The sequence below is a fragment of the Lepus europaeus genome, chromosome 19 (genome assembly GCF_033115175.1).
Source record: "Lepus europaeus isolate LE1 chromosome 19, mLepTim1.pri, whole genome shotgun sequence".
In the NCBI taxonomy this organism is placed as follows: Eukaryota; Metazoa; Chordata; class Mammalia; order Lagomorpha; family Leporidae; genus Lepus; species Lepus europaeus.
In genome coordinates this window covers 29632982-29705070 of record NC_084845.1, presented here as the reverse complement: position 1 = coordinate 29705070, position 72089 = coordinate 29632982, and positions in this window count along the sequence as shown.

Here is a 72089-nt window from a genome sequence, read left to right as displayed (position 1 = left end):
CAGACATACCATATCGATTTGCAGTTCCTCAAGCTTTCTCCCTAGAACATAGGAATGTGTTACTGGTGTCTCCATGTGGAACCAATTAGTGTTTCTACGGTACAAAATTAAATGTTCCCTGATAAAAACATTCAAAACAATAAAATCCATCGATAATATCCAGAAAACACAGACACTGAGGCTGTAGCAATATCTGGGATATAGTAAGGCAAAACACAACCGGATATTTCTGGTTTCATCCACTCATATCCGGACAAAGTGGGGTGGAATTCATATGTAATGGATCGAGAATATCACAGGAAAAATGGTTTTGGAGAAAAGCAAAGTCTTTTCTTTAGGAAAGTGCATAAAATGTCATCTATACAAACAGAAATATCATGTTTGTTTGCCGCAGTTCCTCTAGCTTTCTCCCTAGAAAATACGAATGTGTAGAGCTGGTGTCTCCATGTGGAACCAATTAGTGTTTCCCAGCACAAAATTAAATGTTCCCTGATAAATAACATGCAAAAACATAAATTCCATTGATAATATCCGGAACACATAAACACAGAGGCTTTCACAATATCTGGGTTGTAGTAAGCCAAAACACAACCGGATATTTCTGGTTTCATCCAGTCATATCCGGACAAAGCGAGGTGGAATACGTTTGCAATGGACCGAGAAAATCACAGTAAAAATGGTTTTGGAGAAAAGTAAAGTCTTTTTGTTAGGAAAGTGCATAAAATGTCATCTATGCAAACAGAAATATCATGTTTGTTTGCCGCAGTTCCTCTAGCTTTCTCCCTAGAAAATACAAATGTGTAGAGCTGGTGTCTCCGTGTGGAACCAGTTAGTGTTTCTACGGTACAAAGTTAAATGTTCCCTGATAAAAAACATGCAAAACCATAAAATCTGTTCATAATATCCGGAGAACACAAATACAGAAGCTTTCACAATATCTGGGATTGAGTTAGCCAAAACACAACCGGATATTTCTGGTTTCATCCAGTCATATCCGGACAAAGTGGGTTGGAAGTCGTATGCAATGGACCAACAAAATCACAGTAAAAATGGTTTTAGAGAAAGGCAAAAAGTCTTTTCCATCGCAAGTGCATAAAATATCATCTATACAAACAGACATATCATATCGATTTGCAGTTCCTCAAGCTTTCTCCCTATAATATAGGAATGTGTTACTGGTGTCTCCATGTGGAACCAATTAGTGTTTCTACGGTACAAAATTAAATGTTCCCTGATAAAAATATTCAAAACAATAAAATCCATCGATAATATCCAGAAAACACAGACACTGAGGCTGTAGCAATATCTGGGATATAGTAAGACAAAACACAACCGGATATTTCTGGTTTCATCCACTCATATCTGGACAAAGTGGGGTGGAATTCATATGTAATGGATCGAGAATATCACAGGAAAAATGGTTTTGGAGAAAAGCAAAGTCTTTTCTTTAGGAAAGTGCATAAAATGTCATCTATACAAACAGAAATATCATGTTTGTTTGCCGCAGTTCCTCTAACTTTCTCCCTAGAACATACGAATGTGTATACTGGTGTCTCCATGTTGAACCTATTAGTGTTTCTAAGGTACAAAATTAAATGTTCCCTGATAAAAACATTCAAAACAATAAAGTCCGTTGATAATGTCCAGAAAACACAAACACAGAGTCCGTCGCAATATCTGGGATTGAGTTAGCCAAAACACAACCGGATATTTCTGGTTTCATCCAGTCATATCCGGACTAAGGTTGGTGGAATTCGTATGCAATGAACCGGGAAAATCGCAGTAAAAATGGTTTTGGAGTAAAACAAAGTCTTTTCCTTAAGCCAGTGCATAAAATGTCATCTATACAAACAGAAACATTATGTTTCTTTACCGCAGTTATTGTAGCTTTCTCCTTAGAAAATACGAATGCGTAGAGCTGGTGTCTACATATGGAACAAATTCGTGTTTCCCAGCACAAAATTAAATGTTCCCTGATAAAAAACATGCAAAACCATAAAATCCGTTCATAATATCCGGAGAACACAAATACAGAAGCTTTCACAATATCTGGGATTGAGTTAGCCAAAAAAAAACCGGATATTTCTGGTTTCATCCAGTCATATCCGGACAAAGTGGGTTGGAATTCGTATGCAATGGACCAACAAAATCACAGTAAAAATGGTTTTAGAGAAAGGCAAAAAGTCTTTTCCATCGCAAGTGCATAAAATGTCATCTATACAAACAGACATATCATATCGATTTGCAGTTCCTCAAGCTTTCTCCCTAGAACATAGGAATGTGCTACTGGTGTCTCCATGTGGAACCAATTAGTGTTTCTACGGTACAAAATTAAATGTTCCCTGATAAAAACATTCAAAACAATAAAATCCATCGATAATATCCAGAAAACACAGACACTGAGGCTGTAGCAATATCTGGGATATAGTAAGACAAAACACAACCGGATATTTCTGGTTTCATCCACTCATATCCGGACAAAGTGGGGTGGAATTCATATGTAATGGATCGAGAATATCACAGGAAAAATGGTTTTGGAGAAAATCGAAATCTTTTCTTTAGGAAAGTGCATAAAATGTCATCTATACAAACAGAAATATCATGTTTGTTTGCCGAAGTTCCTCTAGTTTTCTCCCTAGAAAATACGAATGTGTAGAGCTGGTGTCTCCATGTGGAACCAATTAGTGTTTCCCAGCACAAAATTAAATGTTCCCTGATAAATAACATGCAAAAACATAAATTCCGTTGATAGTATCCGGAAAACATAAACACAGAGGCATTCACAATATCTGGGTTGTAGTAAGCCAAAACACAACCGGATATTTCTGGTTTCATCCAGTCATATCCGGACAAAGCGAGGTGGAATTCGTATGCAATGGACCGAGAAAATCGCAGCAAAAATGGTTTTGGAGTAAAACAAAGTCTTTTCCTTAAGCCAGGGCATAAAATGTCATCTATACAAACAGAAATATCATGTTTGTTTACCGCAGTTATTCTAGCTTTCTCCCTAGAAATTACGAATGTGTAGACTGGTGTCTCCATGTTGAACCTTTTAGTGTTTCCCAGCACAAAATTAAATGTTCCCTGATCAAAACATTCAAAACAATATAATCCATCGATAATATCCAGAAAACACAAACACAGAGTCTGTAGTAATATCTGGGATATAGTAAGCCAAAAAAAAAAAAAGAAAACAGATATTTCTGGTTTCATCCAGTCATATTCGGACAAAGTGAGGTGGAATTCGTATGCAATAGACCGAGAAAATCACAGTAAAAATGGTTTTGGAGAAAAGTAATGTCTTTTTGTTAGGAAAGTGCATAAAATGTCATCTATACAAACAGAAATATCATGTTTGTTTGCCGCAGTTCCTCTAGCTTTCTCCCTAGAAAATACGAATGTGTAGAGCTGGTGTCTCCGTGTGGAACCAATTAGTGTTTCTACGGTACAAAATTAAATGTTCCCTGATAAAAAACATGCAAAACCATAAAATCCTTTCATAATATCCGGAGAACACAAATACAGAAGCTTTCACAATATCTGGGATTGAGTTAGCCACAACACAACCGGATATTTCTGGTTTCATCCAGTCATATCCGGACAAAGTGGGTTGGAATTCGTATGCAATGGACCAACAAAATCACAGTAAAAATGGTTTTAGAGAAAGGCAAAAAGTCTTTTCCATCGCAAGTGCATAAAATGTCATCTATACAAACAGACATATCATATCGATTTGCAGTTCCTCAAGCTTTCTCCCTAGAACATAGGAATGTGTTACTGGTGTCTCCATGTGGAACCAATTAGTGTTTCTACGGTACAAAATTAAATGTTCCCTGATAAAAACATTCAAAACAATAAAAGCCATCGATAATATCCAGAAAACACAGACACTGAGGCTGTAGCAATATCTGGGATATAGTAAGACAAAACACAACCGGATATTTCTGGTTTCATCCACTCATATCCGGACAAAGGGGGGGTGGAATTCATATGTAATGGATCGAGAATATCACAGGAAAAATGGTTTTGGAGAAAAGCAAAGTCTTTTCTTTAGGAAAGTGCATAAAATGTCATCTATACTAACAGAAATATCATGTTTGTTTGCCGCAGTTCCTCTAGCTTTCTCCCTAGAAAATACGAATGTGTAGAGCTGGTGTCTCCATGTGGAACCAATTAGTGTTTCCCAGCACAAAATTAAATGTTCCCTGATAAATAACATGCAAAAACATAAATTCCGTTGATAATATCCGGAAAACATAAACACAGAGGCATTCACAATATCTGGGTTGTAGTAAGCCAAAACACAACCGGATATTTCTGGTTTCATCCAGTCATATCCGGACAAAGCGAGGTGGAATTCGTATGCAATGGACCGAGAAAATCACAGTAAAAATGGTTTTGGAGAAAAGCAAAGTTTTTTTCGTTATGCAAGTGCATAAAATGTCATGTATACAAACAGAAATATCATGTTTGTTTGCCGCAGTTCCTCTAACTTTCTCCCTAGAACATACGAATGTGTAGACTGGTGTCTCCATGTTGAACCTATTAGTGTTTCTAAGGTACAAAATTAAATGTTCCCTGATAAAAACATTCAAAACAATAAAGTCCGTTGATAATGTCCAGAAAACACAAACACAGAGTCCGTCGCAATATCTGGGATTGAGTTAGCCAAAACACAACCGGATATTTCTGGTTTCATCCAGTCATATCCGGACTAAGGTTGGTGGAATTCGTATGCAATGAACCGGGAAAATCGCAGTAAAAATGGTTTTGGAGTAAAACAAAGTCTTTTCCTTAAGCCAGTGCATAAAATGTCATCTATACACACAGAAACATCATGTTTGTTTGCCGCAGTTCCTCTAGCTTTCTCCCTAGAAAATACAAATGTGTAGAGCTGGTGTCTCCGTGTGGAACCAATTAGTGTTTCCCAGCACAAAATTAAATGTTCCCTGATAAAAACATTCAAAACAATATAATCCATCGATAATATCCAGAAAACACAAACACAGAGTCTGTAGTAATATCTGGGATATAGTAAGCCAAAAAAAAAGAAAACGGATATTTCTGGTTTCATCCAGTCATATCCGGACAAAGTGAGGTGGAATTCGTATGCAATGGACCGAGAAAATCACAGTAAAAATGGTTTTGGAGAAAAGTAAAGTCTTTTTGTTAGGAAAGTGCATAAAATGTCATCTATACAAACAGAAATATCATGTTTGTTTGCCGCAGTTCCTCTAGCTTTCTCCCTAGAAAATACAAATGTGTAGAGCTGGTGTCTCCGTGTGGAACCAATTAGTGTTTCCCAGCACAAAATTAAATGTTCCCTGATAAATAACATGCAAAAACATAAATTCCGTTGATAATATCCGGAAACATAAACACAGAGGCTTTCACAATATCTGGGTTGTAGTAAGCCAAAACACAACCGGATATTTCTGGTTTCATCCAGTCATATCCGGACAAAGTGGGTTGGAATTCGTATGCAATGGACCAACAAAATCACAGTAAAAATGGTTTTAGAGAAAGGCAAAAAGTCTTTTCCATCGCAAGTGCATAAAATGTCATCTATACAAACAGACATATCATATCGATTTGCAGTTCCTCAAGCTTTCTCCCTAGAACATAGGAATGTGTTACTGGTGTCTCCATGTGGAACCAAATTGTATTTCTACGGTACAAAATTAAAGGTTCCCTGATAAAAACATTCAAAACAATAAAATCCATCGATAATATCCAGAAAACACAGACACTGAGGCTGTAGCAATATCTGGGATATAGTAAGACAAAACACAACCGGATATTTCTGGTTTCATCCAGTCATATCCGGACAAAGTGGGGTGGAATTCATATGTAATGGATGGAGAATATCACAGGAAAAATGGTTTTGGAGAAAAGCAAAGTCTTTTCTTTAGGAAAGTGCATAAAATGTCATCTATACAAACAGAAATATCATGTTTGTTTGCCGCAGTTCCTCTAGCTTTCTCCCTAGAAAATACGAATGTGTAGAGCTGGTGTCTCCATGTGGAACCAATTAGTGTTTCCCAGCACAAAATTAAATGTTCCCTGATAAATAACATGCAAAAACATAAATTCCGTTGATAATATCCGGAAAACATAAACACAGAGGCTTTCACAATATCTGGGTTGTAGTAAGCCAAAACACAACCGGATATTTCTGGTTTCATCCAGTCATATCCGGACTAAGTTTGGTGGAATTCGTATGCAATGAACCGGGAAAATCGCAGTAAAAATGGTTTTGGAGTAAAACAAAGTCTTTTCCTTAAGCCAGTGCATAAAATGTCATCTATACAAACAGAAACATCATGTTTGTTTACCACAGTTATTCTAGCTTTCTCCCTAGAAAATAGGAATGTGTAGACTGGTGTCTCCATGTGGAACCAAGTAGTGTTTCCCAGCACAAAATTAAATGTTCCCTGATAAAAACATTCAAAACAATATAATCCATCGATAATATCCAGAAAACACAAACACAGAGTCTGTAGTAATATCTGGGATATAGTAAGCCAAAAAAAAAATAAAACGGATATTTCTCGTTTCATCCAGTCATATCCGGACAAAGTGAGGTGGAATTCGTATGCAATGGACCGAGAAAATCACAGTAAAAATGGTTTTGGAGAAAAGTAAAATCTTTTTGTTAGGAAAGTGCATAAAATGTCATCTATACAAACAGAAATATCATGTTTGTTTGCCGCAGTTCCTCTAGCTTTCTCCCTAGAAAATACAAATGTGTAGAGCTGGTGTCTCCGTGTGGAACCAATTAGTGTTTCTATGGTACAAAATTAAATGTTCCCTGATAAAAAACATGCAAAACCATAAAATCCGTTCATAATATCCGGAGAACACAAATACAGAAGCTTTCACAATATCTGGGATTGAGTTAGCCAAAACACAACCGGATATTTCTGGTTTCATCCAGTCATATCCGGACAAAGTGGGTTGGAATTCGTATGCAATGGACCAACAAAATCACAGTAAAAATGGTTTTAGAGAAAGGCAAAAAGTCTTTTCCATCGCAAGTGCATAAAATGTCATCTATACAAACAGACATATCATATCGATTTGCAGTTCCTCAAGCTTTCTCCCTAGAACAGAGGAATGTGTTACTGGTGTCTCCATGTGGAACCAATTAGTGTTTCTATGGTGCAAAATTAAATGTTCCCTGATAAAAACATTCAAAACAATAAAATCCATCGATAATATCCAGAAAACACAGACACTGAGGCTGTAGCAATATCTGGGATATAGTAAAACAAAACACAACCGGATATTTCTGGTTTCATCCACTCATATCCGGACAAAGTGGGGTGGAATTCATATGTAATGGATCGAGAATATCACAGGAAAAATGGTTTTGGAGAAAAGCAAAGTCTTTTCTTTAGGAAAGTGCATAAAATGTCATCTATACAAACAGAAATATCATGTTTGTTTGCCGCAGTTCCTCTAGCTTTCTCCCTAGAAAATACGAATGTGTAGAGCTGGTGTCTCCATGTGGAACCAATTAGTGTTTCCCAGCACAAAATTAAATGTTCCCTGATAAATAACATGCAAAAACATAAATTCCGTTGATAATATCCGGAAAACATAAACACAGAGGCTTTCACAATATCTGGGTTGTAGTAAGCCAAAACACAACCGGATATTTCTGGTTTCATCCAGACATATCCGGACAAAGCGAGGTGGAATTCGTATGCAATGGACCGAGAAAATCACAGTAAAAATGGTTTTGGAGAAAAGCAAAGTTTTTTTCGTTATGCAAGTGCATAAAATGTCATGTATACAAACAGAAATATCATGTTTGTTTGCCGCAGTTCCTCTAGCTTTCTTCCTAGAACATACGAATGTGTATACTGGTGTCTCCATGTTGAACCTATTAGTGTTTCTAAGGTACAAAATTAAATGTTCCCTGATAAAAACATTCAAAACAATAAAGTCCGTTGATAATGTCCAGAAAACACAAACACAGAGTCCGTCGCAATATCTGGGATTGAGTTAGCCAAAACACAACCGGATATTTCTGGTTTCATCCAGTCATATCCGGACTAAGTTTGGTGGAATTCGTATGCAATGAACTGGGAAAATCGCAGTAAAAATGGTTTTGGAGTAAAACAAAGTCTTTTCCTTAAGCCAGTGCATAAAATGTCATCTATACAAACAGAAACATCATGTTTGTTTACCGCAGTTATTCTAGCTTTCTCCCTAGAAAATACGAATGTGTAGACTGGTGTCTCCATGTGGAACCAATTAGTGTTTCCCAGCACAAAATTAAGTGTTCCCTGATAAAAACATTCAAAACAATATAATCCATCGATAATATCCAGAAAACACAAACATAGAGTCTGTAGTAATATCTGGGATATAGTAAGCCAAAAAAAAAAAGAAAACGGATATTTCTGGTTTCATCCAGTCATATCCGGACAAAGTGAGGTGGAATTCGTATGCAATGGACTGAGAAAATCACAGTAAAAATGGTTTTGGAGAAAAGTAAAGTCTTTTTGTTAGGAAAGTGCATAAAATATCATCTATACAAACAGAAATATCATGTTTGTTTGCCGCAGTTCCTCTAGCTTTCTCCCTAGAAAATACAAATGTGTAGAGCTGGTGTCTCCGTGTGCAACCAATTAGTGTTTCTATGGTACAAAATTAAATGTTCCCTGATAAAAAACATGCAAAACCATAAAATCCGTTCATAATATCTGGAGAACACAAATACAGAAGCTTTCACAATATCTGGGATTGAGTTAGACAAAACACAACCGGATATTTCTGGTTTCATCCAGTCATATCCGGACCAAGTGGGTTGGAATTCGTATGCAATGGACCAACAAAATCACAGTAAAAATGGTTTTAGAGAAAGGCAAAAAGTCTTCTCCATCGCAAGTGCATAAAATGTCATCTATACAAACAGAATTATCATGTTTGTTTGCCGCAGTTCCTCTAGCTTTCTCCCTAGAAAATACGAATGTGTAGAGCTGGTGTCTCCATGTGGAACCAATTAGTGTTTCCCAGCACAAAATTAAATGTTCCCTGATAAATAACATGCAAAAACATAAATTCCGTTGATAATATCCGGAAAACATAAACACAGAGGCTTTCACAATATCTGGGTTGTAGTAAGCCAAAACACAACCGGATATTTCTGGTTTCATCCAGTCATATCCGGACAAAGTGGGTTGGAATTCGTATGCAATGGACCAACAAAAGCACAGTAAAAATGGTTTTAGAGAAAGGCAAAAAGTCTTTTCCATCGCAAGTGCATAAAATGTCATCTATGCAAACAGACATATCATATCAATTTGCAGTTCCTCAAGCTTTCTCCCTAGAACATAGGAATGTGTTACTGGTGTCTCCATGTGGAACCAATTAGTGTTTCTATGGTACAAAATTAAATGTTCCCTGATAAAAACATTCAAAACAATAAAATCCATCGATAATATCCAGAAAACACAGACACTGAGGCTGTAGCAATATCTGGGATATAGTAAGACAAAACACAACCGGATATTTCTGGTTTCATCCACTCATATCCGGACAAAGTGGGGTGGAATTCATATGTAATGGATCGAGAATATCACAGGAAAAATGGTTTTGGAGAAAAGCAAAGTCTTTTCTTTAGGAAAGTGCATAAAATGTCATCTATACAAACAGAAATATCATGTTTGTTTACCGCAGTTCCTCTAGCTTTCTCCCTAGAAAATACAAATGTGTAGAGCTGGTGTCTCCGTGTGGAACCAATTAGTGTTTCTACGGTACAAAATTAAATGTTCCCTGATAAATAACATGCAAAAAGATGAATTCCGTTGATAATATCCGGAAAACATAAACACAGAGGCTTTCACAATATCTGGGTTGTAGTAAGCCAAAACACAACCGGATATTTCTGGTTTGATCCAGTCATATCCGGACAAAGCGAGGTGGAATTCGTATGCAACGAACCGGGAAAATCGCAGTAAAAATGGTTTTGGAGAAAAGCAAAGTTTTTTTCGTTATGCAAGTGCATAAAATGTCATGTATACAAACAGAAATATCATGTTTGTTTGCCGCAGTTCCTCTAGCTTTCTCCCTAGAAAATACAAATGTGTAGAGCTGGTGTCTCCGTGTGGAACCAATTAGTGTTTTTAAGGTACAAAATTAATTTGTTCCCTGATAAAAAACATGCAAAACCATAAAAATCGTTGATAATATCCGGAAAACACAAACACAGAGTCCATCCCAATATCTGGGATTGATTTAGCCAAAACACAACCGGATATTTCTGGTTTCATCCAGTCATATCCGGACTAAATTTGGTGGAATTCGTATGCAATGAACCGGGAAAATCGCAGTAAAAATGGTTTTGGAGTAAAACAAAGTCTTTTCCTTAAGCCAGTGCATAAAATGTCATCTATACAAACAGAAACATCATGTTTGTTTACCGCAGTTATTCTAGCTTTCTCCCTAGAAAATACGAATGTGTAGACTGGTGTCTCCATGTGGAACCAATTAGTGTTTCCCAGCACAAAATTAAATGTTCCCTGATAAAAACATTCAAAACAATATAATCCATCGATAATATCCAGAAAACACAAACACAGAGTCTGTAGTAATATCTGGGATATAGTAAGCCAAAAAAAAAATAAAACGGATATTTCTCGTTTCATCCAGTCATATCCGGACAAAGTGAGGTGGAATTCGTATGCAATGGACCGAGAAAATCACAGTAAAAATGGTTTTGGAGAAAAGTAAAATCTTTTTGTTAGGAAAGTGCATAAAATGTCATCTATACAAACAGAAATATCATGTTTGTTTGCCGCAGTTCCTCTAGCTTTCTCCCTAGAAAATACAAATGTGTAGAGCTGGTGTCTCCGTGTGGAACCAATTAGTGTTTCTATGGTACAAAATTAAATGTTCCCTGATAAAAAGCATGCAAAACCATAAAATCCGTTCATAATATCCGGAGAACACAAATACAGAAGCTTTCACAATATCTGGGATTGAGTTAGCCAAAACACAACCGGATATTTCTGGTTTCATCCAGTCATATCCGGACAAAGTGGGTTGGAATTCGTATGCAATGGACCAACAAAATCACAGTAAAAATGGTTTTAGAGAAAGGCAAAAAGTCTTTTCCATCGCAAGTGCATAAAATGTCATCTATACAAACAGACATATCATATCGATTTGCAGTTCCTAAAGCTTTCTCCCTAGAACATAGGAATGTGTTCCTGGTGTCTCCATGTGGAACCAAATTGTATTTCTATGGTACAAAATTAAAGGTTCCCTGATAAAAACATTCAAAACAATAAAATCCATCGATAATATCCAGAAAACACAGACACTGAGGCTGTAGCAATATCTGGGATATAGTAAAACAAAACACAACCGGATATTTCTGGTTTCATCCACTCATATCCGGACAAAGTGGGGTGGAATTCATATATAATGGATCGAGAATATCACAGGAAAAATGGTTTTGGAGAAAAGCAAAGTCTTTTCTTTAGGAAAGTGCATAAAATGTCATCTATACAAACAGAAATATCATGTTTGTTTACCGCAGTTCCTCTAGCTTTCTCCCTAGAAAATACAAATGTGTAGAGCTGGTGTCTCCGTGTGGAACCAATTAGTGTTTCTACGGTACAAAATTAAATGTTCCCTGATAAATAACATGCAAAAAGATGAATTCCGTTGATAATATCCGGAAAACATAAACACAGAGGCTTTCACAATATCTGGGTTGTAGTAAGCCAAAACACAACCGGATATTTCTGGTTTGATCCAGTCATATCCGGACAAAGCGAGGTGGAATTCGTATGCAACGAACCGGGAAAATCGCAGTAAAAATGGTTTTGGAGAAAAGCAAAGTTTTTTTCGTTATGCAAGTGCATAAAATGTCATGTATACAAACAGAAATATCATGTTTGTTTGCCGCAGTTCCTCTAGCTTTCTCCCTAGAAAATACAAATGTGTAGAGCTGGTGTCTCCGTGTGGAACCAATTAGTGTTTTTAAGGTACAAAATTAATTTGTTCCCTGATAAAAAACATGCAAAACCATAAAAATCGTTGATAATATCCGGAAAACACAAACACAGAGTCCATCCCAATATCTGGGATTGATTTAGCCAAAACACAACCGGATATTTCTGGTTTCATCCAGTCATATCCGGACTAAATTTGGTGGAATTCGTATGCAATGAACCGGGAAAATCGCAGTAAAAATGGTTTTGGAGTAAAACAAAGTCTTTTCCTTAAGCCAGTGCATAAAATGTCATCTATACAAACAGAAACATCATGTTTGTTTACCGCAGTTATTCTAGCTTTCTCCCTAGAAAATACGAATGTGTAGACTGGTGTCTCCATGTGGAACCAATTAGTGTTTCCCAGCACAAAATTAAATGTTCCCTGATAAAAACATTCAAAACAATATAATCCATCGATAATATCCAGAAAACACAAACACAGAGTCTGTAGTAATATCTGGGATATAGTAAGCCAAAAAAAAAATAAAACAGATATTTCTCGTTTCATCCAGTCATATCCGGACAAAGTGAGGTGGAATTCGTATGCAATGGACCGAGAAAATCACAGTAAAAATGGTTTTGGAGAAAAGTAAAATCTTTTTGTTAGGAAAGTGCATAAAATGTCATCTATACAAACAGAAATATCATGTTTGTTTGCCGCAGTTCCTCTAGCTTTCTCCCTAGAAAATACAAATGTGTAGAGCTGGTGTCTCCGTGTGGAACCAATTAGTGTTTCTATGGTACAAAATTAAATGTTCCCTGATAAAAAGCATGCAAAACCATAAAATCCGTTCATAATATCCGGAGAACACAAATACAGAAGCTTTCACAATATCTGGGATTGAGTTAGCCAAAACACAACCGGATATTTCTGGTTTCATCCAGTCATATCCGGACAAAGTGGGTTGGAATTCGTATGCAATGGACCAACAAAATCACAGTAAAAATGGTTTTAGAGAAAGGCAAAAAGTCTTTTCCATCGCAAGTGCATAAAATGTCATCTATACAAACAGACATATCATATCGATTTGCAGTTCCTAAAGCTTTCTCCCTAGAACATAGGAATGTGTTCCTGGTGTCTCCATGTGGAACCAAATTGTATTTCTATGGTACAAAATTAAAGGTTCCCTGATAAAAACATTCAAAACAATAAAATCCATCGATAATATCCAGAAAACACAGACACTGAGGCTGTAGCAATATCTGGGATATAGTAAAACAAAACACAACCGGATATTTCTGGTTTCATCCACTCATATCCGGACAAAGTGGGGTGGAATTCATATATAATGGATCGAGAATATCACAGGAAAAATGGTTTTGGAGAAAAGCAAAGTCTTTTCTTTAGGAAAGTGCATAAAATGTCATCTATACAAACAGAAATATCATGTTTGTTTGCCGCAGTTCCTCTAGCTTTCTCCCTAGAAAATACGAATGTGTAGAGCTGGTGTCTCCATGTGGAACCAATTAGTGTTTCCCAGCACAAAATTAAATGTTCCCTGATAAATAACATGCAAAAACATAAATTCCGTTGATAGTATCCGGAAAACATAAACACAGAGGCTTTCACAATATCTGGGTTGTAGTAAGCCAAAACACAACCGGATATTTCTGGTTTCATCCAGTCATATCCGGACAAAGCGAGGTGGAATTCGTATGCAATGGACCGAGAAAATCACAGTAAAAATGGTTTTGGAGAAAAGCAAAGTTTTTTTCGTTATGCAAGTGCATAAAATGTCATGTATACAAACAGAAATATCATGTTTGTTTGCCGCAGTTCCTCTAACTTTCTCCCTAGAACATACGAATGTGTATACTGGTGTCTCCATGTTGAACCTATTAGTGTTTCTAAGGTACAAAATTAAATGTTCCCTGATAAAAACATTCAAAACAATAAAGTCCGTTGATAATGTCCAGAAAACACAAACAGAGTCCATTGCAATATCTGGGATTGAGTTAGCCAAAACACAACCGGATATTTCTGGTTTCATCCAGTCATATCCGGACAAAGTGGGTTGGAATTCGTATGCAATGAACCAGAAAAATCGCAGTAAAAATGGTTTTGGAGTAAAACAAAGTCTTTTCCTTAAGCCAGTGCATAAAATGTCATCTATACAAACAGAAACATCATGTTTGTTTACCGCAGTTATTCTAGCTTTCTCCCTAGAAAATACGAATGTGTAGACTGGTGTCTCCATTTGGAACCAATTAGTGTTTCCCAGCACAAAATTAAATGTTCCCTGATAAAAACATTCAAAACAATATAATCCATCGATAATATCCAGAAAACACAAACACAGAGTCTGTAGTAATATCTGGGATATAGTAAGCCAAAAAAAAAAGAAAACGGATATTTCTGGTTTCATCCAGTCATATCCGGACAAAGTGAGGTGGAATTCGTATGCAATGGACCGAGAAAATCACAGTAAAAATGCTTTTGGAGAAAAGCAAAGTTTTTTTCGTTATGCAAGTGCATAAAATGTCATGTATACAAACAGAAATATCATGTTTGTTTGCCGCAGTTCCTCTAGCTTTCTCCCTAGACATACGAATGTGTATACTGGTGTCTCCATGTTGAACCTATTAGTGTTTCTACGGTACAAAATTAAATGTTCCCTGATAAATAACATGCAAAACCATAAAATCCGTTCATAATATCCGGAGAACACAAATACAGAGGCTTTCACAATATCTGGGTTATAGTCAGCCAAAACACAACCGGATATTTCTGGATTCATCCAGTCATATCCGGACAAAGTGGGTTGGAATTCGTATGCAATGGACCAACAAAATCACAGTAAAAATGGTTTTAGAGAAAGGCAAAAAGTCTTTTCCATCGCAAGTGCATAAAATGTCATCTATACAAACAGACATATCATATCGATTTGCAGTTCCTCAAGCTTTCTCCCTAGAACATAGGAATGTGTTACTGGTGTCTCCGTGTGGAACCAATTAGTATTTCTATGGTACAAAATTAAAGGTTCCCTGATAAAAACATTCAAAACAATAAAATCCATCGATAATATCCAGAAAACACAGACACTGAGGCTGTAGCAATATCTGGGATATAGTAAGACAAAACACAACCGGATATTTCTGGTTTCATCCACTCATATCCGGACAAAGTGGGGTGGAATTCATATGTAATGGATCGAGAATATCACAGGAAAAATGGTTTTGGAGAAAAGCAAAGTCTTTTCTTTAGGAAAGTGCATAAAATGTCATCTATACAAACAGAAATATCATGTTTGTTTGCCGCAGTTCCTCTAGCTTTCTCCCTAGAAAATACGAATGTGTAGAGCTGGTGTCTCCATGTGGAACCAATTAGTGTTTCCCAGCACAAAATTAAATGTTCCCTGATAAATAACATGCAAAAACATAAATTCCGTTGATAATATCCGGAAAACATAAACACAGAGGCTTTCACAATATCTGGGTTGTAGTAAGCCAAAACACAACCGGATATTTCTGGTTTCATCCAGTCATATCCGGACAAAGCGAGGTGGAATTCGTATGCAATGGACCGAGAAAATCACAGTAAAAATGGTTTTGGAGAAAAGCAAAGTATATTTCGTTATGCAAGTGCATAAAATGTCATGTATACAAACAGAAATATCATGTTTGTTTGCCGCAGTTCCTCTAACTTTCTCCCTAGAACATACGAATGTGTATACTGGTGTCTCCATGTTGAACCTATTAGTGTTTCTAAGGTACAAAATTAAATGTTCCCTGATAAAAACATTCAAAACAATAAAGTCCGTTGATAATGTCCAGAAAACACAAACAGAGTCCATTGCAATATCTGGGATTGAGTTAGCCAAAACACAACCGGATATTTCTGGTTTCATCCAGTCATATCCGGACAAAGTGGGTTGGAATTCGTATGCAATGAACCAGAAAAATCGCAGTAAAAATGGTTTTGGAGTAAAACAAAGTCTTTTCCTTAAGCCAGTGCATAAAATGTCATCTATACAAACAGAAACATCATGTTTGTTTACCGCAGTTATTCTAGCTTTCTCCCTAGAAAATACGAATGTGTAGACTGGTGTCTCCATTTGGAACCAATTAGTGTTTCCCAGCACAAAATTAAATGTTCCCTGATAAAAACATTCAAAACAATATAATCCATCGATAATATCCAGAAAACACAAACACAGAGTCTGTAGTAATATCTGGGATATACTAAGCCAAAAAAAAAAGAAAACGGATATTTCTGGTTTCATCCAGTCATATCCGGACAAAGTGAGGTGGAATTCGTATGCAATGGACCGAGAAAATCACAGTAAAAATGCTTTTGGAGAAAAGCAAAGTTTTTTTCGTTATGCAAGTGCATAAAATGTCATGTATACAAACAGAAATATCATGTTTGTTTGCCGCAGTTCCTCTAGCTTTCTCCCTAGACATACGAATGTGTATACTGGTGTCTCCATGTTGAACCTATTAGTGTTTCTACGGTACAAAATTAAATGTTCCCTGATAAATAACATGCAAAACCATAAAATCCGTTCATAATATCCGGAGAACACAAATACAGAGGCTTTCACAATATCTGGGTTATAGTCAGCCAAAACACAACCGGATATTTCTGGATTCATCCAGTCATATCCGGACAAAGTGGGTTGGAATTCGTATGCAATGGACCAACAAAATCACAGTAAAAATGGTTTTAGAGAAAGGCAAAAAGTCTTTTCCATCGCAAGTGCATAAAATGTCATCTATACAAACAGACATATCATATCGATTTGCAGTTCCTCAAGCTTTCTCCCTAGAACATAGGAATGTGTTACTGGTGTCTCCATGTGGAACCAAATTGTATTTCTACGGTACAAAATTAAAGGTTCCCTGATAAAAACATTCAAAACAATAAAATCCATCGATAATATCCAGAAAACACAGACACTGAGGCTGTAGCAATATCTGGGATATAGTAAAACAAAACACAACCGGATATTTCTGGTTTCATCCACTCATATCCGGACAAAGTGGGGTGGAATTCATATGTAATGGATCGAGAATATCACAGGAAAAATGGTTTTGGAGAAAAGCAAAGTCTTTTCTTTAGGAAAGTGCATAAAATGTCATCTATACAAACAGAAATATCATGTTTGTTTGCCGCAGTTCCTCTAGCTTTCTCCCTAGAAAATACGAATGTGTAGAGCTGGTGTCTCCATGTGGAACCAATTAGTGTTTCCCAGCACAAAATTAAATGTTCCCTGATAAATAACATGCAAAAACATAAATTCCGTTGATAGTATCCGGAAAACATAAACACAGAGGCTTTCACAATATCTGGGTTGTAGTAAGCCAAAACACAACCGGATATTTCTGGTTTCATCCAGTCATATCCGGACAAAGCGAGGTGGAATTCGTATGCAATGGACCGAGAAAATCACAGTAAAAATGGTTTTGGAGAAAAGCAAAGTTGTTTTCGTTATGCAAGTGCACAAAATGTCATGTATACAAACAGAAATATCATGTTTGTTTGCCGCAGTTCCTCTAACTTTCTCCCTAGAACATACGAATGTGTATACTGGTGTCTCCATGTTGAACCTATTAGTGTTTCTAAGGTACAAAATTAAATGTTCCCTGATAAAAACATTCAAAACAATAAAGTCCGTTGATAATGTCCAGAAAACACAAACACAGAGTCCGTCGCAATATCTGGGATTGAGTTAGCCAAAACACAACCGGATATTTCTGGTTTCATCCAGTCATATCCGGACTAAGTTTGGTGGAATTCGTATGCAATGAACCGGGAAAATCGCAGTAAAAATGGTTTTGGAGTAAAACAAAGTCTTTTCCTTAAGCCAGTGCATAAAATGTCATCTATACAAACAGAAACATCATGTTTGTTTACCGCAGTTATTCTAGCTTTCTCCCTAGAAAATACGAATGTGTAGACTGGTGTCTCCATGTGGAACCAATTAGTGTTTCCCAGCACAAAATTAAGTGTTCCCTGATAAAAACATTCAAAACAATATAATCCATCGATAATATCCAGAAAACACAAACACAGAGTCTGTAGTAATATCTGGGATATAGTAAGCCAAAAAAAAAGAAAACGGATATTTCTGGTTTCATCCAGTCATATCCGGACAAAGTGAGGTGGAATTCGTATGCAATGGACCGAGAAAATCACAGTAAAAATGGTTTTGGAGAAAAGTAACGTCTTTTTCTTAGGAAAGTGCATAAAATGTCATCTATACAAACAGAAATATCATGTTTGTTTGCCGCAGTTCCTCTAGCTTTCTCCCTAGAAAATACAAATGTGTAGAGCTGGTGTCTCCGTGTGGAACCAATTAGTGTTTCTACGGTACAAAATTAAATGTTCCCTGATAAAAAATATGCAAAACCATAAAATCCGTTCATAATATCCGGAGAACACAAATACAGAAGCTTTCACAATATCTGGGATTGAGTTAGCCAAAACACAACCGGATATTTCTGGTTTCATCCAGTCATATCCGGACAAAGTGGGTTGGAATTCGTATGCAATGGACCAACAAAATCACAGTAAAAATGGTTTTAGAGAAAGGCAAAAAGTCTTTTCCATCGCAAGTGCATAAAATGTCATCTATACAAACAGACATATCATATCGATTTGCAGTTCCTCAAGCTTTCTCCCTAGAACATAGGAATGTGTTACTGGTGTCTCCATGTGGAACCAAATTGTATTTCTATGGTACAAAATTAAAGGTTCCCTGATAAAAACATTCAAAACAATAAAATCCATCGATAATATCCAGAAAACCAGACTCTGAGGCTGTAGCAATATCTGGGATATAGTAAGACAAAACACAACCGGATATTTCTGGTTTCATCCACTCATATCCGGACAAAGTGGGGTGGAATTCATATGTAATGGATCGAGAATATCACAGGAAAAATGGTTTTGGAGAAAAGCAAAGTCTTTTCTTTAGGAAAGTGCATAAAATGTCATCTATACAAACAGAAATATCATGTTTGTTTGCCGCAGTTCCTCTAGCTTTCTCCCTAGAAAATACGAATGTGTAGAGCTGGTGTCTCCATGTGGAACCAATTAGTGTTTCCCAGCACAAAATTAAATGTTCCCTGATAAATAACATGCAAAAACATAAATTCCGTTGATAATATCCGGAAAACATAAACACAGAGGCTTTCACAATATCTGGGTTGTAGTAAGCCAAAACACAACCGGATATTTCTGGTTTCATCCAGTCATATCCGGACAAAGCGAGGTGGAATTCGTACGCAATGGACCGAGAAAATCACAGTAAAAATGGTTTTGGAGAAAAGCAAAGTTTTTTTCGTTATGCAAGTGCATAAAATGTCATGTATACAAACAGAAATATCATGTTTGTTTGCCGCAGTTCCTCTAACTTTCTCCCTAGAACATACGAATGTGTATACTGGTGTCTCCATGTTGAACCTATTAGTGTTTCTAAGGTACAAAATTAAATGTTCCCTGATAAAAAGCATGCAAAACCATAAAATCCGTTCATAATATCCGGAGAACATAAATACAGAAGCTTTCACAATATCTGGGATTGAGTTAGCCAAAACACAACCGGATATTTCTGGTTTCATCCAGTCATATCCGGACTAAGTTTGGTGGAATTCGTATGCAATGAACCGGGAAAATCGCAGTAAAAATGGTTTTGGAGTAAAACAAAGTCTTTTCCTTAAGCCAGTGCATAAAATGTCATCTATACAAACAGAAACATCATGTTTGTTTACCGCAGTTATTCTAGCTTTCTCCCTAGAAAATACGAATGTGTAGACTGGTGTCTCCATGTGCAAACAATTAGTGTTTCCCAGCACAAAATTAAGTGTTCCCTGATAAAAACATTCAAAACAATATAATCCATCGATAATATCCAGAAAACACAAACACAGAGTCTGTAGTAATATCTGGGATATAGTAAGCCAAAAAAAAAGAAAACGGATATTTCTGGTTTCATCCAGTCATATCCGGACAAAGTGAGGTGGAATTCGTATGCAATGGACCGAGAAAATCACAGTAAAAATGGTTTTGGAGAAAAGTAAAGTCTTTTTCTTAGGAAAGTGCATAAAATGTCATCTATACAAACAGAAATATCATGTTTGTTTGCCGCAGTTCCTCTAGCTTTCTCCCTAGAAAATACAAATGTGTAGAGCTGGTGTCTCCGTGTGGAACCAATTAGTGTTTCTACGGTACAAAATTAAATGTTCCCTGATAAAAAATATGCAAAACCATAAAATCCGTTCATAATATCCGGAGAACACAAATACAGAAGCTTTCACAATATCTGGGATTGAGTTAGCCAAAACACAACCGGATATTTCTGGTTTCATCCAGTCATATCCGGACAAAGTGGGTTGGAATTCGTATGCAATGGACCAACAAAATCACAGTAAAAATGGTTTTAGAGAAAGGCAAAAAGTCTTTTCCATCGCAAGTGCATAAAATGTCATCTATACAAACAGACATACCATATCGATTTGCATTTCCTCAAGCTTTCTCCCTAGAACATAGGAATGTGTTACTGGTGTCTCCATGTGGAACCTATTAGTGTTTCTACGGTACAAAATTAAATGTTCCCTGATAAAAAATATACAAAACCATAAAATCCGTTCATAATATCAGGAGAACACATATACAGAAGCTTTCACAATATCTGGGTTATAGTAAGCCAAAACACAACCGGATATTTCTGGTTTCATCCAGTCATATCCGGACAAAGTGGGTTGGAATTCGTATGCAATGGACCAACAAAATCACAGTAAAAATGGTTTTAGAGAAAGGCAAAAAGTCTTTTCCATCGCAAGTGCATAAAATGTCATCTATACAAACAGACATATCATATCGATTTGCAGTTCCTAAAGCTTTCTCCCTAGAACATAGGAATGTGTTCCTGGTGTCTCCATGTGGAACCAAATTGTATTTCTACGGTACAAAATTCAATGTTCCCTGATAAAAACATTCAAAACAATAAAATCCATCGATAATATCCAGAAAACACAGACACTGAGGCTGTAGCAATATCTGGGATATAGTAAAACAAAACACAACCGGATATTTCTGGTTTCATCCACTCATATCCGGACAAAGTGGGGTGGAATTCATATGTAATGGATGGAGAATATCACAGGAAAAATGGTTTTGGAGAAAAGCAAAGTCTTTTCTTTAGGAAAGTGCATAAAATGTCATCTATACAAACAGAAATATCATGTTTGTTTGCCGCAGTTCCTCTAGCTTTCTCCCTAGAACATACAAATGTGTAGAGCTGGTGTCTCCATGTGGAACCAATTAGTGTTTCCCAGCACAAAATTAAATGTTCCCTGATAAATAACATGCAAAAACATAAATTCCGTTGATAATATCCGGAAAACATAAACACAGAGGCTTTCACAATATCTGGGTTGTAGTAAGCCAAAACACAACCGGATATTTCTGGTTTCATCCAGTCATATCCGGACAAAGTGAGGTGGAATTCGTATGCAATGGACCGAGAAAATCACAGTAAAAATGGTTTTGGAGAAAAGCAAAGTTTTTTTCGTTATGCAAGTGCATAAAATGTCATGTATACAAACAGAAATATCATGTTTGTTTGCCGCAGTTCCTCTAGCTTTCTCCCTAGACATACGAATGTGTATACTGGTGTCTCCATGTTGAACCTATTAGTGTTTCTACGGTACAAAATTAAATGTTCCCTGATAAATAACATGCAAAACCATAAAATCCGTTCATAATATCCGGAGAACACAAATACAGAAGCTTTCACAATATCTGGGTTATAGTAAGCCAAAACACAACCGGATATTTCTGGATTCATCCAGTCATATCCGGACAAAGTGGGTTGGAATTCGTATGCAATGGACCAACAAAATCACAGTAAAAATGGTTTTAGAGAAAGGCAAAAAGTCTTTTCCATCGCAAGTGCATAAAATGTCATCTATACAAACAGACATATCATATCGATTTGCAGTTCCTCAAGCTTTCTCCCTAGAACATAGGAATGTGTTCCTGGTGTCTCCATGTGGAACCAAATTGTATTTCTACGGTACAAAATTAAAGGTTCCCTGATAAAAACATTCAAAACAATAAAATCCATCGATAATATCCAGAAAACACAGACACTGAGGCTGTAGCAATATCTGGGATATAGTAAGACAAAACACAACCGGATATTTCTGGTTTCATCCAGTCATATCCGGACAAAGTGGGGTGGAATTCATATGTAATGGATGGAGAATATCACAGGAAAAATGGTTTTGGAGAAAAGCAAAGTCTTTTCTTTAGGAAAGTGCATAAAATGTCATCTATACAAACAGAAATATCATGTTTGTGTGCCGCAGTTCCTCTAGCTTTCTCCCTAGAAAATACGAATGTGTAGAGCTGGTGTCTCCGTGTGGAACCAATTAGTGTTTCTAAGGTACAAAATTAAATGTTCCCTGATAAAAAACATGCAAAACCATAAAATCCGTTGATAATATCCGGAAAACACAAATACAGAAGCTTTCACAATATCTGGGATTGAGTTAGCCAAAACACAGCCGGATATTTCTGGTTTCATCCAGTCATATCCGGACTAAGTTTGGTGGAATTCGTATGCAATGAACCGGGAAAATCGCAGTAAAAATGGTTTTGGAGTAAAACAAAGTCTTTTCCTTAAGCCAGTGCATAAAATGTCATCTATACAAACAGAAACATCATGTTTGTTTACCGCAGTTATTCTAGCTTTCTCCCTAGAAAATACGAATGTGTAGACTGGTGTCTCCATGTGGAACCAATTAGTGTTTCCCAGCACAAAATTAAATGTTCCCTGATAAAAACATTCAAAACAATATAATCCATCGATAATATCCAGAAAACACAAACACAGAGTCTGTAGTAATATCTGGGATATAGTTAGCCAAAAAAAAAGAAAACGGATATTTCTGGTTTCATCCAGTCATATCCGGACAAAGTGAGGTGGAATTCGTATGCAATGGCCCGAGAAAATCACAGTAAAAATGCTTTTGGAGAAAAGCAAAGTTTTTTTCGTTATGCAAGTGCATAAAATGTCATGTATACAAACAGAAATATCATGTTTGTTTGCCGCAGTTCCTCTAACTTTCTCCCTAGACATACGAATGTGTATACTGGTGTCTCCATGTTGAACCTATTAGTGTTTCTACGGTACAAAATTAAATGTTCCCTGATAAAAAATATGCAAAACCATAAAATCCGTTCATAATATCAGGAGAACACATATACAGAAGCTTTCACAATATCTGGGTTATAGTAAGCCAAAACACAACCGGATATTTCTGGTTTCATCCAGTCATATCCGGACAAAGTGGGTTGGAATTCGTATGCAATGGACCAACAAAATCACAGTAAAAATGGTTTTAGAGAAAGGCAAAAAGTCTTTTCCATCGCAAGTGTATAAAATGTCATCTATACAAACAGACATATCATATCGATTTGCAGTTCCTCAAGCTTTCTCCCTACAACATAGGAATGTGTTACTGGTGTCTCCATGTGGAACCAATTAGTGTTTCTACGGTACAAAATTAAATGTTCCCTGATAAAAACATTCAAAACAATAAAATCCATCGATAATATCCAGAAAACACAGACACTGAGGCTGTAGCAATATCTGGGATATAGTAAGACAAAACACAACCGGATATTTCTCGTTTCATCCACTCATATCCGGACAAAGTGGGGTGGAATTCATATGTAATGGATGGAGAATATCACAGGAAAAATGGTTTTGGAGAAAAGCAAAGTCTTTTCTTTAGGAAAGTGCATAAAATGTCATCTATACAAACAGAAATATCATGTTTGTTTGCCGCAGTTCCTCTAGCTTTCTCCCTAGAAAATACGAATGTGTAGAGCTGGTGTCTCCATGTGGAACCAATTAGTGTTTCCCAGCACAAAATTAAATGTTCCCTGATAAATAACATGCAAAAACATAAATTCCGTTGATAATATCCGGAAAACATAAACACAGAGGCTTTCACAATATCTGGGTTGTAGTAAGCCAAAACACAACCGGATATTTCTGGTTTCATCCAGTCATATCCGGACAAAGTGAGGTGGAATTCGTATGCAATGGACCGAGAAAATCACAGTAAAAATGGTTTTGGAGAAAAGCAAAGTTTTTTTCGTTATGCAAGTGCATAAAATGTCATGTATACAAACAGAAATATCATGTTTGTTTGCCGCAGTTCCTCTAGCTTTCTCCCTAGACATACGAATGTGTATACTGGTGTCTCCATGTTGAACCTATTAGTGTTTCTACGGTACAAAATTAAATGTTCCCTGATAAATAACATGCAAAACCATAAAATCCGTTCATAATATCCGGAGAACACAAATACAGAAGCTTTCACAATATCTGGGTTATAGTAAGCCAAAACACAACCGGATATTTCTGGATTCATCCAGTCATATCCGGACAAAGTGGGTTGGAATTCGTATGCAATGGACCAACAAAATCACAGTAAAAATGGTTTTAGAGAAAGGCAAAAAGTCTTTTCCATCGCAAGTGCATAAAATGTCATCTATACAAACAGACATATCATATCGATTTGCAGTTCCTCAAGCTTTCTCCCTAGAACATAGGAATGTGTTACTGGTGTCTCCATGTGGAACCAAATTGTATTTCTACGGTACAAAATTAAAGGTTCCCTGATAAAAACATTCAAAACAATAAAATCCATCGATAATATCCAGAAAACACAGACACTGAGGCTGTAGCAATATCTGGGATATAGTAAAACAAAACACAACCGGATATTTCTGGTTTCATCCAGTCATATCCGGACAAAGTGGGGTGGAATTCATATGTAATGGATCGAGAATATCACAGGAAAAATGGTTTTGGAGAAAAGCAAAGTCTTTTCTTTAGGAAAGTGCATAAAATGTCATCTATACAAACAGAAATATCATGTTTGTTTGCCGCAGTTCCTCTAGCTTTCTCCCTAGAAAATACGAATGTGTAGACTGGTGTCTCCGTGTGGAACCAATTAGTGTTTCTAAGGTACAAAATTAAATGTTCCCTGATAAAAAACATGCAAAACCATAAAATCCGTTGATAATATCCGGAAAACATAAATACAGAAGCTTTCACAATATCTGGGATTGAGTTAGCCAAAACACAGCCGGATATTTCTGGTTTCATCCAGTCATATCCGGACTAAGTTTGGTGGAATTCGTATGCAATGAACCGGGAAAATCGCAGTAAAAATGGTTTTGGAGTAAAACAAAGTATTTTCCTTAAGCCAGTGCATAAAATCTCATCTATACAAACAGAAACATCATGTTTGTTTACCGCAGTTATTCTAGCTTTCTCCCTAGAAAATACGAATGTGTAGACTGGTGTCTCCATGTGGAACCAATTAGTGTTTCCCAGCACAAAATTAAATGTTCCCTGATAAAAACATTCAAAACAATATAATCCATCGATAATATCCAGAAAACACAAACACAGAGTCTGTAGTAATATCTGGGATATAGTAAGCCAAAAAAAAAGAAAACGGATATTTCTGGTTTCATCCAGTCATATCCGGACAAAGTGAGCTGGCATTCGTATGCAATGGACCGAGAAAATCACAGTAAAAATGCTTTTGGAGAAAAGCAAAGTTTTTTTCGTTATGCAAGTGCATAAAATGTCATGTATACAAACAGAAATATCATGTTTGTTTGCCGCAGTTCCTCTAACTTTCTCCCTAGACATACGAATGTGTATACTGGTGTATCCATGTTGAACCTATTAGTGTTTCTACGGTACAAAATTAAATGTTCCCTGATAAAAAATATGCAAAACCATAAAATCCGTTCATAATATCAGGAGAACACATATACAGAAGCTTTCACAATATCTGGGTTATAGTAAGCCAAAACACAACCGGATATTTCTGGTTTCATCCAGTCATATCCGGACAAAGTGGGTTGGAATTCGTATGCAATGGACCAACAAAATCACAGTAAAAATGGTTTTAGAGAAAGGCAAAAAGTCTTTTCCATCGCAAGTGTATAAAATGTCATCTATACAAACAGACATATCATATCGATTTGCAGTTCCTCAAGCTTTCTCCCTAGAACATAGGAATGTGTTACTGGTGTCTCCATGTGGAACCAAATTGTATTTCAACGGTACAAAATTAAATGTTCCCTGATAAAAATATTCAAAACAATAAAATCCATCGATAATATCCAGAAAACACAGACACTGAGGCTGTAGCAATATCTGGGATATAGTAAAACAAAACACAAACGGATATTTCTGGTTTCATCCACTCATATCCGGACAAAGTGGGGTGGAATTCATATGTAATGGATCGAGAATATCACAGGAAAAATGGTTTTGGAGAAAAGCAAAGTCTTTTCTTTAGGAAAGTGCATAAAATGTCATCTATACAAACAGAAATATCATGTTTGTTTGCCGCAGTTCCTCTAGCTTTCTCCCTAGAAAATACGAATGTGTAGAGCTGGTGTCTCCATGTGGAACCAATTAGTGTTTCCCAGCACAAAATTAAATGTTCCCTGATAAATAACATGCAAAAACATAAATTCCGTTGATAATATCCGGAAAACATAAACACAGAGGCTTTCACAATATCTGGGTTGTAGTAAGCCAAAACACAACCGGATATTTCTGGTTTCATCCAGTCATATCCGGACAAAGTGAGGTGGAATTCGTATGCAATGGACCGAGAAAATCACAGTAAAAATGCTTTTGGAGAAAAGCAAAGTTTTTTTCGTTATGCAAGTGCATAAAATGTCATGTATACAAACAGAAATATCATGTTTGTTTGCCGCAGTTCCTCTAGCTTTCTCCCTAGACATACGAATGTGTATACTGGTGTCTCCATGTTGAACCTATTAGTGTTTCTACGGTACAAAATTAAATGTTCCCTGATAAATAACATGCAAAACCATAAAATCCGTTCATAATATCCGGAGAACACAAATACAGAAGCTTTCACAATATCTGGGTTATAGTAAGCCAAAACACAACCGGATATTTCTGGATTCATCCAGTCATATCCGGACAAAGTGGGTTGGAATTCGTATGCAATGGACCAACAAAATCACAGTAAAAATGGTTTTAGAGAAAGGCAAAAAGTCTTTTCCATCGCAAGTGCATAAAATGTCATCTATACAAACAGACATATCATATCGATTTGCAGTTCCTCAAGCTTTCTCCCTAGAACATAGGAATGTGTTACTGGTGTCTCCATGTGGAACCAAATTGTATTTCTACGGTACAAAATTAAAGGTTCCCTGATAAAAACATTCAAAACAATAAAATCCATCGATAATATCCAGAAAACACAGACACTGAGGCTGTAGCAATATCTGGGATATAGTAAAACAAAACACAACCGGATATTTCTGGTTTCATCCACTCATATCCGGACAAAGTGGGGTGGAATTCATATGTAATGGATCGAGAATATCACAGGAAAAATGGTTTTGGAGAAAAGCAAAGTCTTTTCTTTAGGAAAGTGCATAAAATGTCATCTATACAAACAGAAATATCATGTTTGTTTGCCGCAGTTCCTCTAGCTTTCTCCCTAGAAAATACGAATGTGTAGAGCTGGTGTCTCCATGTGGAACCAATTAGTGTTTCCCAGCACAAAATTAAATGTTCCCTGATAAATAACATGCAAAAACATAAATTCCGTTGATAATATCCGGAAAACATAAACACAGAGGCTTTCACAATATCTGGGTTGTAGTAAGCCAAAACACAACCGGATATTTCTGGTTTCATCCAGTCATATCCGGACAAAGCGAGGTGGAATTCGTATGCAATGGACCGAGAAAATCACAGTAAAAATGGTTTTGGAGAAAAGCAAAGTTTTTTTCGTTATGCAAGTGCATAAAATGTCATGTATACAAACAGAAATATCATGTTTGTTTGCCGCAGTTCCTCTAGCTTTCTCCCTAGAAAATACGAATGTGTAGACTGGTGTCTCCGTGTGGAACCAATTAGTGTTTCTAAGGTACAAAATTAAATGTTCCCTGATAAAAAACATGCAAAACCATAAAATCCGTTGATAATATCCGGAAAACACAAATACAGAAGCTTTCACAATATCTGGGATTGAGTTAGCCAAAACACAGCCGGATATTTCTGGTTTCATCCAGTCATATCCGGACTAAGTTTGGTGGAATTCGTATGCAATGAACCGGGAAAATCGCAGTAAAAATGGTTTTGGAGTAAAACAAAGTATTTTCCTTAAGCCAGTGCATAAAATCTCATCTATACAAACAGAAACATCATGTTTGTTTACCGCAGTTATTCTAGCTTTCTCCCTAGAAAATACGAATGTGTAGACTGGTGTCTCCATGTGGAACCAATTAGTGTTTCCCAGCACAAAATTAAATGTTCCCTGATAAAAACATTCAAAACAATATAATCCATCGATAATATCCAGAAAACACAAACACAGAGTCTGTAGTAATATCTGGGATATAGTAAGCCAAAAAAAAAGAAAACGGATATTTCTGGTTTCATCCAGTCATATCCGGACAAAGTGAGCTGGCATTCGTATGCAATGGACCGAGAAAATCACAGTAAAAATGGTTTTGGAGAAAAGTAAAGTCTTTTTGTTAGGAAAGTGCATAAAATGTCATCTATACAAACAGAAATATCATGTTTGTTTGCCGCAGTTCCTCTAGCTTTCTCCCTAGAAAATACAAATGTGTAGAGCTGGTGTCTCCGTGTGGAACCAATTAGTGTTTCTACGGTACAAAATTAAATGTTCCCTGATAAAAAACATGCAAAACCATAAAATCCGTTCATAATATCCGGAGAACACAAATACAGAAGCTTTCACAATATCTGGGTTATAGTAAGCCAAAACACAACCGGATATTTCTGGTTTCATCCAGTCATATCCGGACTAAGGTTGGTGGAATTCGTATGCAATGAACCGGGAAAATCGCAGTAAAAATGGTTTTGGAGTAAAACAAAGTCTTTTCCTTAAGCCAGTGCATAAAATGTCATCTATACAAACAGAAATATCATGTTTGTTTACCGCAGTTATTCTAGCTTTCTCCCTAGAAAATACGAATGTGTAGACTGGTGTCTCCATGTGGAACCAATTAGTGTTTCCCAGCACAAAATTAAATGTTCCCTGATAAAAACATTCAAAACAATAAAATCCATTGATAATATCCAGAAAACACAGACACTGAGGCTGTAGCAATATCTGGGATATAGTAAGACAAAACACAACCGGATATTTCTGGTTTCATCCACTCATATCCGGACAAAGTGGGGTGGAATTCATATGTAATGGATCGAGAATATCACAGGAAAAATGGTTTTGGAGAAAAGCAAAGTCTTTTCTTTAGGAAAGTGCATAAAATGTCATCTATACAAACAGAAATATCATGTTTGTTTGCCGCAGTTCCTCTAGCTTTCTCCCTAGAAAATACGAATGTGTAGAGCTGGTGTCTCCATGTGGAACCAATTAGTGTTTCCCAGCACAAAATTAAATGTTCCCTGATAAATAACATGCAAAAACATAAATTCCGTTGATAATATCCGGAAAACATAAACACAGAGGCTTTCACAATATCTGGGTTGTAGTAAGCCAAAACACAACCGGATATTTCTGGTTTCATCCAGTCATATACGGACAAAGCGAGGTGGAATTCGTATGCAATGGACCGAGAAAATCACAGTAAAATTGGGTTTGGAGAAAAGCAAAGTTTTTTTCGTTATGCAAGTGCATAAAATGTCATGTATACAAACAGAAATATCATGTTTGTTTGCCGCAGTTCCTCTAACTTTCTCCCTAGAACATACGAATGTGTAGACTGGTGTCTCCATGTTGAACCTATTAGTGTTTCTAAGGTACAAAATTAAATGTTCCCTGATAAAAACATTCAAAACAATAAAGTCCGTTGATAATGTCCAGAAAACACAAACACAGAGTCCGTCGCAATATCTGGGATTGAGTTAGCCAAAACACAACCGGATATTTCTGGTTTCATCCAGTCATATCCGGACTAAGTTTGGTGGAATTCGTATGCAATGAAACGGGAAAATCGCAGTAAAAATGGTTTTGGAGTAAAACAAAGTCTTTTCCTTAAGCCAGTGCATAAAATGTCATCTATACAAACAGAAACATCATGTTTGTTTACCGCAGTTATTCTAGCTTTCTCCCTAGAAAATACGAATGTGTAGACTGGTGTCTCCATGTGGAACCAATTAGTGTTTCCCAGCACAAAATTAAATGTTCCCTGATAAAAACATTCAAAACAATATAATCCATCGATAATATCCAGAAAACACAAACACAGAGTCTGTAGTAATATCTGGGATATAGTAAGCCAAAAAAAAAAGAAAACGGATATTTCTGGTTTCATCCAGTCATATCCGGACAAAGTGAGGTGGAATTCGTATGCAATGGACTGAGAAAATCACAGTAAAAATGGTTTTGGAGAAAAGTAAAGTCTTTTTCTTAGGAAAGTGCATAAAATGTCATGTATACAAACAGAAATATCATGTTTGTTTGCCGCAGTTCCTCTAGCTTTCTCCCTAGAAAATACAAATGTGTAGAGCTGGTGTCTCCGTGTGGAACCAATTAGTGTTTCTACGGTACAAAATTAAATGTTCCCTGATAAAAAACATGCAAAACCATAAAATCCGTTCATAATATCCGGAGAACACAAATACAGAAGCTTTCACAATATCTGGGATTGAAGTAGCCAAAACACAACCGGATATTTCTGGTTTCATCCAGTCATATCCGGACAAAGTGGGTTGGAAGTCGTATGCAATGGACCAACAAAATCACAGTAAAAATGGTTTTAGAGAAAGGCAAAAAGTCTTTTCCATCGCAAGTGCATAAAATGTCATCTATACAAACAGACATATCATATCGATTTGCAGTTCCTCAAGCTTTCTCCCTAGAACATAGGAATGTGTTACTGGTGTCTCCATGTGGAACCAATTAGTGTTTCCCAGCACAAAATTAAATGTTCCCTGATAAAAACATTCAAAACAATAAAATCCATCGATAATATCCAGAAAACACAGACACTGAGGCTGTAGCAATATCTGGGATATAGTAAAACAAAACACAACCGGATATTTCTGGTTTCATCCACTCATATCCGGACAAAGTGGGGTGGAATTCATATGTAATGGATCGAGAATATCACAGGAAAAATGGTTTTGGAGAAAAGCAAAGTCTTTTCTTTAGGAAAGTGCATAAAATGTCATCTATACAAACAGAAATATCATGTTTGTTTGCCGCAGTTCCTCTAGCTTTCTCCCTAGAAAATACGAATGTGTAGAGCTGGTGTCTCCATGTGGAACCAATTAGTGTTTCCCAGCACAAAATTAAATGTTCCCTGATAAATAACATGCAAAAACATAAATTCCGTTGATAATATCCGGAAAACATAAACACAGAGGCTTTCACAATATCTGGGTTGTAGTAAGCCAAAACACAACCGGATATTTCTGGTTTCATCCAGTCATATCCGGACAAAGCGAGGTGGAATTCGTATGCAATGGACCGAGAAAATCACAGTAAAAATGGTTTTGGAGAAAAGCAAAGTTTTTTTCGTTATGCAAGTGCATAAAATGTCATGTATACAAACAGAAATATCATGTTTGTTTGCCGCAGTTCCTCTAGCTTTCTCCCTAGAAAATACGAATGTGTAGACTGGTGTCTCCGTGTGGAACCAATTAGTGTTTCTAAGGTACAAAATTAAATGTTCCCTGATAAAAAACATGCAAAACCATAAAATCCGTTGATAATATCCGGAAAACACAAATACAGAAGCTTTCACAATATCTGGGATTGAGTTAGCCAAAACACAGCCGGATATTTCTGGTTTCATCCAGTCATATCCGGACTAAGTTTGGTGGAATTCGTATGCAATGAACCGGGAAAATCGCAGTAAAAATGGTTTTGGAGTAAAACAAAGTATTTTCCTTAAGCCAGTGCATAAAATCTCATCTATACAAACAGAAACATCATGTTTGTTTACCGCAGTTATTCTAGCTTTCTCCCTAGAATATACGAATGTGTAGACTGGTGTCTCCATGTGGAACCAATTAGTGTTTCCCAGCACAAAATTAAATGTTCCCTGATAAAAACATTCAAAACAATATAATCCATCGATAATATCCAGAAAACACAAACACAGAGTCTGTAGTAATATCTGGGATATAGTAAGCCAAAAAAAAAGAAAACGGATATTTCTGGTTTCATCCAGTCATATCCGGACAAAGTGAGCTGGCATTCGTATGCAATGGACCGAGAAAATCACAGTAAAAATGGTTTTGGAGAAAAGTAAAGTCTTTTTCTTAGGAAAGTGCATAAAATGTCATCTATACAAACAGAAATATCATGTTTGTTTGCCGCAGTTCCTCTAGCTTTCTCCCTAGAAAATACAAATGTGTAGAGCTGGTGTCTCCGTGTGGAACCAATTAGTGTTTCTACGGTACAAAATTAAATGTTCCCTGATAAAAAACATGCAAAACCATAAAATCCGTTCATAATATCCGGAGAACACAAATACAGAAGCTTTCACAATATCTGGGTTATAGTAAGCCAAAACACAACCGGATATTTCTGGTTTCATCCAGTCATATCCGGACTAAGGTTGGTGGAATTCGTATGCAATGAACCGGGAAAATCGCAGTAAAAATGGTTTTGGAGTAAAACAAAGTCTTTTCCTTAAGCCAGTGCATAAAATGTCATCTATACAAACAGAAATATCATGTTTGTTTACCGCAGTTATTCTAGCTTTCTCCCTAGAAAATACGAATGTGTAGACTGGTGTCTCCATGTGGAACCAATTAGTGTTTCCCAGCACAAAATTAAATGTTCCCTGATAAAAACATTCAAAACAATAAAATCCATTGATAATATCCAGAAAACACAGACACTGAGGCTGTAGCAATATCTGGGATATAGTAAGACAAAACACAACCGGATATTTCTGGTTTCATCCACTCATATCCGGACAAAGTGGGGTGGAATTCATATGTAATGGATCGAGAATATCACAGGAAAAATGGTTTTGGAGAAAAGCAAAGTCTTTTCTTTAGGAAAGTGCATAAAATGTCATCTATACAAACAGAAATATCATGTTTGTTTGCCGCAGTTCCTCTAGCTTTCTCCCTAGAAAATACGAATGTGTAGAGCTGGTGTCTCCATGTGGAACCAATTAGTGTTTCCCAGCACAAAATTAAATGTTCCCTGATAAATAACATGCAAAAACATAAATTCCGTTGATAATATCCGGAAAACATAAACACAGAGGCTTTCACAATATCTGGGTTGTAGTAAGCCAAAACACAACCGGATATTTCTGGTTTCATCCAGTCATATACGGACAAAGCGAGGTGGAATTCGTATGCAATGGACCGAGAAAATCACAGTAAAATTGGGTTTGGAGAAAAGCAAAGTTTTTTTCGTTATGCAAGTGCATAAAATGTCATGTATACAAACAGAAATATCATGTTTGTTTGCCGCAGTTCCTCTAACTTTCTCCCTAGAACATACGAATGTGTAGACTGGTGTCTCCATGTTGAACCTATTAGTGTTTCTAAGGTACAAAATTAAATGTTCCCTGATAAAAACATTCAAAACAATAAAGTCCGTTGATAATGTCCAGAAAACACAAACACAGAGTCCGTCGCAATATCTGGGATTGAGTTAGCCAAAACACAACCGGATATTTCTGGTTTCATCCAGTCATATCCGGACTAAGTTTGGTGGAATTCATATGCAATGAAACGGGAAAATCGCAGTAAAAATGGTTTTGGAGTAAAACAAAGTCTTTTCCTTAAGCCAGTGCATAAAATGTCATCTATACAAACAGAAACATCATGTTTGTTTACCGCAGTTATTCTAGCTTTCTCCCTAGAAAATACGAATGTGTAGACTGGTGTCTCCATGTGGAACCAATTAGTGTTTCCCAGCACAAAATTAAATGTTCCCTGATAAAAACATTCAAAACAATATAATCCATCGATAATATCCAGAAAACACAAACACAGAGTCTGTAGTAATATCTGGGATATAGTAAGCCAAAAAAAAAGAAAACGGATATTTCTGGTTTCATCCAGTCATATCCGGACAAAGTGAGGTGGAATTCGTATGCAATGGACTGAGAAAATCACAGTAAAAATGGTTTTGGAGAAAAGTAAAGTCTTTTTCTTAGGAAAGTGCATAAAATGTCATGTATACAAACAGAAATATCATGTTTGTTTGCCGCAGTTCCTCTAGCTTTCTCCCTAGAAAATACAAATGTGTAGAGCTGGTGTCTCCGTGTGGAACCAATTAGTGTTTCTACGGTACAAAATTAAATGTTCCCTGATAAAAAACATGCAAAACCATAAAATCCGTTCATAATATCCGGAGAACACAAATACAGAAGCTTTCACAATATCTGGGATTGAAGTAGCCAAAACACAACCGGATATTTCTGGTTTCATCCAGTCATATCCGGACAAAGTGGGTTGGAAGTCGTATGCAATGGACCAACAAAATCACAGTAAAAATGGTTTTAGAGAAAGGCAAAAAGTCTTTTCCATCGCAAGTGCATAAAATGTCATCTATACAAACAGACATATCATATCGATTTGCAGTTCCTCAAGCTTTCTCCCTAGAACATAGGAATGTGTTACTGGTGTCTCCATGTGGAACCAATTAGTGTTTCCCAGCACAAAATTAAATGTTCCCTGATAAAAACATTCAAAACAATAAAATCCATCGATAATATCCAGAAAACACAGACACTGAGGCTGTAGCAATATCTGGGATATAGTAAAACAAAACACAACCGGATATTTCTGGTTTCATCCACTCATATCCGGACAAAGTGGGGTGGAATTCATATGTAATGGATCGAGAATATCACAGGAAAAATGGTTTTGGAGAAAAGCAAAGTCTTTTCTTTAGGAAAGTGCATAAAATGTCATCTATACAAACAGAAATATCATGTTTGTTTGCCGCAGTTCCTCTAGCTTTCTCCCTAGAACATACGAATGTGTAGAGCTGGTGTCTCCATGTGGAACCAATTAGTGTTTCCCAGCACAAAATTAAATGTTCCCTGATAAATAACATGCAAAAACATAAATTCCGTTGATAATATCTGGAAAACATAAACACAGAGGCTTTCACAATATCTGGGTTGTAGTAAGCCAAAACACAACCGGATATTTCTGGTTTCATCCAGTCATATCCGGACAAAGCGAGGTGGAATTCGTATGCAATGAACCGAGAAAATCACAGTAAAAATGGTGTTGGAGAAAAGCAAAGTTTTTTTCGTTATGCAAGTGCATAAAATGTCATGTATACAAACAGAAATATCATGTTTGTTTGCCGCAGTTCCTCTAATTTTCTCCCTAGAACATACGAATGTGTAGACTGGTGTCTCCATGTTGAACCTATTAGTGTTTCTAAGGTACAAAATTAAATGTTCCCTGATAAAAACATTCAAAACAATAAAGTCCGTTGATAATGTCCAGAAAACACAAACACAGAGTCCGTCGCAATATCTGGGATTGAGTTAGCAAAAACACAACCGGATATTTCTGGTTTCATCCAGTCATATCCGGACTAAGTTTGGTGGAATTCGTATGCAATGAACCGGGAAAATCGCAGTAAAAATGGTTTTGGAGTAAAACAAAGTCTTTTCCTTAAGCCAGTGCATAAAATGTCATCTATACAAACAGAAACATCATGTTTGTTTACCGCAGTTATTCTAGCTTTCTCCCTAGAAAATACGAATGTGTAGACTGGTGTCTCCATGTGGAACCAATTAGTGTTTCCCAGCACAAAATTAAATGTTCCCTGATAAAAACATTCAAAACAATATAATCCATCGATAATATCCAGAAAACACAAACACAGAGTCTGTAGTAATATCTGGGATATAGTAAGCCAAAAAAAAAAGAAAACGGATATTTCTGGTTTCATCCAGTCATATCCGGACAAAGTGAGGTGGAATTCGTATGCAATGGACTGAGAAAATCACAGTAAAAATGGTTTTGGAGAAAAGTAAAGTCTTTTTCTTAGGAAAGTGCATAAAATGTCATGTATACAAACAGAAATATCATGTTTGTTTGCCGCAGTTCCTCTAGCTTTCTCCCTAGAAAATACAAATGTGTAGAGCTGGTGTCTCCGTGTGGAACCAATTAGTGTTTCTACGGTACAAAATTAAATGTTCCCTGATAAAAAACATGCAAAACCATAAAATCCGTTCATAATATCCGGAGAACACAAATACAGAAGCTTTCACAATATCTGGGATTGAAGTAGCCAAAACACAACCGGATATTTCTGGTTTCATCCAGTCATATCCGGACAAAGTGGGTTGGAATTCGTATGCAATGGACCAACAAAATCACAGTAAAAATGGTTTTAGAGAAAGGCAAAAAGTCTTTTCCATCGCAAGTGCATAAAATGTCATCTATACAAACAGACATATCATATCGATTTGCAGTTCCTCAAGCTTTCTCCCTAGAACATAGGAATGTGTTACTGGTGTCTCCATGTGGAACCAATTAGTGTTTCCCAGCACAAAATTAAATGTTCCCTGATAAAAACATTCAAAACAATAAAATCCATCGATAATATCCAGAAAACACAGACACTGAGGCTGTAGCAATATCTGGGATATAGTAAAACAAAACACAACCGGATATTTCTGGTTTCATCCACTCATATCCGGACAAAGTGGGGTGGAATTCATATGTAATGGATCGAGAATATCACAGGAAAAATGGTTTTGGAGAAAAGCAAAGTCTTTTCTTTAGGAAAGTGCATAAAATGTCATCTATACAAACAGAAATATCATGTTTGTTTGCCGCAGTTCCTCTAGCTTTCTCCCTAGAACATACGAATGTGTAGAGCTGGTGTCTCCATGTGGAACCAATTAGTGTTTCCCAGCACAAAATTAAATGTTCCCTGATAAATAACATGCAAAAACATAAATTCCGTTGATAGTATCCGGAAAACATAAACACAGAGGCTTTCACAATATCTGGGTTGTAGTAAGCCAAAACACAACCGGATATTTCTGGTTTCATCCAGTCATATCCGGACAAAGCGAGGTGGAATTCGTATGCAATGAACCGAGAAAATCACAGTAAAAATGGTTTTGGAGAAAAGCAAAGTTTTTTTCGTTATGCAAGTGCATAAAATGTCATGTATACAACAGAAATATCATGTTTGTTTGCCGCAGTTCCTCTAACTTTCTCCCTAGAACATACGAATGTGTAGACTGGTGTCTCCATGTTGAACCTATTAGTGTTTCTAAGGTACAAAATTAAATGTTCCCTGATAAAAAAACATGCAATACCATAAAATCCGTTGATAATATCCGGAAAACACCAATACAGAAGCATTCACAATATCTGGGATTGAGTTAGCCAAAACACAACCGGATATTTCTGGTTTCATCCAGTCATATCCGGACTAAGTTTGGTGGAATTCGTATGCAATGAACCGGGAAAATCGCAGTAAAAATGGTTTTGGAGTAAAACAAAGTCTTTTCCTTAAGCCAGTGCATAAAATGTCATCTATACAAACAGAAACATCATGTTTGTTTACCGCAGTTATTCTAGCTTTCTCCCTAGAAAATACGAATGTGTAGACTGGTGTCTCCATGTGGAACCAATTAGTGTTTCCCAGCACAAAATTAAATGTTCCCTGATAAAAACATTCAAAACAATATAATCCATCGATAATATCCAGAAAACACAAACACAGAGTCTGTAGTAATATCTGGGATATAGTAAGCCAAAAAAAAAAGAAAACGGATATTTCTGGTTTCATCCAGTCATATCCGGACAAAGTGAGCTGGAATTCGTATGCAATGGACCGAGAAAATCACATTAAAAATGGTTTTGGAGAAAAGTAAAGTCTTTTTCTTAGGAAAGTGCATAAAATGTCATCTATACAAACAGAAATATCATGTTTGTTTGCCGCTGTTCCTCTAGCTTTCTCCCTAGAAAATACAAATGTGTAGAGCTGGTGTCTCCGTGTGGAACCAATTAGTGTTTCTACGGTACAAAATTAAATGTTCCCTGATAAAAAACATGCAAAACCATAAAATCCATTCATAATATCCGGAGAACACAAATACAGAAGCTTTCACAATATCTGGGATTGAGTTAGCCAAAACACAACCGGATATTTCTGGTTTCATCCAGTCATATCTGGACAAAGTGGGTTGGAATTCGTATGCAATGGACCAACAAAATCACAGTAAAAATGGTTTTAGAGAAAGGCAAAAAGTCTTTTCCATCGCAAGTGCATAAAATGTCATCTATACAAACAGACATATCATATCGATTTGCAGTTCCTCAAGCTTTCTCCCTAGAACAGAGGAATGTGTTCCTGGTGTCTCCATGTGGAACCAAATTGTATTTCTACGGTACAAAATTAAAGGTTCCCTGATAAAAACTTTCAAAACAATAAAATCCATCGATAATATCCAGAAAACACAGACACTGAGGCTGTAGCAATATCTGGGATATAGTAAAACAAAACACAACCGGATATTTCTGGTTTCATCCACTCATATCCGGACAAAGTGGGGTGGAATTCATATGTAATGGATCGAGAATATCACAGGAAATATGGTTTTGGAGAAAAGCAAAGTCTTTTCTTTAGGAAAGTGCATAAAATGTCATGTATACAAACAGAAATATCATGTTTGTTTGCCGCAGTTCCTCTAACTTTCTCCCTAGAACATACGAATGTGTAGACTGGTGTCTCCATGTTGAACCTATTAGTGTTTCTAAGGTACAAAATTAAATGTTCCCTGATAAAAACATTCAAAACAATAAAGTCCGTTGATAATGTCCAGAAAACACAAACACAGAGTCCGTCGCAATATCTGGGATTGAGTTAGCCAAAACACAACCGGATATTTCTGGTTTCATCCAGTCATATCCGGACTAAGGTTGGTGGAATTCGTATGCAATGAACCGGGAAAATCGCAGTAAAAATGGTTTTGGAGTAAAACAAAGACTTTTCCTTAAGCCAGTGCATAAAATGTCATCTATACAAACAGAAACATCATGTTTGTTTACCGCAGTTATTCTAGCTTTCTCCCTAGAAAATACGAATGTGTAGACTGGTGTCTCCATGTGGAACCAATTAGTGTTTCCCAGCACAAAATTAAATGTTCCCTGATAAAAACATTCAAAACAATATAATCCATCGATAATATCCAGAAAACACAAACACAGAGTCTGTAGTAATATCTGGGATATAGTAAGCCAAAAAAAAAAAGAAAACGGATATTTCTGGTTTCATCCAGTCATATCCGGACAAAGTGAGCTGGAATTCGTATGCAATGGACCGAGAAAATCACAGTAAAAATGGTTTTGGAGAAAAGTAAAGTCTTTTTCTTAGGAAAGTGCATAAAATGTCATCTATACAAACAGAAATATCATGTTTGTTTGCCGCAGTTCCTCTAGCTTTCTCCCTAGAAAATACAAATGTGTAGAGCTGGTGTCTCCGTGTGGAACCAATTAGTGTTTCTACGGTACAAAATTAAATGTTCCCTGATAAAAAACATGCAAAACCATAAAATCCATTCATAATATCCGGAGAACACAAATACAGAAGCTTTCACAATATCTGGGATTGAGTTAGCCAAAACACAACCGGATATTTCTGGTTTCATCCAGTCATATCTGGACAAAGTGGGTTGGAATTCGTATGCAATGGACCAACAAAATCACAGTAAAAATGGTTTTAGAGAAAGGCAAAAAGTCTTTTCCATCGCAAGTGCATAAAATGTCATCTATACAAACAGACATATCATATCGATTTGCAGTTCCTCAAGCTTTCTCCCTAGAACAGAGGAATGTGTTCCTGGTGTCTCCATGTGGAACCAAATTGTATTTCTACGGTACAAAATTAAAGGTTCCCTGATAAAAACTTTCAAAACAATAAAATCCATCGATAATATCCAGAAAACACAGACACTGAGGCTGTAGCAATATCTGGGATATAGTAAAACAAAACACAACCGGATATTTCTGGTTTCATCCACTCATATCCGGACAAAGTGGGGTGGAATTCATATGTAATGGATCGAGAATATCACAGGAAATATGGTTTTGGAGAAAAGCAAAGTCTTTTCTTTAGGAAAGTGCATAAAATGTCATCTATACAAACAGAAATATCATGTTTGTTTGCCGCAGTTCCTCTAGCTTTCTCCCTAGAAAATACGAATGTGTAGAGCTGGTGTCTCCATGTGGAACCAATTAGTGTTTCCCAGCACAAAATTAAATGTTCCCTGATAAATAACATGCAAAAACATAAATTCCGTTGATAGTATCCGGAAAACATAAACACAGAGGCTTTCACAATATCTGGGTTGTAGTAAGCCAAAACACAACCGGATATTTCTGGTTTCATCCAGTCATATCCGGACAAAGCGAGGTGGAATTCGTATGCAATGGACCGAGAAAATCACAGTAAAAATGGTTTTGGAGAAAAGCAAAGTTTTTTTCGTTATGCAAGTGCATAAAATGTCATGTATACAAACAGAAATATCATGTTTGTTTGCCGCAGTTCCTCTAACTTTCTCCCTAGAACATACGAATGTGTAGACTGGTGTCTCCATGTTGAACCTATTAGTGTTTCTAAGGTACAAAATTAAATGTTCGCTGATAAAAACATTCAAAACAATAAAGTCCGTTGATAATGTCCAGAAAACACAAACACAGAGTCCGTCGCAATATCTGATTTTGAGTTAGCCAAAACACAACCGGATATTTCTGGTTTCATCCAGTCATATCCGGACTAAGTTTGGTGGAATTCGTATGCAATGAACCGGGAAAATCGCAGTAAAAATGGTTTTGGAGTAAAACAAAGTCTTTTCCTTAAGCCAGTGCCTAAAATGTCATCTATACAAACAGAAACATCATGTTTGTTTACCGCAGTTATTCTAGCTTTCTCCCTAGAAAATACGAATGTGTAGACTGGTGTCTCCATGTGGAACCAATTAGTGTTTCCCAGCACAAAATTAAATGTTCCCTGATAAAAACATTCAAAACAATATAATCCATCGATAATATCCAGAAAACACAAACACAGAGTCTGTAGTAATATCTGGGATATAGTAAGCCAAAAAAAAAAAAAAAGAAAACTGATATTTCTGGTTTCATCCAGTCATATCCGGACAAAGTGAGGTGGAATTCGTATGCAATGGACCGAGAAAATCACAGTAAAAATGGTTTTGGAGAAAAGTAAAGTCTTTTTCTTAGGAAAGTGCATAAAATGTCATCTATACAAACAGAAATATCATGTTTGTTTGCCGCAGTTCCTCTAACTTTCTCCCTAGAACATACGAATGTGTAGACTGGTGTCTCCATGTTGAACCTATTAGTGTTTCTAAGGTACAAAATTAAATGTTCCCTGATAAAAACATTCAAAACAATAAAGTCCGTTGATAATGTCCAGAAAACACAAACACAGAGTCCGTCGCAATATCTGGGATTGAGTTAGCCAAAACACAACCGGATATTTCTGGTTTCATCCAGTCATATCCGGACTAAGGTTGGTGGAATTCGTATGCAATGAACCGGGAAAATCGCAGTAAAAATGGTTTTGGAGTAAAACAAAGTCTTTTCCTTAAGCCAGTGCCTAAAATGTCATCTATACAAACAGAAACATCATGTTTGTTTACCGCAGTTATTCTAGCTTTCTCCCTAGAAAATACGAATGTGTAGACTGGTGTCTCCATGTGGAACCAATTAGTGTTTCCCAGCACAAAATTAAATGTTCCCTGATAAAAACATTCAAAACAATATAATCCATCGATAATATCCAGAAAACACAAACACAGAGTCTGTAGCAATATCTGGGATATAGTAAGCCCAAAAAAAAAAAAAAAAGAAAACGGATATTTCTGGTTTCATCCAGTCATATCAGGACAAAGTGAGGTGGAATTCGTATGCAATGGACCGAGAAAATCACAGTAAAAATGGTTTTGGAGAAAAGTAAAGTATTTTCTTAGGAAAGTGCATAAAATGTCATCTATACAAACAGAAATATCATGTTTGTTTGCCGCAGTTCCTCTAGCTTTCTCCCTAGAAAATACAAATGTGTAGAGCTGGTGTCTCCGTGTGGAACCAATTAGTGTTTCTACGGTACAAAATTAAATGTTCCCTGAAAAAAAACATGCAAAACCATAAAATCCGTTCATAATATCCGGAGAACACAAATGCAGAAGCTTTCACAATATCTGGGATTGAGTTAGCCAAAACACAACCGGATATTTCTGGTTTCATCCAGTCATATCCGGACAAAGCGAGGTGGAATTCGTATGCAATGGACCGAGAAAATCACAGTAAAAATGGTTTTGGAGAAAAGCAAAGTTTTTTTCGTTATGCAAGTGCATAAAATGTCATGTATACAAACAGAAATATCATGTTTGTTTGCCGCAGTTCCTCTAACTTTCTCCCTAGAACATACGAATGTGTAGACTGGTGTCTCCATGTTGAACCTATTAGTGTTTCTAAGGTACAAAATTAAATGTTCCCTGATAAAAACATTCAAAACAATAAAGTCCGTTGATAATGTCCAGAAAACACAAACACAGAGTCCGTCGCAATATCTGGGATTGAGTTAGCCAAAACACAACCGGATATTTCTGGTTTCATCCAGTCATATCCGGACTAAGTTTGGTGGAATTCGTATGCAATGAACCGGGAAAATCGCAGTAAAAATGGTTTTGGAGTAAAACAAAGTCTTTTCCTTAAGCCAGTGCCTAAAATGTCATCTATACAAACAGAAACATCATGTTTGTTTACCGCAGTTATTCTAGCTTTCTCCCTAGAAAATACGAATGTGTAGACTGGTGTCTCCATGTGGAACCAATTAGTGTTTCCCAGCACAAAATTAAATGTTCCCTGATAAAAACATTCAAAACAATATAATCCATCGATAATATCCAGAAAACACAAACACAGAGTCTGTAGTAATATCTTGGATATAGTAAGCCAAAAAAAAAAGAAAACTGATATTTCTGGTTTCATCCAGTCATATCCGGACAAAGTGAGCTGGAATTCGTATGCAATGGACTGAGAAAATCACAGTAAAAATGGTTTTGGAGAAAAGTAAAGTCTTTTTCTTAGGAAAGTGCATAAAATGTCATCTATACAAACAGAAATATCATGTTTGTTTGCCGCAGTTCCTCTAGCTTTCTCCCTAGAAAATACAAATGTGTAGAGCTGGTGTCTCCGTGTGGAACCAATTAGTGTTTCTACGGTACAAAATTAAATGTTCCCTGATAAAAAACATGCAAAACCATAAAATCCATTCATAATATCCGGAGAACACAAATACAGAAGCTTTCACAATATCTGGGATTGAGTTAGCCAAAACACAACCGGATATTTCTGGTTTCATCCAGTCATATCCGGACAAAGTGGGTTGGAATTCGTATGCAATGGACCAACAAAATCACAGTAAAAATGGTTTTAGAGAAAGGCAAAAAGTCTTTTCCATGGCAAGTGCATAAAATGTCATCTATACAAACAGACATATCATATCGAATTGCAGTTCCTCAAGCTTTCTCCCTAGAACAGAGGAATGTGTTACTGGTGTCTCCATGTGGAACCAAATTGTATTTCTACGGTACAAAATTAAAGGTTCCCTGATAAAAACATTCAAAACAATAAAATCCATCGATAATATCCAGAAAACACAGACACTGAGGCTGTAGCAATATCTGGGATATAGTAAAACAAAACGCAACCGGATATTTCTGGTTTCATCCACTCATATCCGGACAAAGTGGGTTGGAATTCATATGTAATGGATCGAGAATATCACAGGAAATATGGTTTTGGAGAAAAGCAAAGTCTTTTCTTTAGGAAAGTGCATAAAATGTCATCTATACAAACAGAAATATCATGTTTGTTTGCCGCAGTTCCTCTAGCTTTCTCCCTAGAAAATACGAATGTGTAGAGCTGGTGTCTCCATGTGGAACCAATTAGTGTTTCCCAGCACAAAATTAAATGTTCCCTGATAAATAACATGCAAAAACATAAATTCCGTTGATAGTATCCGGAAAACATAAACACAGAGGCTTTCACAATATCTGGGTTGTAGTAAGCCAAAACACAGCCGGATATTTCTGGTTTCATCCAGTCATATCCGGACAAAGCGAGGTGGAATTCGTATGCAATGGACCGAGAAAATCACAGTAAAAATGGTTTTGGAGAAAAGCAAAGTTTTTTTCGTTATGCAAGTGCATAAAATGTCATGTATACAAACAGAAATATCATGTTTGTTTGCCGCAGTTCCTCTAACTTTCTCCCTAGAACATACGAATGTGTAGACTGGTGTCTCCATGTTGAACCTATTAGTGTTTCTAAGGTACAAAATTAAATGTTCGCTGATAAAAACATTCAAAACAATAAAGTCCGTTGATAATGTCCAGAAAACACAAACACAGAGTCCGTCGCAATATCTGGGATTGAGTTAGCCAAAACACAACCGGATATTTCTGGTTTCATCCAGTCATATCCGGACTAAGTTTGGTGGAATTCGTATGCAATGAACCGGGAAAATCGCAGTAAAAATGGTTTTGGAGTAAAACAAAGTCTTTTCCTTAAGCCAGTGCATAAAATGTCATCTATACAAACAGAAACATCATGTTTGTTTACCGCAGTTATTCTAGCTTTCTCCCTAGAAAATACGAATGTGTAGACTGGTGTCTCCATGTGGAACCAAGTAGTGTTTCCCAGCACAAAATTAAATGTTCCCTGATAAAAACATTCAAAACAATATAATCCATCGATAATATCCAGAAAACACAAACACAGAGTCTGTAGTAATATCTGGGATATAGTAAGCCAAAAAAAAAAAGAAAGAAAACGGATATTTCTGGTTTCATCCAGTCATATCCGGACAAAGTGAGGTGGAATTCGTATGCAATGGACCGAGAAAATCACAGTAAAAATGGTTTTGGAGAAAAGTAAAGTCTTTTTCTTAGGAAAGTGCATAAAATGTCATCTATACAAACAGAAATATCATGTTTGTTTGCCGCAGTTCCTCTAGCTTTCTCCCTAGAAAATACAAATGTGTAGAGCTGGTGTCTCCGTGTGGAACCAATTAGTGTTTCTACGGTACAAAATTAAATGTTCCCTGAAAAAAAACATGCAAAACCATAAAATCCGTTCATAATATCCGGAGAACACAAATACAGAAGCTTTCACAATATCTGGGATTGAGTTAGCCAAAACACAACCGGATATTTCTGGTTTCATCCAGTCATATCCGGACAAAGTGGGTTGGAATTCGTATGCAATGGACCAACAAAATCACTGTAAAAATGGTTTTAGAGAAAGGCAAAAAGTCTTTTCCATCGCAAGTGCATAAAATGTCATCTATACAAACAGACATATCATATCGATTTGCAGTTCCTCAAGCTTTCTCCCTAGAACATAGGAATGTGTTACTGGTGTCTCCATGTGGAACCAGTTAGTGTTTCTACGGTACAAAATTAAATGTTCCCTGATAAAAACATTCAAAACAATAAAAGCCATCGATAATATCCAGAAAACACAGACACTGAGGCTGTAGCAATATCTGGGATATAGTAAGAGAAAACACAACCGGATATTTCTGGTTTCATCCACTCATATCCGGACAAAGTGGGGTGGAATTCATATGTAATGGATGGAGAATATCACAGGAAAAATGGTTTTGGAGAAAAGCAAAGTCTTTTCTTTAGGAAAGTGCATAAAATGTCATCTATACAAACAGAAATATCATGTTTGTTTGCCGCAGTTCCTCTAGCTTTCTCCCTAGAAAATACGAATGTGTAGAGCTGGTGTCTCCGTGTGGAACCAATTAGTGTTTCTACGGTACAAAATTGAATGTTCCCTGAAAAAAAACATGCAAAACCATAAAATCCGTTCATAATATCCGGAGAACACAAATACAGAAGCTTTCACAATATCTGGGATTGAGTTAGCCAAAACACAACCGGATATTTCTGGTTTCATCCAGTCATATCCGGACAAAGTGGGTTGGAATTCGTATGCAATGGACCAACAAAATCACTGTAAAAATGGTTTTAGAGAAAGGCAAAAAGTCTTTTCCATCGCAAGTGCATAAAATGTCATCTATACAAACAGACATATCATATCGATTTGCAGTTCCTCAAGCTTTCTCCCTAGAACATAAGAATGTGTTACTGGTGTCTCCATGTGGAACCAGTTAGTGTTTCTACGGTACAAAATTAAATGTTCCCTGATAAAAACATTCAAAACAATAAAAGCCATCGATAATATCCAGAAAACACAGACACTGAGGCTGTAGCAATATCTGGGATATAGTAAGACAAAACACAACCGGATATTTCTGGTTTCATCCACTCATATCCGGACAAAGTGGGGTGGAATTCATATGTAATGGATGGAGAATATCACAGGAAAAATGGTTTTGGAGAAAAGCAAAGTCTTTTCTTTAGGAAAGTGCATAAAATGTCATCTATACAAACAGAAATATCATGTTTGTTTGCCGCAGTTCCTCTAGCTTTCTCCCTAGAAAATACGAATGTGTAGAGCTGGTGTCTCCGTGTGGAACCAATTAGTGTTTCTACGGTACAAAATTGAATGTTCCCTGAAAAAAAACATGCAAAACCATAAAATCCGTTCATAATATCCGGAGAACACAAATACAGAAGCTTTCACAATATCTGGGATTGAGTTAGCCAAAACACAACCGGATATTTCTGGTTTCATCCAGTCATATCCGGACAAAGCGAGGTGGAATTCGTATGCAATGGACCGAGAAAATCACAGTAAAAATGGTTTTGGAGAAAAGCAAAGTTTTTTTCGTTATGCAAGTGCATAAAATGTCATGTATACAAACAGAAATATCATGTTTGTTTGCCGCAGTTCCTCTAACTTTCTCCCTAGAACATACGAATGTGTAGACTGGTGTCTCCATATTGAACCTATTAGTGTTTCTAAGGTACAAAATTAAATGTTCCCTGATAAAAACATTCAAAATAATAAATTCCGTTGATAATGTCCAGAAAACACAAACACAGAGTCCGTCGCAATATCTGGGATTGAGTTAGCCAAAACACAACCGGATATTTCTGGTTTCATCCAGTCATATCCGGACTAAGTTTGGTGGAATTCGTATGCAATGAACCGGGAAAATCGCAGTAAAAATGGTTTTGGAGTAAAACAAAGTCTTTTCCTTAAGCCAGTGCATAAAATGTCATCTATACAAACAGAAACATCATGTTTGTTTACCGCAGTTATTCTAGCTTTCTCCCTAGAAAATACGAATGTGTAGACTGGTGTCTCCATGTGGAACCAATTAGTGTTTCCCAGCACAAAATTAAATGTTCCCTGATAAAAACATTAAAAACAATATAATCCATCGATAATATCCAGAAAACACAAACACAGAGTCTGTAGTAATATCTGGGATATAGTAAGCCAAAAAAAAAAGAAAACAGATATTTCTGGTTTCATCCAGTCATATCCGGACAAAGTGGGGTGGAATTCGTATGCAATGGACCGAGAAAATCACAGTAAAAATGGTTTTGGAGAAAAGTAAAGTCTTTTTCTTAGGAAAGTGCATAAAATGTCATCTATACAAACAGAAATATCATGTTTGTTTGCCGCAGTTCCTCTAGCTTTCTCCCTAGAAAATACAAATGTGTAGAGCTGGTGTCTCCGTGTGGAACCAATTAGTGTTTCTACGGTACAAAATTAAATGTTCCCTGATAAAAAACATGCAAAACCATAAAATCCGTTCATAATATCCGGAGAACACAAATACAGAAGCTTTCACAATATCTGGGATTGAGTTAGCCAAAACACAACCGGATATTTCTGGTTTCATCCAGTCATATCCGGACAAAGTGGGTTGGAATTCGTATGCAATGGACCAACAAAATCACAGTAAAAATGGTTTTAAAGAAAGGCAAAAAGTCTTTTCCATGGCAAGTGCATAAAATGTCATCTATACAAACAGACATATCATATCGATTTGCAGTTCCTCAAGCTTTCTCCCTAGAACAGAGGAATGTGTTACTGGTGTCTCCATGTGGAACCAAATTGTATTTCTACGGTACAAAATTAAAGGTTCCCTGATAAAAACATTCAAAACAATAAAATCCATCGATAATATCCAGAAAACACAGACACTGAGGCTGTAGCAATATCTGGGATATAGTAAAACAAAACACAACCGGATATTTCTGGTTTCATCCACTCATATCCGGACAAAGTGGGGTGGAATTCATATGTAATGGATCGAGAATATCACAGGAAATATGGTTTTGGAGAAAAGCAAAGTCTTTTCTTTAGGAAAGTGCATAAAATGTCATCTATACAAACAGAAATATCATGTTTGTTTGCCGCAGTTCCTCTAGCTTTCTCCCTAGAAAATACGAATGTGTAGAGCTGGTGTCTCCATGTGGAACCAATTAGTGTTTCCCAGCACAAAATTAAATGTTCCCTGATAAATAACATGCAAAAACATAAATTCCGTTGATAATATCCGGAAAACATAAACACAGAGGCTTTCACAATATCTGGGTTATAGTAAGCCAAAACACAACCGGATATTTCTGGTTTCATCCAGTCATATCCGGACAAAGCATTGTGGAATTCGTATGCAATGGACCGAGAAAATCACAGTAAAAATGGTTTTGGAGAAAAGCAAAGTTTTTTTCGTTATGCAAGTGCATAAAATGTCATGTATACAAACAGAAATATCATGTTTGTTTGCCACAGTTCCTCTAGCTTTCTCCCTAGAAAATACAAATGTGTAGAGCTGGTGTCTCCGTGTGGAACCAATTAGTGTTTCTAAGGTACAAAATTAAATGTTCCCTGATAAAAAACATGCAAAACCATAAAATCCGTTAATAATATCCGGAAAACACCAATACAGAAGCTTTCACAATATCTGGGATTGAGTTAGCCAAAACACAACCGGATATTTCTGGTTTCATCCAGTCATATCCGGACTAAGTTTGGTGGAATTCGTATGCAATGAACCGGGAAAATCACAGTAAAAATGGTTTTGGAGAAAAGCAAAGTTTTTTTCGTTATGCAAGTGCATAAAATGTCATGTATACAAACAGAAATATCATGTTTGTTTGCCGCAGTTCCTCTAACTTTCTCCCTAGAACATACGAATGTGTAGACTGGTGTCTCCATGTTGAACCTATTAGTGTTTCTAAGGTACAAAATTAAATGTTCCCTGATAAAAACATTCAAAACAATAAAGTCCGTTGATAATGTCCAGAAAACACAAACACAGAGTCCGTTGCAATATCTGGGATTGAGTTAGCCAAAACACAACCGGATATTTCTGGTTTCATCCAGTCATATCCGGACTAAGTTTGGTGGAATTCGTATGCAATGAACCGGGAAAATCGCAGTAAAAATGGTTTTGGAGTAAAACAAAGTCTTTTCCTTAAGCCAGTGCATAAAATGTCATCTATACAAACAGAAACATCATGTTTGTTTACCGCAGTTATTCTAGCTTTCTCCCTAGAAAATACGAATGTGTAGACTGGTGTCTCCATGTGCAAACAATTAGTGTTTCCCAGCACAAAATTAAGTGTTCCCTGATAAAAAAATTCAAAACAATATAATCCATCGATAATACCCAGAAAACACAAACACAGAGTCTGTAGTAATATCTGGGATATAGTAAGCCAAAAAAAAAAAAAAGAAAACGGATATTTCTGGTTTCATCCACTCATATCCGGACAAAGTGAGGTGGAATTCGTATGCAATGGACCGAGAAAATCACAGTAAAAATGGTTTTGGAGAAAAGTAAAGTCTTTTTCTTAGGAAAGTGCATAAAATGTCATCTATACAAACAGAAATATCATGTTTGTTTGCCGCAGTTCCTCTAGCTTTCTCCCTAGAAAATACAAATGTGTAGAGCTGGTGTCTCCGTGTGGAACCAATTAGTGTTTCTACAGTACAAAATTAAATGTTCCCTGATTAAAAACATGCAAAACCATAAAATCCTTTCATAATATCCGGAGAACACAAATACAGAAGCTTTCACAATATCTGGGATTGAGTTAGCCACAACACAACCGGATATTTCTGGTTTCATCCAGTCATATCCGGACAAAGTGGGTTGGAATTCGTATGCAATGGACCAACAAAATCACAGTAAAAATGGTTTTAGAGAAAGGCAAAAAGTCTTTTCCATCGCAAGTGCATAAAATGTCATCTATACAAACAGACATATCATATCGATTTGCAGTTCCTCAAGCTTTCTCCCTAGAACATAGGAATGTGTTACTGGTGTCTCCATGTGGAACCAAATTGTATTTCTACGGTACAAAATTAAAGGTTCCCTGAAAAAAACATTCAAAACAGTAAAATCCATCGATAATATCCAGAAAACACAGACACTGAGGCTGTAGCAATATCTGGGATATAGTAAGACAAAACACAACCGGATATTTCTGGTTTCATCCACTCATATCCGGACAAAGTGGGGGTGTTATTCATATGTAATGGATGGAGAATATCACAGTAAAAATGGTTTTGGAGAAAAGCAAAGTCTTTTCTTTAGGAAAGTGCATAAAATGTCATGTATACAAACAGAAATATCATGTTTGTTTGCCGCAGTTCCTCTAGCTTTCTCCCTAGAAAATACGAATGTGTAGAGCTGGTGTCTCCATGTGGAACCAATTAGTGTTTCCCAGCACAAAATTAAATGTTCCCTGATAAATAACATGCAAAAACATAAATTCCGTTGATAATATCCGGAAAACATAAACACAGAGGCTTTCACAATATCTGGGTTATAGTAAGCCAAAACACAACCGGATATTTCTGGTTTCATCCAGTCATATCCGGACAAAGCATTGTGGAATTCGTATGCAATGGACCGAGAAAATCACAGTAAAAATGGTTTTGGAGAAAAGCAAAGTTTTTTTCGTTATGCAAGTGCATAAAATGTCATGTATACAAACAGAAATATCATGTTTGTTTGCCACAGTTCCTCTAGCTTTCTCCCTAGAAAATACAAATGTGTAGAGCTGGTGTCTCCGTGTGGAACCAATTAGTGTTTCTAAGGTACAAAATTAAATGTTCCCTGATAAAAAACATGCAAAACCATAAAATCCGTTGATAATATCCGGAAAACACCAATACAGAAGCTTTCACAATATCTGGGATTGAGTTAGCCAAAACACAACCGGATATTTCTGGTTTCATCCAGTCATATCCGGACTAAGTTTGGTGGAATTCGTATGCAATGAACCGGGAAAATCGCAGTAAAAATGGTTTTGGAGTAAAACAAAGTCTTTTCCTTAAGCCAGTGCATAAAATGTCATCTATACAAACAGAAACATCATGTTTGTTTACCGCAGTTATTCTAGCTTTCTCCCTAGAAAATACGAATGTGTAGACTGGTGTCTCCATGTGGAACCAATTAGTGTTTCCCAGCACAAAATTAAATGTTCCCTGATAAAAACATTCAAAACAATATAATCCATCCATAATATCCAGAAAACACAAACACAGAGTCTGTAGTAATATCTGGGATATAGTAAGCCAAAAAAAAAGAAAACGGATAATTCTGGTTTCATCCAGTCATATCCGGAAAAAGTGAGGTGGAATTCGTATGCAATGGACCGAGAAAAATCACAGTAAAAATGGTTTTGGAGAAAAGTAAAGTCTTTTTGTTAGGAAAGTGCATAAAATGTCATCTATACAAACAGAAATATCATGTTTGTTTGCCGCAGTTCCTCTAGCTTTCTCCCTAGAAAATACAAATGTGTAGAGCTGGTGTCTCCGTGTGGAACCAATTAGTGTTTCTACGGTACAAAATTAAATGTTCCCTGATAAAAAACATGCAAAACCATAAAATCCGTTCATAATATCCGGAGAACACAAATACAGAAGCTTTCACAATATCTGGGTTGTAGTAAGCAAAAACACAACCGGATATTTCTGGTTTCATCCAGTCATATCCGGACAAAGTGGGTTGGAATTCGTATGCAATGGACCAACAAAATCACAGTAAAAATGGTTTTAGAGAAAGGCAAAAAGTCTTTTCCATCGCAAGTGCATAAAATGTCATCTATACAAACAGACATATCATATCGATATGCAGTTCCTCACGCTTTCTCCCTAGAACATAGGAATGTGTTACTGGTGACTCCATGTGGAACCAATTAGTGTTTCTATGGTACAAAATTAAATGTTCCCTGATGAAAACATTCAAAACAATAAATTCCATCGATAATATCCAGAAAACACAGACACTGAGGCTGTAGCAATATCTGGGATATAGTAAGACAAAACACAACCGGATATTTCTGGTTTCATCCACTCATACCGGACAAAGTGGGGTGGAATTCATATGTAATGGATCGAGAATATCACAGGAAAAATGGTTTTGGAGAAAAGCAAAGTCTTTTCTTTAGGAAAGTGCATAAAATGTCATCTATACAAACAGAAATATCATGTTTGTTTGCCGCAGTTCCTCTAGCTTTCTCCCTAGAAAATACGAATGTGTAGAGCTGGTGTCTCCATGTGGAACCAATTAGTGTTTCCCAGCACAAAATTAAATGTTCCCTGATAAATAACATGCAAAAACATAAATTCCGTTGATAATATCCGGAAAACATAAACACAGAGGCTTTCACAATATCTGGGTTGTAGTAAGCCAAAACACAACCGGATATTTCTGGTTTCATCCAGTCATATCCGGACAAAGCGAGGTGGAATTCGTATGCAATGGACCGAGAAAATCACAGTAAAAATGGTTTTGGAGAAAAGCAAAGTTTTTTTCGTTATGCAAGTGCATAAAATGTCATGTATACAAACAGAAATATCATGTTTGTTTGCCGCAGTTCCTCTAACTTTCTCCCTAGAACATACGAATGTGTATACTGGTGTCTCCATGTTGAACCTATTAGTGTTTCTAAGGTACAAAATTAAATGTTCCCTGATAAAAACATTCAAAACAATAAAGTCCGTTGATAATGTCCAGAAAACAGAAACACAGAGTCCATCGCAATATCTGGGATTGAGTTAGCCAAAACACAACCGGATATTTCTGGTTTCATCCAGTCATATCCGGACTAAGTTTGGTGGAATTCGTATGCAATGAACCGGGAAAATCGCAGTAAAAATGGTTTTGGAGTAAAACAAAGTCTTTTCCTTAAGCCAGTGCATAAAATGTCATCTATACAAACAGAAACATCATGTTTGTTTACCGCAGTTATTCTAGCTTTCTCCCTAGAAAATACGAATGTGTAGACTGGTGTCTCCATGTGGAACCAATTAGTGTTTCCCAGCACAAAATTAACTGTTCCCTGATAAAAACATTCAAAACAATATAATCCATCGATAATATCCAGAAAACACAAACACAGAGTCTGTAGTAATATCTGGGATATAGTAAGCCAAAAAAAAAAAAAAAGAAAACGGATATTTCTGGTTTCATCCACTCATATCCGGACAAAGTGAGGTGGAATTCGTATGCAATGGACCGAGAAAATCACAGTAAAAATGGTTTTGGAGAAAAGTAAAGTCTTTTTCTTAGGAAAGTGCATAAAATGTCATCTATACAAACAGAAATATCATGTTTGTTTGCCGCAGTTCCTCTAGCTTTCTCCCTAGAAAATACAAATGTGTAGAGCTGGTGTCTCCGTGTGGAACCAATTAGTGTTTCTACAGTACAAAATTAAATGTTCCCTGATTAAAAACATGCAAAACCATAAAATCCGTTCATAATATCCGGAGAACACAAATACAGAAGCTTTCACAATATCTGGGATTGAGTTAGCCAAAACACAACCGGATATTTCTGGTTTCATCCAGTCATATCCGGACAAAGTGGGTTGGAATTCGTATGCAATGGACCAACAAAATCACAGTAAAAATGGTTTTAGAGAAAGGCAAAAAGTCTTTTCCATCGCAAGTGCATAAAATGTCATCTATACAAACAGACATATCATATCGATTTGCAGTTCTTCAAGCTTTCTCCCTAGAACATAGGAATGTGTTACTGGTGTCTCCATGTGGAACCAAATTGTATTTCTACGGTACAAAATTAAAGGTTCCCTGAAAAAAACATTCAAAACAGTAAAATCCATCGATAATATCCAGAAAACACAGACACTGAGGCTGTAGCAATATCTGGGATATAGTAAGACAAAACACAACCGGATATTTCTGGTTTCATCCACTCATATCCGGACAAAGTGGGGGTGTTATTCATATGTAATGGATGGAGAATATCACAGGAAAAATGGTTTTGGAGAAAAGCAAAGTCTTTTCTTTAGGAAAGTGCATAAAATGTCATCTATACAAACAGAAATATCATGTTTGTTTGCCGCAGTTCCTCTAGCTTTCTCCCTAGAAAATACGAACGTGTATAGCTGGTGTCTCCATGTGGAACCAATTAGTGTTTCCCAGCACAAAATTAAATGTTCCCTGATAAATAACATGCAAAAACATAAATTCCGTTGATAATATCCGGAAAACATAAACACAGAGGCTTTCACAATATCTGGGTTATAGTAAGCCAAAACACAACCGGATATTTCTGGTTTCATCCAGTCATATCCGGACAAAGCGATGTGGAATTCGTATGCAATGGACCGAGAAAATCACAGTAAAAATGGTTTTGGAGAAAAGCAAAGTTTTTTTCGTTATGCAAGTGCATAAAATGTCATGTATACAAACAGAAATATCATGTTTGTTTGCCACAGTTCCTCTAGCTTTCTCCCTAGAAAATACAAATGTGTAGAGCTGGTGTCTCCGTGTGGAACCAATTAGTGTTTCTAAGGTACAAAATTAAATGTTCCCTGATAAAAAACATGCAAAACCATAAAATCCGTTGATAATATCCGGAAAACACCAATACAGAAGCTTTCACAATATCTGGGATTGAGTTAGCCAAAACACAACCGGATATTTCTGGTTTCATCCAGTCATATCCGGACTAAGTTTGGTGGGATTCGTATGCAATGAACCGGGAAAATCGCAGTAAAAATGGTTTTGGAGTCAAACAAAGTCTTTTCCTTAAGCCAGTGCATAAAATGTCATCTATACAAACAGAAACATCATGTTTGTTTACCGCAGTTATTCTAGCTTTCTCCCTAGAAAATACGAATGTGTAGACTGGTGTCTCCATGTGGAACCAATTAGTGTTTCCCAGCACAAAATTAAATGTTCCCTGATAAAAACATTCAAAACAATATAATCCATCCATAATATCCAGAAAACACAAACACAGAGTCTGTAGTAATATCTGGGATATAGTAAGCCAAAAAAAAAGAAAACGGATAATTCTGGTTTCATCCAGTCATATCCGGACAAAGTGATGTGGAATTCGTATGCAATGGACCGAGAAAAATCACAGTAAAAATGGTTTTGGAGAAAAGTAAAGTCTTTTTGTTAGGAAAGTGCATAAAATGTCATCTATACAAACAGAAATATCATGTTTGTTTGCCGCAGTTCCTCTAGCTTTCTCCCTAGAAAATACAAATGTGTAGAGCTGGTGTCTCCGTGTGGAACCAATTAGTGTTTCTACGGTACAAAATTAAATGTTCCCTGATAAAAAACATGCAAAACCATAAAATCCGTTCATAATATCCGGAGAACACAAATACAGAAGCTTTCACAATATCTGGGTTGTAGTAAGCCAAAACACAACCGGATATTTCTGGTTTCATCCAGTCATATCCGGACAAAGTGGGTTGGAATTCGTATGCAATGGACCAACAAAATCACAGTAAAAATGGTTTTAGAGAAAGGCAAAAAGTCTTTTCCATCGCAAGTGCATAAAATGTCATCTATACAAACAGACATATCATATCGATATGCAGTTCCTCACGCTTTCTCCCTAGAACATAGGAATGTGTTACTGGTGACTCCATGTGGAACCAATTAGTGTTTCTACGGTACAAAATTAAATGTTCCCTGATGAAAACATTCAAAACAATAAATTCCATCGATAATATCCAGAAAACACAGACACTGAGGCTGTAGCAATATCTGGGATATAGTAAGACAAAACACAACCGGATATTTCTGGTTTCATCCACTCATACCGGACAAAGTGGGGTGGAATTCATATGTAATGGATCGAGAATATCACAGGAAAAATGGTTTTGGAGAAAAGCAAAGTCTTTTCTTTAGGAAAGTGCATAAAATGTCATCTATACAAACAGAAATATCATGTTTGTTTGCCGCAGTTCCTCTAGCTTTCTCCCTAGAAAATACGAATGTGTAGAGCTGGTGTCTCCATGTGGAACCAATTAGTGTTTCCCAGCACAAAATTAAATGTTCCCTGATAAATAACATGCAAAAACATAAATTCCGTTGATAATATCCGGAAAACATAAACACAGAGGCTTTCACAATATCTGGGTTGTAGTAAGCCAAAACATAACCGGATATTTCTGGTTTCATCCAGTCATATCCGGACAAAGCGAGGTGGAATTCGTATGCAATGGACCGAGAAAATCACAGTAAAAATGGTTTTGGAGAAAAGCAAAGTTTTTTTCGTTATGCAAGTGCATAAAATGTCATGTATACAAACAGAAATATCATGTTTGTTTGCCGCAGTTCCTCTAACTTTCTCCCTAGAACATACGAATGTGTATACTGGTGTCTCCATGTTGAACCTATTAGTGTTTCTAAGGTACAAAATTAAATGTTCCCTCATAAAAACATTCAAAACAATAAAGTCCGTTGATAATGTCCAGAAAACACAAACACAGAGTCCATCGCAATATCTGGGATTGAGTTAGCCAAAACACAACCGGATATTTCTGGTTTCATCCAGTCATATCCGGACTAAGTTTGGTGGAATTCGTATGCAATGAACCGGGAAAATCGCAGTAAAAATGGTTTTGGAGTAAAACAAAGTCTTTTCCTTAAGCCAGTGCATAAAATGTCATCTATACAAACAGAAACATCATGTTTGTTTACCGCAGTTATTCTAGCTTTCTCCCTAGAAAATACGAATGTGTAGACTGGTGTCTCCATGTGGAACCAATTAGTGTTTCCCAGCACAAAATTAAGTGTTCCCTGATCAAAACATTCAAAACAATATAATCCATCGATAATATCCAGAAAACACAAACACAGAGTCTGTAGTAATATCTGGGATATAGTAAGCCAAAAATAAAGAAAACGGATATTTCTGGTTTCATCCAGTCATATCTGGACAAAGTGAGGTGCAATTCGTATGCAATGGACCGAGAAAATCACAGTAAAAATGGTTTTGGAGAAAAGTAAAGTCTTTTTCTTAGGAAAGTGCATAAAATGTCATCTATACAAACAGAAATATCATGTTTGTTTGCCGCAGTTCCTCTAGCTTTCTCCCTAGAAAATACAAATGTGTAGAGCTGGTGTCTCCGTGTGGAACCAATTAGTGTTTCTACGGTACAAAATTAAATGTTCCCTGATAAAAAACATGCAAAACCATAAAATCCGTTCATAATATCCGGAGAACACAAATACAGAAGCTTTCACAATATCTGGGATTGAGTTAGCCAAAACACAACCGGATATTTCTGGTTTCATCCAGTCATATCCGGACAAAGTGGGTTGGAATTCGTATGCAATGGACCAACAAAATCACAGTAAAAATGGTTTTAGAGAAAGGCAAAAAGTCTTTTCCATCGCAAGTGCATAAAATGTCATCTATACAAACAGACATATCATATCGATTTGCAGTTCCTCAAGCTTTCTCCCTAGAACATAGGAATGTGTTACTGGTGTCTCCATGTGGAACCAGTTAGTGTTTCTATGGTACAAAATTAAATGTTCCCTGATAAAAACATTCAAAACAATAAAATCCATCGATAATATCCAGAAAACACAGACACTGAGGCTGTAGCAATATCTGGGATATAGTAAGACAAAACACAACCGGATATTTCTGGTTTCATCCACTCATATCCGGACAAAGTGGGGTGGAATTCATATGTAATGGATGGAGAATATCACAGGAAAAATGGTTTTGGAGAAAAGCAAAGTCTTTTCTTTAGGAAAGTGCATAAAATGTCATCTATACAAACAGAAATATCATGTTTGTTTGCCGCAGTTCCTCTAGCTTTCTCCCTAGAAAATATGAATGTGTAGAGCTGGTGTCTCCATGTGGAACCAATTAGTGTTTCCCAGCACAAAATTAAATGTTCCCTGATAAATAACATGCAAAAACATAAATTCCGTTGATAATATCCGGAAAACATTAACACAGAGGCTTTCACAATATCTGGGTTGTAGTAAGCCAAAACACAACCAGATATTTCTGGTTTCATCCAGTCATATCCGGACAAAGCGAGGTGGAATTCGTATGCAATGGACCGAGAAAATCACAGTAAAAATGGTTTTGGAGAAAAGCAAAGTTTTTTTCGTTATGCAAGTGCATAAAATGTCATGTATACAAACAGAAATATCATGTTTGTTTGCCGCAGTTCCTCTAACTTTCTCCCTAGAACATACGAATGTGTATACTGGTGTCTCCATGTTGAACCTATTAGTGTTTCTAAGGTACAAAATTAAATGTTCCCTCATAAAAACATTCAAAACAATAAAGTCCGTTGATAATGTCCAGAAAACACAAACACAGAGTCCCTCGCAATATCTGGGATTGAGTTAGCCAAAACACAACCGGATATTTCTGGTTTCATCCAGTCATATCCGGACTAAGTTTGGTGGGATTCGTATGCAATGAACCGGGAAAATCGCAGTAAAAATGGTTTTGGAGTCAAACAAAGTCTTTTCCTTAAGCCAGTGCATAAAATGTCATCTATACAAACAGAAACATCATGTTTGTTTACCGCAGTTATTCTAGCTTTCTCCCTAGAAAATACGAATATGTAGACTGGTGTCTCCATGTGGAACCAATTAGTGTTTCCCAGCACAAAATTAAGTGTTCCCTGATAAAAACATTCAAAACAATATAATCCATCGATAATATCCAGAAAACACAAACACAGAGTCTGTAGTAATATGTGGGATATAGTAAGCCAAAAATAAAGAAAACGGATATTTCTGGTTTCATCCAGTCATATCTGGACAAAGTGAGGTGCAATTCGTATGCAATGGACCGAGAAAATCACAGTAAAAATGGTTTTGGAGAAAAGTAAAGTCTTTTTGTTAGGAAAGTGCATAAAATGTCATCTATACAAACAGAAATATCATGTTTGTTTGCCGCAGTTCCTCTAGCTTTCTCCCTAGAAAATACAAATGTGTAGAGCTGGTGTCTCCGTGTGGAACCAATTAGTGTTTCTACGGTACAAAATTAAATGTTCCCTGATAAAAAACATGCAAAACCATAAAATCCGTTCATAATATCCGGAGAACACAAATACAGAAGCTTTCACAATATCTGGGTTGTAGTAAGCCAAAACACAACCGGATATTTCTGGTTTCATCCAGTCATATCCGGACAAAGTGGGTTGGAATTCGTATGCAATGGACCAACAAAATCACAGTAAAAATGGTTTTAGAGAAAGGCAAAAAGTCTTTTCCATCGCAAGTGCATAAAATGTCATCTATACAAACAGACATATCATATCGATTTGCAGTTCCTCAAGCTTTCTCCCTAGAACATAGGAATGTGTTACTGGTGTCTCCATGTGGAACCAGTTAGTGTTTCTACGGTACAAAATTAAATGTTCCCTGATAAAAACATTCAAAACAATAAAAGCCATCGATAATATCCAGAAAACACAGACACTGAGGCTGTAGCAATATCTGGGATATAGTAAGACAAAACACAACCGGATATTTCTGGTTTCATCCACTCATATCCGGACAAAGTGGGGTGGAATTCATATGTAATGGATGGAGAATATCACAGGAAAAATGGTTTTGGAGAAAAGCAAAGTCTTTTCTTTAGGAAAGTGCATAAAATGTCATCTATACAAACAGAAATATCATGTTTGTTTGCCGCAGTTCCTCTAGCTTTCTCCCTAGAAAATATGAATGTGTAGAGCTGGTGTCTCCATGTGGAACCAATTAGTGTTTCCCAGCACAAAATTAAATGTTCCCTGATAAATAACATGCAAAAACATAAATTCCGTTGATAATATCCGGAAAACATAAACACAGAGGCTTTCACAATATCTGGGTTGTAGTAAGCCAAAACACAACCGGATATTTCTGGTTTCATCCACTCATATCCGGACAAAGTGAGGTGGAATTCGTATGCAATGGACCGAGAAAATCACTGTAAAAATGGTTTTGGAGAAAAGTAAAGTCTTTTTGTTAGGAAAGTGCATAAAATGTCATCTATACAAACAGAAATATCATGTTTGTTTGCCGCAGTTCCTCTAGCTTTCTCCCTAGAAAATACAAATGTGTAGAGCTGGTGTCTCCGTGTGGAACCAATTAGTGTTTCTACGGTACAAAATTAAATGTTCCCTGATAAAAAACATGCAAAACCATAAAATCCGTTCATAATATCCGGAGAACACAAATACAGAAGCTTTCACAATATCTGGGATTGAGTTAGCCAAAACACAACCGGATATTTCTGGTTTCATCCAGTCATATCCGGACAAAGTGGGTTGGAATTCGTATGCAATGGACCAACAAAAGCACAGTAAAAATGGTTTTAGAGAAAGGCAAAAAGTCTTTTCCATCGCAAGTGCATAAAATGTCATCTATACAAACAGACATATCATATCGATTTGCAGTTCCTCACGCTTTCTCCCTAGAACATAGAAATGTGTTACTGGTGTCTCCATGTGGAACCTATTAGTGTTTCTTAGGTACAAAATTAAATGTTCCCTGATAAAAACATTCAAAACAATAAAATCCATCGATAATATCCAGAAAACACAGACACTGAGGCTGCAGCAATATCTGGGATATAGTAAGACAAAACACAACCGGATATTTCTGGTTTCATCCACTCATATCCGGACAAAGTGGGGTGGAATTCATATGTAATGGATCGAGAATATCACAGGAAAAATGGTTTTGGAGAAAAGCAAAGTCTTTTCTTTAGGAAAGTGCATAAAATGTCATCTATACAAACAGAAATATCATGTTTGTTTGCCGCAGTTCCTCTAGGTTTCTCCCTAGAAAATACAAATGTGTAGAGCTGGTGTCTCCGTGTGGAACCAATTAGTGTTTCTACGGTACAAAATTAAATGTTCCCTGATAAAAAACATGCAAAACCATAAAATCCGTTCATAATATCCGGAGAACACAAATACAGAAGCTTTCACAATATCTGGGATTGAGTTAGCCAAAACACAACCGGATATTTCTGGTTTCATCCAGTCATATCCGGACAAAGTGGGTTGGAATTCGTATGCAATGGACCAACAAAATCACAGTAAAAATGGTTTTAGAGAAAGGCAAAAAGTCTTTTCCATCGCAAGTGCATAAAATGTCATCTATACAAACAGACATATCATATCGATTTGCAGTTCCTCAAGCTTTCTCCCTAGAACATAGGAATGTGTTACTGGTGTCTCCATGTGGAACCAATTAGTGTTTCTACGGTACAAAATTAAAGGTTCCCTGATAAAAACATTCAAAACAATAAAAGCCATCGATAATATCCAGAAAACACAGACACTGAGGCTGTAGCAATATCTGGGATATAGTAAGACAAAACACAACCGGATATTTCTGGTTTCATCCACTCATATCCGGACAAAGTGGGGTGGAATTCATATGTAATGGATGGAGAATATCACAGGAAAAATGGTTTTGGAGAAAAGCAAAGTCTTTTCTTTAGGAAAGTGCATAAAATGTCATCTATACAAACAGAAATATCATGTTTGTTTGCCGCAGTTCCTCTAGCTTTCTCCCTAGAAAATATGAATGTGTAGAGCTGGTGTCTCCATGTGGAACCAATTAGTGTTTCCCAGCACAAAATTAAATGTTCCCTGATAAATAACATGCAAAAACATAAATTCCGTTGATAATATCCGGAAAACATAAACACAGAGGCTTTCACAATATCTGGGTTGTAGTAAGCCAAAACACAACCAGATATTTCTGGTTTCATCCACTCATATCCGGACAAAGCGAGGTGGAATTCGTATGCAATGGACCGAGAAAATCACAGTAAAAATGGTTTTGGAGAAAAGCAAAGTTTTTTTCGTTATGCAAGTGCATAAAATGTCATGTATACAAACAGAAATATCATGTTTGTTTGCCGCAGTTCCTCTAACTTTCTCCCTAGAACATACGAATGTGTATACTGGTGTCTCCATGTTGAACCTATTAGTGTTTCTAAGGTACAAAATTAAATGTTCCCTCATAAAAACATTCAAAACAATAAAGTCCGTTGATAATGTCCAGAAAACACAAACACAGAGTCCCTCGCAATATCTGGGATTGAGTTAGCCAAAACACAACCGGATATTTCTGGTTTCATCCAGTCATATCCGGACTAAGTTTGGTGGGATTCGTATGCAATGAACCGGGAAAATCGCAGTAAAAATGGTTTTGGAGTCAAACAAAGTCTTTTCCTTAAGCCAGTGCATAAAATGTCATCTATACAAACAGAAACATCATGTTTGTTTACCGCAGTTATTCTAGCTTTCTCCCTAGAAAATACGAATGTGTAGACTGGTGTCTCCATGTGGAACCAATTAGTGTTTCCCAGCACAAAATTAAGTGTTCCCTGATAAAAACATTCAAAACAATATAATCCATCGATAATATCCAGAAAACACAAACACAGAGTCTGTAGTAATATGTGGGATATAGTAAGCCAAAAATAAAGAAAACGGATATTTCTGGTTTCATCCAGTCATATCCGGACAAAGTGGGGTGGAATTCATATGTAATGGATGGAGAATATCACAGGAAAAATGGTTTTGGAGAAAAGCAAAGTCTTTTCTTTAGGAAAGTGCATAAAATGTCATCTATACAAACAGAAATATCATGTTTGTTTGCCGCAGTTCCTCTAGCTTTCTCCCTAGAAAATATGAATGTGTAGAGCTGGTGTCTCCATGTGGAACCAATTAGTGTTTCCCAGCACAAAATTAAATGTTCCCTGATAAATAACATGCAAAAACATAAATTCCGTTGATAATATCCGGAAAACATAAACACAGAGGCTTTCACAATATCTGGGTTGTAGTAAGCCAAAACACAACCGGATATTTCTGGTTTCATCCACTCATATCCGGACAAAGTGAGGTGGAATTCGTATGCAATGGACCGAGAAAATCACAGTAAAAATGGTTTTGGAGAAAAGTAAAGTCTTTTTGTTAGGAAAGTGCATAAAATGTCATCTATACAAACAGAAATATCATGTTTGTTTGCCGCAGTTCCTCTAGCTTTCTCCCTAGAAAATACAAATGTGTAGAGCTGGTGTCTCCGTGTGGAACCAATTAGTGTTTCTACGGTACAAAATTAAATGTTCCCTGATAAAAAACATGCAAAACCATAAAATCCGTTCATAATATCCGGAGAACACAAATACAGAAGCTTTCACAATATCTGGGATTGAGTTAGCAAAAACACAACCGGATATTTCTGGTTTCATCCAGTCATATCCAGACAAAGTGGGTTGGAATTCGTATGCAATGGACCAACAAAAGCACAGTAAAAATGGTTTTAGAGAAAGGCAAAAAGTCTTTTCCATCGCAAGTGCATAAAAAGTCATCTATACAAACAGACATATCATATCGATTTGCAGTTCCTCACGCTTTCTCCCTAGAACATAGAAATGTGTTACTGGTGTCTCCATGTGGAACCTATTAGTGTTTCTTAGGTACAAAATTAAATGTTCCCTGATAAAAACATTCAAAACAATAAAATCCATCGATAATATCCAGAAAACACAGACACTGAGGCTGCAGCAATATCTGGGATATAGTAAGACAAAACACAACCGGATATTTCTGGTTTCATCCACTCATATCCGGACAAAGTGGGGTGGAATTCATATGTAATGGATCGAGAATATCACAGGAAAAATGGTTTTGGAGAAAAGCAAAGTCTTTTCTTTAGGAAAGTGCATAAAATGTCATCTATACAAACAGAAATATCATGTTTGTTTGCCGAAGTTCCTCTAGCTTTCTCCCTAGAACATACGAATGTGTAGAGCTGGTGTCTCCATGTGGAACCAATTAGTGTTTCCCAGCACAAAATTAAATGTTCCCTGATAAATAACATGCAAAAACATAAATTCCGTTGATAGTATCCGGAAAACATAAACACAGAGGCTTTCACAATATCTGGGTTGTAGTAAGCCAAAACACAACCGGATATTTCTGGTTTCATCCAGTCATATCCGGACAAAGCGAGGTGGAATTCGTATGCAATGGACCGAGAAAATCACAGTAAAAATGGTTTTGGAGAAAAGCAAAGTTTTTTTTTCGTTATGCAAGTGCATAAAATGTCATGTATACAAACAGAAATATCATGTTTGTTTGCCGCAGTTCCTCTAACTTTCTCCCTAGAACATACGAATGTGTATACTGGTGTCTCCATGTTGAACCTATTAGTGTTTCTAAGGTACAAAATTAAATGTTCCCTGATAAAAAACATGCAAAACCATAAAATCCGTTGATAATATCCGGAAAACACCAATACAGAAGCTTTCACAATATCTGGGATTGAGTTAGCCAAAACACAACCGGATATTTCTGGTTTCATCCAGTCATATCCGGACTAAGTTTGGTGGAATTCGTATGCAATGAACCGGGAAAATCGCAGTAAAAATGGTTTTGGAGTAAAACAAAGTCTTTTCCTTAAGCCAGTGCATAAAATGTCATCTATACAAACAGAAACATCATGTTTGTTTACCGCAGTTATTCTAGCTTTCTCCCTAGAAAATACGAATGTGTAGACTGGTGTCTCCATGTGGAACCAATTAGTGTTTCCCAGCACAAAATTAAGTGTTCCCTGATAAAAACATTCAAAACAATATAATCCATCGATAATATCCAGAAAACACAAACACAGAGTCTGTAGTAATATGTGGGATATAGTAAGCCAAAAATAAAGAAAACGGATATTTCTGGTTTCATCCAGTCATATCTGGACAAAGTGAGGTGGAATTCGTATGCAATGGACCGAGAAAATCACAGTAAAAATGGTTTTGGAGAAAAGTAAAGTCTTTTTGTTAGGAAAGTGCATAAAATGTCATCTATACAAACAGAAATATCATGTTTGTTTGCCGCAGTTCCTCTAGCTTTCTCCCTAGAAAATACAAATGTGTAGAGCTGGTGTCTTCGTGTGGAACCAATTAGTGTTTCTACGGTACAAAATTAAATGTTCCCTGATTAAAAACATGCAAAACCATAAAATCCGTTCATAATATCCGGAGAACACAAATACAGAAGCTTTCACAATATCTGGGATTGAGTTAGCCAAAACACAACCGGATATTTCTGGTTTCATCCAGTCATATCCGGACAAAGTGGGTTGGAATTCGTATGCAAAGGACGGAGAAAATCACAGTAAAAACGGTTTTGGAGAAAAGCGAAGTCTTTTCGTTAGGAAAGTGCATAAAATGTCATCTACACAAACAGAAATATCATGTTTGCCGCATTTCCTCTAGCTTTCTCCCTAGAAAATAAGAATGTGTAGAGCTGGTTTCTGCATGGTGAATTAATTAGTGTTTAAACGGTACAAAATTAAATGTTACCTGATAAAAACAATCAAAACGATAAAGTCCATCGATAATATCCAAAAATTACAAGCACAGTGGCTTTCTCAATATTTCGGATTTAGTTAGCCAAAATACAACCGTATATTTCAGTTTTCATCCAGGCATATCCGGACAAAGTGGTGTGGAATTCGTATGCAATGGACAGAGAAAATAAAAGTAAAAATGGTTTTGGAGAAAAGCAAAGTCTTTTTTTTAGGCAAGTGCATAAAGGTCAGGTATACAAACAGAAATATCATGTTTGTTTGCCACAGTTCCTCTAGCTTTCTGCTAAGAAAATATGAATGTGTAGAGCTGGTTTATCCTTGTGAAACCAATTAGTGTTTCCCAGCACAAAATTAAATGTTCCATGATAAAAAACATTCAAATCCATAAAGTCCGTTGATAATATCCGGAAAACACCAACACAGAGGCTTTCAAAATATTTCGGATTCAGTTAGCCAAAACACAACCGGATATTTCTGGTTTAATCCACTCATATCCGGACAAAGTGGGATGGAATTCGTATGCAATGGACCGAGAAAATCACAGTAAAAATAGTTTTGGAGAAAAGCGAAGTCTTTTCGTTAGGGAAGTGTATAAAATGTCATCAATTCAAACAGAAATATCATGTTTGTTTGCCCCAGTTCCTCTAGGTTTCTACCTACAAAATACAAATGTGTAGAGCTGGTGTCTCCATGTGGAACCTGTTAGTGTTTCTACGGTACAAAATTAAATGTTCCCTGATAAAAAAGATTCAAAACCATAAAGTCGGTTGATAATATCTAGAAAACACAAACACAGAGGCTGTAGGAATATCTGGGATTGAGTTAGCCAAAACGCAACCAGATATTTCTGGTTTCATCCAGTCATATCCAGACAAAGTGGTGTGGAATTCGTATGCAATAGTCTGAGAAAATCATCGTAAAAATGGTTCTTGAGAAAAGCAAACTCTTTTCTTTAGGCAAGTGCATAAAATATCATCAAGAGGAACAGAAATATCAGGTTGGTTTGCCACAGTTCCTCTAGCTTCCTTCCTAGAAAATACGAATGTGCATCTGGTGCATCCATGTGGAGTCAACTACTGTTTCCCAGCACAAGATTAAATGTTCCCTGATAAAAAACATTCAAAAAAAAAAGTCCATTGATAATATCCGGAAAACACAAACAGAGAGGCTTTCGAAATATTTCGGATTGAGTTAGCCAAAACACAACCGGATATTTCTGGTTTCATCCAGTCATATCCGGACAAAGTGGTGTGGAATTCGTATGCAATTGACCGAGAAAATCACAGTAAAAATGGTTTTGGAGAAAAGCAAAGTCTTTTCGTTAGGCAAGTGCATAAAATGCCATGTATACAAACAGAAATATCATGCTTGTTTGCCACAGTTCCTCTAGCTTTCTCCCTAGAAAATACGAATGTGTAGAGCTGGTGTCTCCATGTGAAATTAATTAGTGATTCCCAGCACAAAATTGAATATTCTCTGATAAAAAACATTCAAAACCATAAAGCCCGTTGATAATATCCGGAAAACACAAACAGAGAGGTTGTAGCAATAATGGGATTGAGTTAGCCAAAACACAATCGGATATTTCTGGTTTCATCCACTCATATCCGGACAAAGTGGTGTGGAATTCGTATGCAATGGACCGAGAAAATCACCGTAAAAATGGTTTTGGAGAAAAGCAAAGTCCTTTTGTCAGGCAATTGCATAAAATGTCATCTATACAAACAGAAATATCATGTTTGTTTGCCGCAGTTCCTCTAGCTTTCTCCCTAGAAAATACGAATGTGTAGAGCTGGTGTCTCCATGTGGAACCAATTAGTGTTTCCCAGCACAAAATTAAATGTTCCCTGATAAATAACATGCAAAAACATAAATTCCGTTGATAATATCCGGAAAACATAAACACAGAGGCTTTCACAATATCTGGGTTGTAGTAAGCCAAAACACAACCGGATATTTCTGGTTTCATCCAGTCATATCCGGACAAAGTGGGTTGGAATTCGTATGCAATGGACCAACAAAATCACAGTAAAAATGGTTTTAGAGAAAGGCAAAAAGTCTTTTCCATCGCAAGTGCATAAAATGTCATCTATACAAACAGACATATCATATCGATTTGCAGTTCCTCAAGCTTTCTCCCTACAACATAGGAATGTGTTCCTGGTGTCTCCATGTGGAACCAATTAGTGTTTCTACGGTACAAAATTAAATGTTCCCTGATAAAAACATTCAAAACAATAAAATCCATCGATAATATCCAGAAAACACAGACACTGAGGCTATAGCAATATCTGGGATATAGTAAGAAAACACAACCGGATATTTCTGGTTTCATCCACTCATATCCGGACAAAGGGGGGTGGAATTCATATGTAATGGATCGAGAATATCACAGGAAAAATGGTTTTGGAGAAAAGCAAAGTCTTTTCTTTAGGAAAGTGGATAAAATGTCATCTATACAAACAGAAATATCATGTTTGTTTGCCGAAGTTCCTCTAGCTTTCTCCCTAGAACATACGAATGTGTAGAGCTGGTGTCTCCATGTGGAACCAATTAGTGTTTCCCAGCACAAAATTAAATGTTCCCTGATAAATAACATGCAAAAACATAAATTCCGTTGATAATATCCGGAAAAAATAAACACAGAGGCTTTCACAATATCTGGGTTGTAGTAAGCCAAAACACAACCAGATATTTCTGGTTTCATCCAGTCATATCTGGACAAAGCGAGGTGGAATTCGTATGCAATGGACCGAGAAAATCACAGTAAAAATGGTTTTGGAGAAAAGCAAAGTTTTTTTCGTTATGCAAGTGCATAAAATGTCATGTATACAAACAGAAATATCATGTTTGTTTGCCGCAGTTCCTCTAACTTTCTCCCTAGAACATACGAATGTGTAGACTGGTGTCTCCATGTTGAACCTATTAGTGTTTCTAAGGTACAAAATTAAATGTTCCCTGATAAAAACATTCAAAACAATAAAGTCCGTTGATAATGTCCAGAAAACACAAACACAGAGTCCGTCGCAATATCTGGGATTGAGTTAGCCAAAACAAAACCGGATATTTCTGGTTTCATCCAGTCATATCCGGACTAAGTTTGGTGGAATTCGTATGCAATGAACCGGGAAAATCACAGTAAAAATGGTTTTGGAGTAAAACAAAGTCTTTTCCTTAAGCCAGTGCCTAAAATGTCATCTATACAAACAGAAACATCATGTTTGTTTACTGCAGTTATTCTAGCTTTCTCCCTAGAAAATACGAATGTGTAGACTGGTGTCTCCATGTGCAAACAATTAGTGTTTCCCAGCACAAAATTAAGTGTTCCCTGATAAAAACATTCAAAACAATATAATCCATCGATAATATCCAGAAAACACAAACACAGAGTCTGTAGTAATATCTGGGATATAGTACGCCAAAAAAAAGAAAACGGATATTTCTGGTTTCATCCAGTCATATCCGGACAAAGTGAGGTGGAATTCGTATGCAATGGACCGAGAAAATCACAGTAAAAATTGTTTTGGAGAAAAGTAAAGTCTTTTTCTTAGGAAAGTGCATAAAATGTCATCTATACAAACAGAAATATCATGTTTGTTTGCCGCAGTTCCTCTAGCTTTCTCCCTAGAAAATACAAATGTGTAGAGCTGGTGTCTCCGTGTGGAACCAATTAGTGTTTCTACGGTACAAAATTAAATGTTCCCTGATAAAAAACATGCAAAACCATAAAATCCGTTCATAATATCCAGAGAACACAAATACAGAAGCTTTCACAATATCTGGGATTGAGTTAGCCAAAACACAACCGGATATTTCTGGTTTCATCCAGTCATATCCGGACAAAGTGGGTTGGAATTCGTATGCAATGGACCAACAAAATCACAGTGAAAATGGTTTTAGAGAAAGGCAAAAAGTCTTTTCCATCGCAAGTGCATAAAATGTCATCTATACAAACAGACATATCATATCGATTTGCAGTTCCTCAAGCTTTCTCCCTAGAACATAGGAATGTGTTACTGGTGTCTGCATGTGGAACCAATTAGTGTTTCTACGGTACAAAATTAAATGTTCCCTGATAAAAACATTCAAAACAATAAAATCCATCGATAATGTCCAGAAAACACAGACACTGAGGCTGTAGCAATATCTGGGATATAGTAAGACAAAACACAACCGGATATTTCTGGTTTCATCCAGTCATATCCGGACAAAGTGGGATGGAATTCATATGTAATGGATCGAGAATATCACAGGTAAAATGGTTTTGGAGAAAAGCAAAGTCTTTTCTTTAGGAAAGTGCATAAAATGTCATCTATACAAACAGAAATATCATGTTTGTTTGCCGCAGTTCCTCTAGCTTTCTCCCTAGAAAATACGAATGTGTAGAGCTGGTGTCTCCATGTGGAACCAATTAGTGTTTCCCAGCACAAAATTAAATGTTCCCTGATAAATAACATGCAAAAACATAAATTCCGTTGATAATATCCGGAAAACATAAACACAGAGGCTTTCACAATATCTGGGTTGTAGTAAGCCAAAACACAACCGGATATTTCTGGTTTCATCCAGTCATATCCGGACAAAGCGAGGTGGAATTCGTATGCAATGGACCGAGAAAATCACAGTAAAAATGGTTTTGGAGAAAAGCAAAGTTTTTTTTTCGTTATGCAAGTGCATAAAATGTCATGTATACAAACAGAAATATCATGTTTGTTTGCCGCAGTTCCTCTAACTTTCTCCCTAGAACATACGAATGTGTAGACTGGTGTCTCCATGTTGAACCTATTAGTGTTTCTAAGGTACAAAATTAAATGTTCCCTGATAAAAAACATGCAAAACCATAAAATCCGTTGATAATATCCGGAAAACACCAATACAGAAGCTTTCACAATATCTGGGATTGAGTTAGCCAAAACACAACCGGATATTTCTGGTTTCATCCAGTCATATCCGGACTAAGTTTGGTGGAATTCGTATGCAATGAACCGGGAAAATCGCAGTAAAAATGGTTTTGGAGTAAAACCAAGTCTTTTCCTTAAGCCAGTGCATAAAATGTCATCTATACAAACAGAAACATCATGTTTGTTTACCGCAGTTATTCTAGCTTTCTCCCTAGAAAATACGAATGTGTAGACTGGTGTCTCCATGTGGAACCAATTAGTGTTTCCCAGCACAAAATTAAGTGTTCCCTGATAAAAACATTCAAAACAATATAATCCATCGATAATATCCAGAAAACACAAACACAGAGTCTGTAGTAATATCTGGGATATAGTAAGCCAAAAATAAAGAAAACGGATATTTCTGGTTTCATCCAGTCATATCTGGACAAAGTGAGGTGGAATTCGTATGCAATGGACCGAGAAAATCACAGTAAAAATGGTTTTGGAGAAAAGTAAAGTCTTTTTCTTAGGAAAGTGCATAAAATGTCATCTATACAAACAGAAATATCATGTTTGTTTGCCGCAGTTCCTCTAGCTTTCTCCCTAGAAAATACAAATGTGTAGAGCTGGTGTCTCCGTGTGGAACCAATTCGTGTTTCTACGGTACAAAATTAAATGTTCCCTGATAAAAAACATGCAAAACCATAAAATCCGTTCATAATATCCGGAGAACACAAATACAGAAGCTTTCACAATATCTGGGATTGAGTTAGCCAAAACACAACCGGATATTTCTGGTTTCATCCAGTCATATCCGGACAAAGTGGGTTGGAATTCGTATGCAAAGGACGGAGAAAATCACAGTAAAAACGGTTTTGGAGAAAAGCGAAGTCTTTTCGTTAGGAAAGTGCATAAAATGTCATCTACACAAACAGAAATATCATGTTTGCCGCATTTCCTCTAGCTTTCTCCCTAGAAAATAAGAATGTGTAGAGCTGGTTTCTGCATGGTGAATTAATTAGTGTTTAAACGGTACAAAATTAAATGTTACCTGATAAAAACAATCAAAACGATAAAGTCCATCGATAATATCCAAAAATTACAAGCACAGTGGCTTTCTCAATATTTCGGATTTAGTTAGCCAAAATACAACCGTATATTTCAGTTTTCATCCAGGCATATCCGGACAAAGTGGTGTGGAATTCGTATGCAATGGACAGAGAAAATAAAAGTAAAAATGGTTTTGGAGAAAAGCAAAGTCTTTTTTTTAGGCAAGTGCATAAAGGTCAGGTATACAAACAGAAATATCATGTTTGTTTGCCACAGTTCCTCTAGCTTTCTGCTAGGAAAATATGAATGTGTAGAGCTGGTTTCTCCTTGTGAAACCAATTAGTGTTTCCCAGCACAAAATTAAATGTTCCATGATAAAAAACATTCAAATCCATAAAGTCCGTTGATAATATCCGGAAAACACCAACACAGAGGCTTTCAAAATATTTCGGATTCAGTTAGCCAAAACACAACCGGATATTTCTGGTTTAATCCACTCATATCCGGACAAAGTGGGATGGAATTCGTATGCAATGGACCGAGAAAATCAC